Source organism: Pinus tabuliformis, chromosome J (assembly GCF_031772625.1).
Source record: "Pinus tabuliformis cultivar Carrire ecotype Pingquan chromosome J, CPIR1, whole genome shotgun sequence".
NCBI classification, from domain to species: domain Eukaryota; kingdom Viridiplantae; phylum Streptophyta; class Pinopsida; order Pinales; family Pinaceae; genus Pinus; species Pinus tabuliformis.
The window spans coordinates 766,308,809-766,380,897 of NC_142295.1; the positions used below are offsets into that span (position 1 = coordinate 766,308,809).

The 72,089-nt window shown below is 36.4% G+C and overlaps 3 protein-coding genes across 3 annotated transcripts; all 3 read right to left on the reverse strand.

Moving 5' to 3' along the window:
• Positions 1 to 16,182: 16,182 nt before the first annotated feature.
• Positions 16,183 to 17,695, reverse strand: LOC149228973 (uncharacterized). Its single transcript, XM_089375761.1, has 3 exons — positions 17,395 to 17,695; positions 17,069 to 17,267; positions 16,183 to 16,974 (listed from the first exon to the last, which is right to left on the reverse strand). The coding sequence occupies exons 1-3, from the start codon at positions 17,611 to 17,613 to the stop codon at positions 16,322 to 16,324; spliced, it is 1,071 nt and encodes a 356-aa protein (XP_089231887.1). The 5' UTR covers positions 17,614 to 17,695; the 3' UTR covers positions 16,183 to 16,321.
• An 11,178-nt stretch (positions 17,696 to 28,873) lies between these two features.
• On the reverse strand, positions 28,874 to 30,774 carry LOC149228974 (uncharacterized). Its single transcript, XM_089375762.1, has 3 exons — positions 30,396 to 30,774; positions 30,058 to 30,259; positions 28,874 to 29,963 (listed from the first exon to the last, which is right to left on the reverse strand). Exons 1-3 carry the CDS (start codon positions 30,642 to 30,644, stop codon positions 29,317 to 29,319), a joined length of 1,098 nt encoding a protein of 365 aa, XP_089231888.1. The 5' UTR covers positions 30,645 to 30,774; the 3' UTR covers positions 28,874 to 29,316.
• A 13,125-nt stretch (positions 30,775 to 43,899) lies between these two features.
• LOC149228975 (uncharacterized) lies at positions 43,900 to 44,919 on the reverse strand. The gene has a single exon (XM_089380920.1). It carries the CDS (start codon positions 44,917 to 44,919, stop codon positions 43,900 to 43,902), a length of 1,020 nt encoding a protein of 339 aa, XP_089237046.1.
• Positions 44,920 to 72,089: the final 27,170 nt, after the last annotated feature.

The window sequence follows — 72,089 nt, forward strand, 5'->3', positions numbered from 1 at the left end:
CTAGTATATTTAAGGGATAGAATTTGAAAAAATCTAAAATGTCATAACTCAAATTTATAATTTACTAAATTTCAAACAAAATTTGACTCAAAACCCAGATCGAATCTGATGAACTGCTATCAGGGTCGCTTCTCTTTGCATCATTGGTTGAATCTTAAGCTTCATCAAACAAAATTTAACTCAAAAACCAAATCGAATCCGATGAACTGCTATCAGGGCTGCTTCTCTTTGTGTCATTTATTGAATCTCGAGCTTCATCGGAACAGGGCTTCATGCAGAAAGGTTGGTTCATAGAACTCATAAGAAGACTTGCAGAAATATGCCAATAGAACATCCGCAAGGGTTTTTTTGAAATAATGAATTTCATTTTTTTTTCAATAATACATACCATGTTAAGAGATTGGGTAGTATTATCTAGTTGTTTCCCTTCTGGCAGGAATTGCGGCGAGTGCTATTGTATTGATTGTTGGAAAGATAGAGGAGGAAAGGCACAAAATAACACAAAAAATTATACACACAATATTACGTGTTGTGGATATTCAATTGATTACAAAAAAACTTGATGTTTACAATGAACCCGGTGAGGGGTATTTAAACTTTTTTTACTACCGTCTCGGCGAAAATAACTTAACATGTAACCACACATTAAATTCAACTTTACTCAAAATAAGATTTAACTCGACTTGACTCAACCTCACTCAGTTGATTGACTCTCTAATTTTAGATAACTCCCCATTTAACGCTCCCCCTTAATTATGACCGCTAAACTAAGACATGACTTATGACAACTCAAACATACTTGCTGGTCTAAGTCTCGGTTAGGTGTACAACACCCAAGTTTTCTCTATGAAACTCAAATACATATTTTGCTAATGGCTTAGTAAATATATTAGCCAATTGATCTCTCGATTTACAAGTCTTCAAGTAGACTTCTCCATTGCTCACAAGTTCTCTAATGAAATGATATCTTGTATCAATATGCTTGCTCTTTTGATGAAACACACTGCGCTTGGATAGTGTAATGGCTGAAGTGTTGTCACAATATATTGTTGTTGATCCTTTTTGTTTATGCTTGAGTCCATCCAATACTCTTCTTAACCATACTTCTTGGCATGATGCAGATGGCACTGCTACATGTTCTCCTTCTACTGACGAAAGTTTAATAATAGGTTGCTTCTTAGATGAACATGAAATCACACATGAACCAAGATGGAACATATAACTAGAAGTGATCTTCCTATCATCCAAACTTCCTGCAAAATCACTATCTGTATATCCAATCAAATCCTTCTTCTTTGTGCTTACATACATTATGCCACAATCTGTAGTTCCTACTATGTATCTCATAATTATTTTTTCTCCTCTAATGTGAGCCTTTTGGAGTCTCCATAAATCTAGAAATCAAAGTCACTCCTTGCATGATATCTAGTCATGTAGCTTTGAGATACATGAGGTTGTCAACCAATCTTTTGAAAAGAGTTGGATTAACATCTGATCCTTCATCATCCTTACATAATTTTGTATCTGTTGCAACTGGTGTAGGGACAAGTTTACAATTTTCCATCCTAAATATTTTTACCAAATCTTTAGCATATTTATTTTTGACAAATAAAAATCCCCTTTTCAGATTGCTCAACTTGTATGCCAAAAAAATATTTCATGAGACCAAGATCTATCATCTCAAATTCCTTTTTCATGGCTTCTTTAAATTCATCTAACTCAAGATCACCAGTGTAAATCATTTCATCAACATATAAACAAACAATCAAAATTTGTCCATGCTCATTTACCTTTGTGAACAAGGTAGGCTCAATGTTGCTTCTGCAAAATCCATTCTTGATCATGTAACTGTCAGTTCTACTAAACAAAGCTATACGCGCTTGGTTGAGTCTATAGAGTGCTTTTTTCAACCTGTAAACTTTATCTTCTTGTCCTTCAACTTCATATCCTGGAGGCTACTACACATAGATTTATTCTTCTAGAATTCCATTCAAGAAGGTTGATTTCACATCCATATGATATAATTTCCATTTGTTCTAATTTGTTGTGGGTAGAATTATTCTTATAGTATCCAATCTGGCTACAGGAGAAAACATTTCCCCAAATTCTATTATTGGTTGCTATGAGAATCCTTTTGCTACAAGTCTTGCTTTAAATCTGTCAATTTCACCTTTCTTATTCAACTTTGTCTTGTACACCCACTTCACACCAATGAGGTTTTTATCCTTTGGAAAATCAACCAAATCCCATGTATCATTCTTTTCAACAGCTTCAATTTCTTCATCCATGGATTTCACTCAATTTTCATCTTTGATTGCCTCTTCAAACGAAGAAGGTTGGAATGACAACAATGCAAAATTTGAACTAACTTCCAAATCATCGTAAATATATTTCAGATTTCTCATTTTTCTCTTACCATTGCTTGATTCATCACCTCACTAATTGTTGGGAGTATTCTAATCTATTGATCTGTTTGAAGATCCATGTTGTTCAGAATATCTTGGAATCCTTGATAGCGTGACTCTATTTGGTGTCTTCTCATGTGATTCTTGTTGCTCAATTTCTCCTACATCCTTTCCATCAATGGCAATTGTGCATCAACTGTTTTATCTACCCTCTAATTCAATGAATCTTGTTCTTTGAACACAACATCTCTATTGATTATGGTCTTCTGCGTGACAGGGTTATATAATTTGTAAACTTTTGACTGCTAACCAGTAAATATGCATTTTTCACTTTTATCATCCAACTTACCTCTTAGCTCCTTAGGTGCATATGCATAAGTTATGCAGCCAAACACTCTAAGATGAGATACGCTGCAAGACATACTCACCCATGCTTCTTCTTATACTCTGTTCATCACACTCTTTGTAGGGGATCTATTTATCACATAAACAACACATGCAACTGCTTCTGCCCAATGCTCATTAGACTAGTTTCTTCCTTTCAACATGCTCCTTTCCATATTCATAATTGTATCGTTCTTTCTCTCTGCTACACCATTCTACTACAATGTGTATCTTGTTTCAAACTACCTTTTGATTCCATGTTATTTGCAGTGATCATGGAATGCCTTCGAATCATATTATCCACTACAATTTGACCTCAATACCTTGATCTAACGATCACTCTGTTCCTGTGCTAAGGCTTTGAATTCTTTGAATTTTGAAAAAGTTTCAGACTTCTGCTTCAAGAATTAAACCCAAGTCTTTCTGCAATAATCATCAATGAAAGTGAGGAAGTAGCAACTTCCACCAATCGACTGTGTCCTTATAGGTCCACACAAGTTTGTATGAGCTAGCTCTAGTGGTTTCTTTGCTTTGTATGCAACTCCCTTTGTAAAACTTTCACAATGTTTCTTTCCTAAGATGCAACACTCACAAGTAATAGAAGGTTCCTTGATGGGAGGTAATCCTCTAACCATCTATTTCTACTGCAACAATCTCAAACCAAATAAATGCAAGTGTCTAAACCGAAAGTTCCATAACCAGTACTCATTAGAACATGAAACTATAAAAGAACTAACTTGATCACTTTAATTCATGATTAGAGGAAAGAGTGTATTCCTCGTCATCTGCATATTTTCTATCAACTTCTTGCTTGCGGTCTTATCATATATAACACACTCATGTCCTTGAAAAATAACTCTATATCCTTTCTGCATCAATTGACCAACACTTATCAAATTATGTTTGAGACTAGGGACATAATATACCTCTGAGATTTTCTTCGGGTCCCCCTTCTTGGTCAGAATGTTGACCACTCCTATTCCATCTACATCTACAGCGTTGTCAGTGCCCAACTTTACCTCTGTCTTCACAGATTGATCCAAATTGGAAACCAAATTATTGTTTCCTGGCATGCGGTTACTGCAACCACTGTATAATAGTCATACATTGTTAGAAGGTTCATGCATGGTATGGAAAGCTAGAAACATGGAGTTAGTATTCTCTGTAGTTAGATTAGCTCTCTGTTTTCCTTGACCAACTATCTTCTTCCTGCAATCACGGGCATAGTGGCCAAATTTATTGCAATAATAACACCTCACTTTAGATTTATTAACTCTTTGATTGTTGTTGAAGCTTCTATTGTTGCTTCCACTTTCTTGTTCTTGCTCTTCTTTGTCATCTCTTTGAGCACCATGTCTTCTGCCTCATCCTCTTCCTCTCGATTTACCTTTGCCTCAACCTATGTCTCTTGAGATAGAAACCTAACTTTTAAAAGCGATTACCAAGGTGGAATCCTTATTTATTTCTATCCTTACCTCATGGGATAGATGTGATCCCATTAACTCATAAACCGTTAGTGTTTCCAAATCCTTGGCTTTTTCTATGGCTCTTACCACAACATCAAATTTGGTTGACAAAGATCTGAGGACCTTCTCAACCACTGTTTGATCTTTAATATCATCACCATAAATTTTGAACTGGTTTACGACAATCCATGCCCGATTCATGAATGAATCAATGTCCTTTGTTTCCTTCATCTACAAACTTTCAAAGTCTCTTTTAGTATTGTGCAACTTAAAATATTGACTTTGGCCATACCTTTATAGCTTGTCACCAAAGCCTCCCATGTTGTCTTTGTTGATGTCAGGCCAGGCAGTAACTCTCCAAAGGCAGTAAAACTGATTCGTCTATTATTCCATAGGTAGGTTATTGTAATATACAATAGGAGTGATTGTTCAGTTCATCTCCCGATGACTGTTCACATCCCTAATTTATTTATTTACAAATTCCCCCAATCATGAAGATTAGGTGTCAACATTGCCCCCCTTAATCTGAAGGGATGCTGGTGAGTCCAAGCATCATTCTGAATCGTTCAAGCTTTTCCTTTCCAAGTGCTTTGGTGAAGATGTCTGCAATTTGCTCATTTGTGGAACAATGACGGAGATGGATTGTTTTGGCATCAACATGATGTCGAATCAGATGATATTTAGTATTAATATGCTTTGTTCGATCATGGAACTTTGGGTTCTTGGCCAAATTTATTGCAGAGGTGTTATCAATCATGAGTGGAGTTGATTGTACTTGTTTTACCTGCAAATCTTCAAGAATTTCCCTGAGCCACACAATTTCTTTCGTTGCTTCAGCTACTACCACGTTGTTAGGCCCCTATACTACTAGTGTAACCCCTTATTGTTATTAGTACAACCCACTTAGTATATTGATGTACCCATGTAGTGCCCATATTGTTACTATTGTGCCACATAGAAGCCCCCTATTGTTATTGTTGTGCCCTACAATATTATTGTTATGTAGGCTTTGATTGTATTGGGACCACTTAGACTCCTATATATAGAAAGGAGGTATTTTCATTTGTATCATCCAAGAATTTTTCATTTATGTAATGTAAAGGAGGTTGCCCCCTTGAAGAGGTTGAATTCTAAGGCGTTGATCTATCTTTTCTATCTTTTCTTGAGCTGGTTTCATAACATTTGGTATCAGAGCTTTGGATTCTAGGGTTTCGCTGCTCCAAACAGGTCATCGTGGAATTTTCGCTATAACTTTTTTTCTGTGACGTTTCAGAAGTTGCAAAAAAAACCCATTTGAGAAGAAATCGTTTTGAACCTTGGGTCCGAATTTCAGAGCTTTTTGCGCGATATTTACGGAGATATGATCTGAGGAAGTTGGTCTTTTTGCAGACTCCTGAATTACATTCCAAACAAGTGACCTGGGGAAAATCGTCATAACTTTCTCTCTGGGGATCGGATTGAAATTTCGTAAGAAGGCACAGAAAGAGGACGGACTGTAGTTTGTTTTTGTATCTTTTTTAAATCCAAAGGCCGAAACAGTGACACGTGGCACGTCATACAAGTTCGCTCTTTTGGAAAGGTCTATAATCAGGTCATCTTGGGAGATTGTGTATAACTCTTTCTTAGAGAATCCAATTTGGATAAGACTGGTGGCATTGGAAAGAGGACACAGAGGGCTACTATAGATCTCAATTTCAGAACTTAAAGATTTGAAAGTACAGAGTTACAGTCGTTTCAAGGTCGAGCTCCTAAAATCAAGAAAAAGCAAGATGAGGAAGTTTGATGGCAAGGATCCGGTAAATTGGATACTTCAAATGGAGCAATATTTTGATCTACATGGTGTACAACTGTTACAAAAGGTATGTATTGCATATTCATATTTAGAAGCAGATCAATTTTTATGGTACAAAGGGCTTTGTTCTCGTAAACAGCTTGTTACGTGGTCAATTTTCACGGAGGAAATGATAGCACATTATGAGGATAAAAAGAGCAACACCTTCTTTAGAGCAACACCACAACAATTGGAAAGAGTAAAAGGGCTTTGTGACATAGTGGAAAGAAAAATTATGGAAACCAGGAAGCGTACCCCTCACAACTATAAAGATGGAAGTGTTGTTTCTCCTAGCCTTCCACAACCTACAAGGGTTACACCACAACAATTGGAAGAAAAAAGAGAAAAAAGGCTTTGTTACAATTGTGATAGCAAATGCACTAAAGGTCATAAGTGTGCCGAGAAGAAATTATTTTACATAGAATATGAAGAGGAGGAAGAAAAGGATCAAGAAACATCAAAAGAAGAAGATATACGCCAGGACCTCACCGCAGAGAAAGAAGAAATGAATCAGACCATATCTTGTAAAGCATTGGCAAGAATTACCACTCCTCAAACTCTCAAGATAGAAGGACATATCAAGAAGAAAAATGTGCAAGAAGTGAAATATCACATCAAGAAAGAAGAAATGAATACAACCATATCTTGTAATTCATTGTTTGAAATTACCACTCCTCAAACTATCAAGATAGAAGGACATATCAAGAAGAAAAATGTTCAAGAAGTGAAAGATCACATCGAGCATCAAGAAATGAATCCGACCATATCTTGTAAAGGATTGGAAGAAATTACCACTCCTCAAACTCTAGAGATAGAAGGACATATCAAGAAGAAAAAGGTTCAAGCAGTGAAATATCACATTGAGCATCAACAACAAGTTCTCCAACTTTTAAAGGATAACGGCACTTCGGTGCAAAATCAAACGAAACAACAGGTAGATAAACATCGTAGCGAAAAATGTTTTGATGTAGGTGATTCGGTATTTTTACTGCTACATCTCAAGCAAGCTATTTATGAGAAGGAAATGTTGGCAATACTACATACACTTAAAAAATGGCGACCTTACCGAATGGGAAGACTCTTCAAGGATGAGGATGTGGAAGCATTGTTTTGTGCTATTTATATTATCCAACCAGATTGGATAAACAAAGCAAGGGATGAATGGAAGAAGGACGAAGAAGTATGGCCATTTATTCAAAAGTTGCAAAAGATCCCAATTCAAACAATATTGCTAGAAATTGAAGAAGAAGGAAAAATCATATTGGAACTTGGAGTAGTCATAGAAACAAGAACCCAACAGCTACGAAATTGATCAATTTCAGAGTATCTCATCGAGTGGAAGAACTTACCCACTAAAGATTCCACATGGGAGGACAAGAATCTTATACAGAAGCATCAAGAACTACTCAAGCGTTGAGGACAACGCTTTTTGAAGGAGAGGGGCATGTTAGGCCCCTATACTACTAGTGTAACCCCTTATTGTTATTAGTACAACCCACTTAGTATATTGATGTACCCATGTAGTGCCCATATTGTTACTATTGTGCCACATAGAAGCCCCCTATTGTTATTGTTGTGCCCTACAATATTATTGTTATGTAGGCTTTGATTGTATTGGGACCACTTAGACTCCTATATATAGAAAGGAGGTATTTTCATTTGTATCATCCAAGAATTGTTCATTTATGTAATGTAAAGGAGGTTGCCCCCTCGAAGAGGCTGAATTCTAAGGCGTTGATCTATCTTTTCTTGAGCTGGTTTCATAACACACGTATTCTGCTTCTGTTGTGGAATCAGCTAGAACTGATTGTTTGCGTGATCTCCAGGAGACAGCTCCTGATCCAAAACTCATAACATATCCTGAAGTAGATACCCCAGTTTCTTTGTCTCCATCGAAGTCTGAATCAGAGTATCCAATCAAGTTGAATTCGTCCACCTGTGTATACTTGATTCCAAGGTCTTGAGTTCCCTTCAAGTACCTTAGAATTTTTTTTGCAGTAGACCATTGTCCCTCACAAGGCTTTTGCATAAACCTGGAGAGGATTCCAACAGCAAATGAAATGTCTGGTCTGGAAGTAGTGAGGTAGATGAGACTTCCTACAAGCTGTCTATACTTTGTTGCATCCTCAAATTCCTTTCCTTCAATAGATGTGAGCTTTAAGTTTTGTTCCATTGGAGTAGAAAGAGGATTGCACTCTGTCATGCCAAATCTGTTTAACAAATCTCCAATGTATTTCTTTTGAGAAAGAAATATGGATTTTGGATGTTGGGTTACTTCAATGCCAAGATAGTAATGAACATAGCCCAAATCAGTCATTTCAAAACTTTTCCCCAATTCCTTCTTTATGGATGCAATGTAGCTTTCATTGTTCCCTGTCATTAAAAGATCATCTACATATACCACAAGATACACAACTGTTTTGCCAACTTTCTTGACAAATAAAGTTGCATCATCAAGATCAAAATGATTGAAGTTGAGTTTCAGAAGACGCTCAGTTAGTTTTTCATACCAGGCTCGTGGTGCTTGTTTGAGGCCATACAAGGACTTCACAAGTTTGCATACTTTATGTTCATGTCCTTTCACTGCAAATCCTTCAGGCTGGGACATAAAAACATTCTCTTTTAGATCTCCATTCAAGAAGGCAGTTTTTACATCCATTTGATGGACTTTCCAACCGTTCTGAGCTGCTAGTGCAAAGAGTGTCCAGATGGTGGCCCATTTTGCTGTGGGGGCAAAAGTTTCCTCATAGTCGACCCCTTCCTTCTGTGCAAAACCTTTTGCCACAAGCCTAGCTTTGTGCTTGTCAAGTGAGCCATCAGCTTTGTACTTGTTCTTGTAGACCCACTTGCAGCCAATTGGTTTGGTTCCAAATGGAGGATCAACCAGCTTCCAAGTGCCATTCTTTATGAGGGCATCATACTCCTTTTGCATCGCTTCTTTCCATTCATCATAAGAAGCAGCTTCTTTGAAGGAAGTTGGTTCAAAATATGTAGACAAGTTCAATTCACAATCATAAGTAACATCCATATCAACAGGTGAATTAGAGTCATCTACATCACCTCCATTTTGTCGGTTTGAATTTCTGGTTCCTGTTTTTCCAATTTCATCAGGATGAACACTTTCAAGTGTCTTTGTCAACCACTTTGGGGGACCTTTCTGAGATGGTCCAGGCTGCTCTGTTGATTGAGTTGGGACTGAATCAAGATTGAGTCTCCCAATTCTATCAATTACATCACTTAAAGCATCATCTGTTTCATTCGGGGGAGAGTGTTCTTCAGAAGAAGATTCCACATGTTGATCTAGTATAGGAATCCCCCCTTCAAGATGTGGAATCTGATTATCAAATTCTTGAAATGATTTCGTTTTTGCGAATCTATCCAAGCGATCAAGTTGTCACTCAACAACATTGTCAGATTTGGATGATTCAAGAAAAATTACATCTCTAGATACAACAAACTTTTTATTTACTTCATCATAGAGGCGGTATGCTTTGGAGGTGTTTGAATACCCCAGGAAGATACACTTACGACTTCTAGCACCAATTTTGTTGCTATGTACCTTTGGTATCAAAGCATAACAGGTGGAACCAAAGATCCTGAGATGTTTTACCAAATATCCTGAGATGTTTTACCGAAGGAACATGTCCATACCACATTTCATAAGGAGTCTTGTTTCTTATAGCATTAGATGGACATCTATTCTTTATATATGCAGCACATAGAACAGCATCAGCCCAAAACATTATCTTTACATTTTTGAAGAAAAGCATGGATCATACCATATTCAAGATTGTTCTATTCATTCTTTCAGCTACACCATTTTGTTGGGGATTATAAGGCACAGTTGTTTGATGTTTGATCCCATGTTGGCGAAGATAGTTTTCAAATTCATTTGATGTATATTCTTTTCCATTATCAGTGTGAATAGACCCAATATGAGATTGTGCATCATTTTCAATCCATTTATGAAAATTCTTGAATGTTTGAAAGGCATCAGATTTGTTCTTCAATAAATAAACCCAACACATTCTGGTGTAATCATCAATAAATGTCATGATATATTTATTTCCATTTGCAGAAGGAACAGGCATTGGACCACATAAATCTGAATGAATGAGTTCAAGCTTCCTATGTGCTCTTGAATGTGAATCATGAAAAGACTATTTGCTATGCTTTCCTAGAATGCAAGCATCACATTGCTTATGTTTCCTGGGAATTGTAGGCAAACCAGCAACACCATTTTTCTTCAATAAGCGGAGACTGTCATAGTTTAAATGTCCAAATCTAGCATGCCATAATAAACTTGATGGAAGTGTACCTTCTTCATGATGAGAAATATATGAGAAATGTTGTGCATGAGCAGAGGTTCCTTGCAGTTTGAGAAGCCTTTCTTCTTCTATTCCCCTCATGACAAGTGAGTGGTCAGATGCTTTTCTTACCTCAAGCTTTCCATCAAACATATGAATGGAGTGACCTTGCTGGCAGATGTGAACCAAGGACAACAAGTTTCTTTTGAGATGTGGGAGATATAGAACATGATCCAGAAGAAAGTCTGGAAGACCAGGCAGTTTAAGCCTGATTGTGCCAAGCCCTGATGGCTCGATTTTTGACTGATCTGCAAAGTATACTGCTCCATCAACATTATTAGCGAAATCTTCAAAAAAATCTTTTCTATGAGTCATATGACAGGTTGCTCCTGAATCAAGCAACCAATCATTTTTCGAAGAAGCAAGTGAAGCATTAAACAAATCTTCATTTACTCCAATGTTACATTGTGCCTCAATATAGTGAGTGGATTCAGGTGCTTTACCTTTGTCTATATCATCAGTTTTACCTTTCTGTTGGTTTCTTTTCTGTTCAATTTTGTCCCATGGTAGCTTTCATGTAGAAGCATCATGTGATCCATTTCTTTTGCAGCGAATGCAATGTAAGTCTGCCTTTTCTCCTTGAGAATGTCTGCCCCCCCTGCCTCTGAAGTATCTTCCTCTTCCTCTTCGTCCACCTCTTCCTCTTGTAGAATCTTGAGCAGGATGCTTTTCTTTATGAGCAAGGCACACAGTCTCTTCAGAAGATTCAGGGGTTGTCTTCTTTCCAAAGGCTTTCTCTCTTTCAGCAAACTTTTTCACAAGAGAGTCAAAGGTTATATCTTTAAGATTTCCATTTGCTTGTAAAGACTCAAGATAATTGGAGTAGGTAGGATAGAGTGCCTTGAGAAAAGCAATAAGAGGGATATCCAGCTCAACCTTAGTGGATTTGATATCATGCATTATAGACTTTACTTCAGATGCAAGAGCAAGAGGATCATTATTTTTCAGTTCAAGAGTGAAGAGTTTAATCATGAGCCGAACAACTTCAAGTGCAGAATGTGAGTCATAGAGTTCTTTTAGCTTTTGTAAAGCTTCAAAGGCAGTTGAATATGATGAAATATGGCGACTCACCTCTTCATTTACAGATGCTGCGATTAATGCATAGGCTTTGTTGTTCTTGTTTTCCCAAATGACGAGCTCTTTGTCTGATGTAGGCTCCACTAGGTCATTGTCTGCTTCTCCGACACACACTCCTTTCCACAACTCATTCAAGATGAGGGTGTGTTTTATCATCCGGGACCATTCAGGATAGTTCTCCTTGCCAGTGAGAACTATTCCTACCATAGAGATGATTGAATGCATTCTGTAAAAAATACTTCTGCTGATAAAAAAAAAACTTATGTTGATATACAATGAAATTGCACTCAAAAAGGCATTCTCAAAGGATTTCAAATCTCTTCCTTACGCTACAACTTTATGCACTATATTTTCTTCAAATCCCTCTAATGTTTGATAAAAGCATCCAGCATACCATGTCAGATTCGCATACCATTGAAATAAACAAATCTCCAATATTTTGTACTGAATTAACATAACAAATCAGCGCAAATTCAAATTTAGCTTCAACCACTGTCAGTTAAAACATCGATCTTCCATGTTGGAGATGCTTAACTTATTTATCTTACAGCTCTGCTACAAAGTGTTCAGTTAGATTCTATAAAGAAAATATTTTTCTCAGAAAGATTATAGTGTTGACCACATGTACAGCCATATACCAAGTTGAGACAACTCTACTTGATATTGTTGTCGAAACCATCGTTGCAGCCTGTCACTGAAATTTTCTCATATCCAAAATCTACAAGGTTTGCAGCAAACTCCGTCGACGTAGACCCGAATCTACTAGTGTCAGGTTCCAGATGCTACGCTTCAGGTTCCAGATGCTACGCTTCAGGTTCACATACGCTTCAGGTTCCAGATGCTACGCTTCAGGTTCTGCTTAAAACTTTAACGGATATAATCGAGATGTTTTTCAACGAATGGTTTTGCATAGAACCAATGTCTGGAAAATTAACCTGAAAAGAAAGCCAAGGAACTGAAATTCCACAGCCGCTGGGTGAATTCGCTGGAAACAAGAATGCCACCAAGCATCCAGTGCCACAACAATCCAATTATTCTAAATGTCAGTTTTAAGCGTGCAGCAATGTATGCAAGAAATAAATCAGTAGGAAAACGTCCAACATGTATACTAGGATCAATTTCAGATCCTAGTGCTTGAGCAAGTGAAAACGAAGGGATTTCGGCACCCCATGAAATCGATTCATTGACGTAAACATTGGGGCAGTGGAAATGGCACAGAAGAGGAAACCGTTTCTCCAACGGGATGTACACAGAATAATCAATGGAGGCGCAGGTGAGATGTGAGAATCCGCAGAGTATAATCAATGGAGGCGTAGCTTGAAGCAATTCATGCAATGGAGGAATAACGCCCTTTTGAAACGTTTATGACATGGTCTGACTGTTCAGTTCTCTGTCAGGACAGCCAGAGAGCGATTATTGTATTCAGAAGACAGGCAGGCGCAGGCTTGGGTTGAGACTCACAACGCATAGCAAAATGGAACTCACACACAACGAAATTATTGAACAATGACTGAGATTTCGCAGGGATATGACAGACATGTCAGCCTGCAGAACATGGGCAGAATATGAGCAGACTATGCAGGAGGGAGTTACAAAGAACAGAAGCTGGCTCTGATACCATGTCAGGCCAGGCAGTAACTCTCCAAAGGCAGTAAAACTGATTCGTCTATTATTCCATAGGTAGGTTATTGTTATATACAATAGGAGTGATTGTTCAGTTCATCTCCCGATGACTGTTCACATCCCTACTTTATTTATTTACAAATTCACCCAATCATGAAGATTAGGTGTCAACAGTTGAAGACGTGATCGTAATTTTCTGGAACACTACTTAATCCACTCCTTGTTGGATAAGCTGCAACACTTGTGCATTCTTCTTTTTGTCTTTCTTTCATTGTTCACTCTCTGCATTACTGAGGGCTCGTTTAGTTGCTTCATCTTTAGATTCTAAAAATCCATCCGTGACATATTCCCAAACATTATGAGCCTTTAACGTGGTCTCCATCTCAATGGCCCACACATCATAATCTTTCCCCGTAAAGAATGGAAACTGTGACTGGAAACTGGATAAAGCCTAAAAAATACTCTTAAAAAAAATCCTTTTCAAGCTTTGCAAAGCCTCCTTTATTGATTTTTATAAAAAACCTATATAAAAGTCTCTTTATATAAAAACCCCTTCAAAACTCTTTTTAAAATACTTGATGTAATAAATCCCTTTTTTAAAGTCCATTCAAAACGTTTGAATAAATCCTTTTTCAACAAAGCTCCTTTATAAATATTTTATAAATGATTTTTCAACAAGATGGTGACGTATGGTTTAAAACTTTCACATAAGACAAAACAACCCACATGACAAAATAAAACATTGGGACAAAAAAAAACTTAACTTTTTCAAACTTTGGACCGATGATATTTAATGTTTTAATACCTCACAGGGCTTGTGCACTCCCGACACATCCAAACTACACAGGTGACCCAAATTCCACATATTCGTAAGTTTTCCTTAAATTGTCGTAGTGTTTGCATTAACAAAGTGTGAATTTCGCACCCAAGTTAGGCACTTTTAACTCTTTAATAGTGCGACAATTTCACTAAGACAATTAAAAAAAAAATGTTGACTTTCTTCACTTGGCCTTCTTCTTACAAGCTCCGTTGGCTCCACGGATCTGTATTCCTTCCTCAACTCTGATACCAATTTGTTGGAAAGGAACAAAATAACACAACAATTCACACACAATAACTCGAGTTGCGACTCTTCAATTGATCACACAAAAACTTGATGATTACAATGAACCTAGTGAGGGGTCTTTAAACTTTTCCGACTAGTTACTCACCTCAAATAACTTAACATGCAACTACACACTAAATTTGACTTTACACAAAATAAGACTTAACTCGACTTGACTCAACTTCACTCAACTTCACTTCGTTAATTTACTCTCTAATTTTAGATAACTCTCCATGCAAGGGTAATTAGCTATCTTTAACACTTCCCCCAATTATGACCGCTAAACTAAGACATGACTCATGACAACTCAAACATGTTTGCTAGTCTAAGTCTCAACTAGGCTTACAACACCCAAGTTTCCTCGATGAAAATCAAATACATCTTTTGCTAATGGCTTGATAAATATATCAGCCTAGGTTTTTCTGAAACAATAAATCTCAAATTTTCTCAATGATACATACCATGTTAAGAGATTGGGTAGTGTTATTAAGTTGTTTCCCTTCTTGCATGAATTGCAGCGAATGGTATTGTTGCGATGAGGCACGATCTGATAGTGTTATTAAGTTGTTTCCCTTCTTGCGTGAATTGCGACGAATGGTATTGTTGTGATGAGGCACGATCTGTAGAATTCGTGGATTCTTGTAACTTTTCTAGTGTGGAGGCCATGGAGTTCCATAGTGGGATGTTTATGTTGTTAGTCAAGAGCTTTGAGGCCGGTTGCTTCAAGGGAGAAGAGGGCAGAAGTCGAGAGAGTGCAACAGGAAACCTATAACTGTAAGTGTTGTTAGAAGGCCACAACCAACGACATTGTTGATGATCCTCTCCTCTCATATAAGTTGCATTGTGATAGCCATGCAAAGTGGTGCCTTTTAGAAATGGTTGATTCACTGGGAACTCCATAATACATAAAAGTTCTTCATTACTACAAGGATCTGATCTGAAATCACAAAGCACAACTAGTAAAGATGCAAGGCAATGTGGTCACTAGTGGTGTAGTGAAATGAGCAATCATCTACCGCGCATTTCCCCATTTCAGAGCAAGCACAACTAGTAGAGCTGCAAGGAAACATGGTCATTGGCGGTGCAGTGAAATGAATAGTCACCCACCACTCAAGCATCCTCGAAACTAATGAACTTTGGTGAACACGACAGTTCACATAAATTAATTAAATTAAAATAATAGAAGAACATGCAGCAGACTGAAATCATAGGCATTCCGTAATCTCTTAGATGAAAGATATTCCGAGCATATTCCCTAAACATTCAATCTCACCCGTCCATTTAAATAAGAAAACAAAAGTCAACCACTCTACTTCCACCCAAAAAAGACAAAAATCAACCACCTTACTGCCACCCCAAATTAAAATAATATCGCCTATAAAAACTAATAATATCATTTTTCCAAAAAATAAAACATAACCTTAGCAACCAGACTCTAAAGCAAAAACAAAATCTATATTCTTAAAAAAAATAAAATCCCTTTCATAATCCAAAGCCTAAGAGATACCGAAATTAAAATAAATCTAAATTGATGTGCATAAATTAATTCATTAATTTATTTATAATTCAAATTAAGAAAACTCTCTTTCCATTTCAAAATATGCATATACATGTCTATAAACATATTATAGATATTTAGTTTCAAGGATGTGACACCACCAACAGTTTATAAACATATTATGAACATTCAGTTTCAAGGATGTGATCCTACACGGTGTCTATAGACATATTATAGACATTTAGTTCCAAGGATGTGATCCCACAAGCTGCCTAGGGTGATTTCCTTTATAACAGTTATACACATGATTTATCTAAATCATTAACACAAATGACGATTTTTTTTATATAATTAATATTGTAAAATAATTCTAAAAATAAATAGTTATAATCCATTTCTATCTAATCTGTGCATCAAGGTCTAGCTTGCTGCCAAACTTCAAAACCTTCATTTTTATCTTCAATTCCCTTCCCCTTGAAATCTTCTCTTCATCAAACCCTAAGGTGCTACAAAACATCAAAACTTTGCATACTCTTTTATATTATACAAGAAAATTTCAAGCCATTTACTGTATGAGCTTCAGCGGGGAATAGTCAGCCATAGTGGTTGTAGCTCTGCTGTTTTTGAGAGGGCCGGAGGTTAGACCGGCGTCCACCAGAGCGCAAGAGAGTGTGGATCTAATCAACTTTCCTGCTGATGGTTTACATAATAAAACTGCTGTGGGAGAACCCCAATTTAAGTATTCCTCTGCAACTTCAACATTACCTGCAGCATGAATAGGATTCCAAACATGCGTGGCGCTAATTCCTTTGAACCCCATACCCATCAACTCTGTCACAGAAGAGGACTCCGTGATCATTATGTTGCTCTTATAGCCATCATGTACATGTACATGATCATGCTCAGAGTTGCAAGCCGTTGTTCTCTTGTAGGAACCCAACCACATGGAGTGCATGTACTTGAATTTCCTCCATGGGGGAAGGTGCATCCCCTTCCTCTTCAACGACATTTTCACGCCTTGGCACATTATTTTTATAATGGACTGCAATGTATCACCCCTGCCTACATATATCTTGGGAAGCAACCCAAGGAGGGCGTTGTATTCCCCACTTGGTCTGGCTATCTCAAACTGTGTTCTGAAATCCAAGTCCACAAACAAACGAACACTTCTGCTTGACTTTGTGCTCTTCAATATCACATCCAAGTAGTCATAGTTACCTGCACAAGAAATGAGATCATCTTTTAATGAAGAAGAATTCAAGAAAGCATATATTCGAAAATAAAAGTTTGGAAGACGAAGAGGCCCACTAACCAGAAGGAAAGCTTCTACTATTATCCTTGGGGCGCGTTTGGCAGATTGCTGCATCATATTCCGCACTTCTAAGATGGCACATTACGGACTTCTTGAGGCATTCTGGTTGTTGTTGTTGTAGTTTTCTAGCGATTTCCAGGCACTTAGCTATTTCGGCCAGCAGGTTCAACTTTGTAGGACAACTGCAAGATGTGATGCCCTGGGAAAGGGAAATAATCACATCTTTTCAGTTGAAAGATGTCAAAGGGATATACAAATACAGTGTAATAATATTAATAGGCGCCGATTCAAAAACCAGAAATTTTCGAATTTGATGTATTATATACCTTGAGTATCTCAAATTCTTCTTGTGATTGAGCAATGGTTTGGCAATCCTCCGTGATGTTGGCAGATTCCGTGGTTTCAGTGAGGGGAGATAGGTCCTCTGCTTCTGCGCTTGCGCCTGATTCCTCCATAAATTGGGCGACCATATCCCTGAGGCACGCTGAGTTGGTTTCGTCTTCGAGTTCGGTTCCGCTGCTGCCATAAATTCGCCGGCCACCCATTCTTTCTCTCTCTCCTGGAAGCTGGAAAATACCGCGGCGCACAAAGCTATTATGCTGATGCTGTATAAAGAATTAAGACTGAAAAATATCTCCAAGATCATTGGTAGCCTGCTATCATTATCTCCAAGATCATTGGTAGCCTGCCTTCGGAATGATCTTCTGATGCGCGTTGATACACAGCATTCCCTTCAGGGGACTCATCCGCTGCTGCCCATTTCGTTTCTCTATGACGCTTTAAGCCCTTTTTGATGTATTGATGCACCAGCTCCTTTCTCATTCTCATGCACTGGATGTATCGGGTTTTCCTTGGTCTCCTACTAAGGATTGTGATTCATGCAGAATCATCGACAGATATAACAATTTTCATCCTTTTTTGTAATCTAACTGATTATATGATCTCAATATAACATATTCAGATTTTTTTCTTCTGAAAAAAAAAATAAAGAATTAAGACTGAATTATAAGCAATTTGTAGAAACTGATTTGGGCAGCGAAATAGGATGGTAAGAACTGATAAAGGCCTCTGCAAATGAGGGGCGGGGAGTCGAGCGCGGCTCGGAGGGTATCATTCCTTTGCCGTATGGGAAGTCTGATGAATGTGGTGGAGAAACCGACGGGACTTTTTAAGGGCGAACCTCATGCTTAGTTTTCCTTGTTCTTCCCAATTAATAGGGGCAGGAATAAAACGTTTAAATTTCAGGATTATGGAAACAGCAGATTTCCATGGAATCATGATGATAAGGATGATATCATACAGTTTTCATGGGATCATGATTATAGGTTATTGAAATGAAAGTAATGGATTAAATTTTCATGGAAACATGATGATAAGGATAAATCATAAATTTTTTATGCGGCTAAATAATGAAAATATGAAAAAGACAGATATTTATTTTAATTTTAAATGTATTAGTAATTAAATTTTTTAGAATTATTTAGCTAAGGTATGGTATTCGGGGGAGATGGTGTGATTTTTTTAAAGTTTAAAATTTAAAAAAGATTTGCATTTAGTTAATGTTTTTGAGTGTTTAATTGATTTTAATATAAATATATATTAATTTTTAATAATATTATTTATATTTTTATAAATTTCACATTCTTATATATATAAAAATATTTTTATTTATAATTTTATCAAAATCCAAATAATATATATAATATATAAATTGATATATAATTTAGAAAAAAATTATAGTAAATATTGAATTTTACATTTTCTTAATTATTAATTAAATATTAAATATAAAATTCAAACATAGTAATTAAAAATATAAATAATTATTTTAATTTATATGATTAAATAAATCTTATTTCTGATATATATAATTTATGGTTTAAATTCATTAATTTTCTTATCCAACGATACTAACAACATAACACCATACATAATTTATGGTTTAAATTCATTAATTTTCTTATCCAACAATACTAACAACATAACACCATACATAAGGGAATTTTAATTATGAATATAAATTATTATTATCTATTTAACTGAATGGGATCAAATCAAATAAAATAGAATCAATTTGATGTATTATTTTTACATTTTGTTATTTTTGATTAAATTAATATTATATTTTGTTTCGTTATTATTTCTTTAATATTTCATTTAAATATTTATATTATTTATAAATATTACATTTCCTTTATATTAAATTGTAAATAATCCTCTGTAATTATTAAATTTTAAAAATTATGATTAAATATTAATAATAATATAAAAGATAAAATCACAACACGTACTCGCGAGACTTTTCTTTTACTTTTCATAGGCGATCATTATTTGCATTATTTTGTTTTATTTTATTAAATGACATTTAAGATTGATAATTGGCTACACATTATTTGAGATGGGTTACGGATCATTTTCATAAATTAATATATAAACTAAAAAATAAATAAATATGGAATCGTATCTTCTGGGCGAACAACATGATGTTACAATCTACTTTATTAGTGTAAGTCTAATTTCTAATCTAAATCTAAATCTAAATCTTCTCTTTAAGAAATATCTAGATCTGATATTTTGGGGATAATATAATGTGAATAGTTATAATTGCAATTCGGATGTGTACTCTTAATGGCGGACCACTCAAAGCTTCACTTGCAAAGATAAAAAAAAAGGTTGTTAATTGTGTATTATATTATTTTTTCCCTTTGAAACATATCGACGATGTTCACGTATCTTACATTATGGAAAATATATTCTTCTTATTTGGTTGGCTTTACAACATAAGTTAGGTGTTCTAACTTTTCTTAAAGGCTCGTCTCCACGTACCCTACCATCTTTAAAAACAGTCATGTCATGTTGAAAAAGGTTCGTTTCCACGTCACCTACCTACCATGTTTGAGAATAACTTTAAACTAAAATTAGTTAGTTGTCAACTTTTTAAATTAAAAATATGTTCCCTCCCATAAGCGCACCTCAAGGTGGGATGGTGGCGTAGCATCATTGGGACAACTACATCACTTGCATCACTTGCTTGGCGTATGGGATGGTGGCGTAGCATCTTTGGGACAATTACATCACTTGCTTGGTGTAAATGATGGGTAGGAGTTACCAATGAGGTTTGGTAGTTGATTTAGGAAAAAGTTGTTGTTGTTGTTGCTGATGTTGCTGCTGCTGCATTACTTGCTTGTGTAAATGATTGGGTAGGAGCTACTGATAAGGTTTTTAGGAAAAAGTTGTTGTTGTTTACTTGCTTGAGTAAATGAGTGGGGTAGGAGTTCCAGATAGGTTTGGGTAGGCGATTTAGAAAAAATAAGTTGTTGTTGTTGTTGACTGTGCATTAATTTGTGAAGTTTTTGTAATTTTAACTGAAGTTTCTAAAAAATGCTCATTATTTCCATTTTTCCATAAATTAAAAAAATATATTTCTAATTTTTTAAAATCTTATTTCTAATTTTCATTGCTTGAGCGAGCATTGATGCGACATAATTCCCCTAGTGGAGGACGACTTCATTTCAGTATTTGTCACACATTGGAAAATAATTTTGAAATAACAAAAAAGGAAATATGTGATTGGTTGTTGTAGAAGCTTTGACACTGGCTATCATGATTGTCATGATTGATTTGCATTGGATATTGAAGTCTATGCTAATGCTTTGACAAAAAGGATCGAGGACAAGGTTTTACAACACAAATCAATGGCTAGTGGGATGTGAGGTCTCTTAAACAAGGTGGGCAGGGGGGGTTCCAACATCTTACATGAAAGGCTTCACACATGGTCAATTGTCTAAGTCAATGGTGAACAATGTATATTGGGTGTGAAATAAGGAGGGGGGAAGGGGGTGGTTGGGTGGGTGATTAACTACGCGAAGCAACTCGATGGGTGGGTTGGTCCCCACTACTATGTTGACATGGGTTCACCTTATTTGACATCAAGTTTTTAAAGGAGTTGTGGCAAAATTGCTTTGCGAAGGGTTCGATACGCGATTTTGAAAACTAGGGTGGAAAGTTGGGTGTCTCAATGTGTCAAAACCAGTCAAGTTGACTTTTTTAGATTTCTAGATACAAAGGGATTTAGTTGCAAAAGACGAAGTGTTGGGGTGGAACTTTACGGAACTCGAATGATGGGTAGATTTTGATAATAAAGGTGTTAAGAACGTATACATTGAAAAATTCAGAAGTGTGAGTATTATGGGTAGGAGGATCCATTTGGTTAATCTACTTCGGTTTAGAAAATCAAATTGTTGTCAGTTCATGGTGGAATTTGTGGTTCAGAAATTTAAATTGTCAACAGTTCATGGTGGAATTTGTGTCGGAGGGAAAAGTTTCAGGGAGGTAGCAGAACCATGTTTACACTCCCACACCTCCCCCCCGAAAGACGTCATGGGGGTCCCCCCTGGCAACGTACGATAACCATGGATCTTTGTAAGTGAAACTTCCACCATTAGATTGAGGTGGTGGAATTTCGTTGTGGAACCTAGAGTGCAGCTTGTCACCCCCTTCCTTATTGATGTCATAGGAGAGGCACCCCACAATCATTGTGAGCCGTGGATTTTGACAGGTGATCACAATCATTAAATCGATGGCGATCTAGATCGAGGTGGGGTAAATCCACTGAATTAAAAAGAAATATATAAACACATATTTGTATATATTATGGGTAAGGAAATCAAATAAATTAATATACACGGTGTCATGAGTGATGAGGTGGTAGTCATAGATGACAAGACAAGTGGCATAGTGTTATTTTAGGCAATGTTAACTATTGAGTAGGTTGGATTATGATGGGTGATGGTGGCCGTTGATCACAATTAACTAGGGCTATTTGATTTGATCGGGGATGCAAGTCTATTTTAGCATTCATGCTAGTTAGGGTGTGATATGTTGTTGGGCCATTAGATCAAAGAGATCATGGTCGTTGGATGTCATCTGAGCACAATTCCGTTCTAAAACCCTTTGCTAGTGGGAACTCAATGCACATGTGGTTGTCAAATCAAAGAATTTTAGTTCGTTGGATCTAGAAGGGACGCTAGTGTAGTAAAAAATGGAAAGTGGTATAGGTAGTAACACAATAACATTAATTTAATAACAAAATGCATAGCATAGTGTAAATGTAGCATGATGTGAACATTAAACGTCAAGTATTCACCATAAATGAGATCATTAGGTCATTGATTCTCGTTTTCCTACATTATACACTCCTTATTGGAATGGTACAAAGTGAATGATGAACATACAAAGTGATTTTGGATTGCAACAACGGATATTGATGGATCCTTTACAATTTGCTCCTACTTACACTAAGTGTGTTGTACCTTGCAAAAAAGGAAGTGATATGTGTTTAAGGTGACACTTACTCCTCCTAATTAAACCATGTGAGAATTCCCAATCTCTAGGGAAACGGAAGGTAGTGATTTTAGAAACATTTTTTATTCCCTTACAAGATCAGTGAAGTGCGAGAAGGAAGAGCATACTACATTTCTTACTTTCACCACTCATGGTCCCAACTTACAAACTTTTAAGAAAAAAGACAAGCCATCCACATGGAAAAGAACTTGTAAAATTTCTCTACTTTAGTGGCTAAAATGAGCAAAGAAATCACTAAAGGCTTCCTTCATCTCAGAAAGAGAAGGAAATTACAGGAAAAAAATTGATTGTTTGTAATATGCACAATCACGACAATGACCACATCTTTTTTTTCAAGGTCCGCAGGGGTGACCTAAAAAAATAAATAAAGCTTAATTATAATATGATGAGACCTAGGGATGGCTTGGAAACTGAATAGTGTAACCAAAAGTGTAAATAAATAAAATAACAGGGAAAGAAAACCTACAAACAACCAATAAGGTCAAAAAAATGTTAGTGGAGTCACCGTTATTATAGTGGGGAATTTAGAGCAATGTTGTCCCAAATTACTTATTTCTTTGCAGCTTGGTTGTCACCTACAAGGAAACCCAAAATTAGAAATGTTATTTGTTGTACGTAGGACACAAATGCAATGTAATCAATATGAAAACAAAGCATGAATCATACACTGTGAACAATTATAGAGAAAACTGAGAAAAATGAGAAACAAACCAAACACAAGAGAATAGAAAAAGATCTTTTTTATTAGTTGTTGATATAGATACAATATGGTAAGTATCAAGACACTTGAAAAGAGCTATGGTGAGCAATGGTGCTCCCTAACTCTCATCAAGGAGTTTCCTTTCAACAATCCTTTTGCAAAGCACCTTTCTCTCAAAGAAGCTTGTAGGAAAAATCTCAAAATGGGGAATTCTTCTTGGCAAGGTAAAGTTAATTGCTTGGGCAATTTTTGGCAGCATAACAATGTATTCGCTTCTTCTTATTTTTTTTCCTCTCCTTCTCCTTCTATTTATAGATGTAAAATCAACCCATAGCTCCTTCTTACCCATTAATGAGATGGGAGTTTGGTAGGAGATATGTTCTTTCACAATTTAAGGCTTGAGAGGCTTGATAATGGGAAATTGGTCTTGACATGTTAGAAAATTTTGGCTCATTAATGAGATGTGATCAACAGATTGCTCAAATGGGACTTCACCGGCTCCACACAGCTATCGAAAAAACAATCACGTGGTTAGTCCAAAAACTACTTTATGCACTCGTACAGATTGATTTTTTAAATGGACCTTTGGAGAACCTTTGATTTTTTGGATTCCATGATGCGTCTAGTAGAAATTAATACACTTGAACATGTTGTTTTTTTATGTTGAGCGCAACATGATTTGTATAATTGTGTGTACGATTTTTCCATAATAAAACTAACAAGAACAAATATGTAGCCTTCTTAATCAGATTGCAAGCTTACATCCATGGCTATGCACGTTTCAAAAATGGTGGTATCAAGGTATCTATAAGTTAAAGGCTTCTCAATTTCATGTGCTTTCAGTCTTAGTTTATTTCTCCATCTTCCATCTTCATAATCCCAGAGTTTTCTTTGACTGGAGTTCATGGAAAGATTTTGCTTCAGTGAGTTCACGCATAGTTATTTGTTATTTTCCTTTCATTTTAACTCAAAATCATGAAATTTATCAAAATATTTGAAGACAAATGCCACTTGCAAACCATGAAGCTTTAAATTCGCCACTATCTACCAGAGTTCAATATCTCATTAAAGTTCGTGAAAGCCCTTGTCCATGATGTTGCTGACTCTTTTGTCTTATAGTAACATTAAAGGTTGCCTTATAATTTAATTCCCTGTGTCCATGGCTTGTTGTTAAGATCATTTTAAAAGCAGGTATTTCATTCAGTATGCACGTTGTTTTTCTGCCCACCAAAATAACCTAAGTCATCCTTATAACAATCACTCTAAATGGATGCTAGACCATGGCCAAATGGATTATATTTTTAGCCTTTTCACCATAGTGCTTAACATTTTCTTTCAGTTTATTGCCAAAAAGTACAAAGTCTTGTATAGAATCATCTCGAATCATCCCAAATAATTAAAGAAGTCGATGCCCTTTCATCAAATCTCATCTGAAAATTGTGTCAACACCAACCCATGCATCAATATTGACTCTTGGTGTGCTTTTTTGTGAGGCACGAAAAAGATCCAACTTTGTTGTCAAGGTTGAATTGTGCACTGGGGTCTTGGGCAACGAAAGATGTTAATGGAGGAATTCACATTTTGCTAACACATGCATCTAATGTCTGCATGTTCCAATCTTCTCCAACATTTAACCACTTGTATACTTCATCTTTTGCTGAATAAATATGACTATTTTATTGTGGTATTGTTGTTAAATGCTTTTTTGTGTCAGTTAGGCTATGGTTTTAGTCAAATGTTGGGATGCTTCAAACCATGATAACCCAAGTTTGTACTATATGTCATAAAGGATCATAAAGGGTTATGTTGAAGCATAAAAAGGAGAGGAACAAGGGTTTTAGGCTTTGCTAACAACATGTTCATAGTTACAATTCAACATTTGGGTTCTTTTGCTATCAACACTAATTCAATTAAGAAATATGGAAGAACGAGAAAGAGTTGTGGTTTCTAACCAAAAAAAATAGTGTGCAAGTTCACAGGGTCAATTTGTCCTTCGTTCTTTGGTGCACTCCTTTGTTCTCTGCTACACTCTTATTATACATTGATGAATTATTAATATAGTTGATGGTGGAACTATTAAGCGATTAGCATGCAAGGCAGTGAGAACATGTGCCATTAGGGAAAATGGCAATAGTAGCATGTGGGGCAACGAAAGCATGTGTCATTAGAGAAAATGGCAATGACAACATGCATCGTAACGAGAATATGTGCCATTAGAGAAAATGGTAGTGGCAGCGACATCATCAACATGCGGGGAAGCAAAAACTTTGGATATGTCATATAATTCGAAACTCAGGATATAGCAAAATAAGAAAAGAAAAAATATGTTGCATTTGGGAACTTTAGATATACGCAGCATGCTCAAATAGGGATAGCAAAAAATTTTTGTAACTTTGGATATGCGAAAATTAATTTGCATATACTGAAAAGCAATGAAGAAATACTTTGAAACTTTGTATTACTCAAAGTATCTAATCCAAAATGACATTGGGACGTGCGAGTCTTCTGACTCAACACTCCAAACTTGTTTTCCTATGTTAAGCTTTGGCGAAGGGAAATACTTTTTTGTACAACAATGTTTTCTTAGGTTAAAGATGTGGCGAAAGAAAAATATTCAATATATTAATATGACGTTAGCGATCAATCAATCATTATAGTCCCATCTCTTAAGGTAGAGACTAATAAATATAAAGGCTATTTATTTATATTTTGGTATTCAAGTAAGAAAATGATATTGATAAGAAAATAATCTTTTATGTTAAAATTATATTATTTTTTATAAGAAATTATATATAATTAAAGTTGATTAATTTCATAAAGTTTAAAATAAAATAAAATTGTGCATATTTTAAAAATAAAATTAATTTTATAAGTAATTTCAAATCATTATATTCCAGAGATTTTACTTTAACCTTAGAATTCCAATCTCAACATGTTTTGATGTTTTTTATACTTGGTGTTAGTTTCATGTTATATGGTTAGGGAGAAGTATAGAGTAGTATTATTTTTAATACGAGAGATGATGATAGATGATAGTGTTCACCCTCGTCTAACACCAATAAGACATTCTAAAAATAAAGGAAATCATATTTAATTATTCTTTAAAATGTTATTTTTATGTTTGAAGGATGAAAATGTTATTTTTATGTTTGAAGGATGAAAATGGAAGTACAAAGACATGGTTATGATTTCAATAGCCAGGAGATTGTCAAGAGTATTTGAGTATTTATGTTACGAAATTGGGTAATATTTTGTTTCATAATATTAAAAAAGAAAATTTAAAATGAATTAGTTTTAGTTATCATTTTTTTTTTAATTTCAAATAAGTATTTCAAGGATATTTTTTCTTAATTTTTATGTTCTTTATTTTGCTATTTATTTTAAAATTTTGAAAACGTATTTTTTCTCATTTAAATGAGGATTTATAAAAAATTTATAGTATTTAATTTTTTTTATTATTTTGTAGTTTAATTTCAAAGTTTATAGGTATATTGACATAGATTGAATCATTATATTATTTGTAATTTATATTGATGTTTTAAGAGTGGAAAATTGGAGGAATTAACTTGCAAAGTTATTTTATCAATGGGTTTTTTTTGAAGAATTGGGATCTAAAACCTTCTAAATCCGTTTTAAGGCATAAATAACATTCTTTTGGGTAACAAATATTCCTAGAGTATGATAACCCATGACATTTCTCTACAATAAAAAATCTTTCCAATAGTATAAAAATCACATCAATTGGAGTTTATATGCAAAATTTGTGCCTCTCGTAAGTTGACCTACTATGTTTGACCACCATTGTAGGTGTGGATGCCATGACAACCCCCATTACTAATAGAAAAGGTACTAGCCATGTGGGGACTATGAAGAAGACAATAGTTGGCTATAGAGCTAAGTTAATATCAACCACTGTGAGGAGAAGGGGGTTCCATTCTATTTGATTATATTTGATTCCACAATAGAGTAGAGCAACTAGGGGTGAGAGCTAGAGAACATAATAGAGGGAGTTAGTGTTCTATAGCAATGTAACAGCCTCAAGTCACAAGTAACTCCATAGAGAGTTCCTTATATTTTATACTTGTATTATTTCCATTATAGAGAAACATGAGAATAGAGCAACATCACCTTTAAGCTAGGTTTTCTCCCACAAGGGTTTCCTAGAGCCATTGGTTTGTTCATTGCGGATGGTGTGTGATTGCATTTTTTCTCTATTTTTTGTATTTTTATCTATTTCATGCATAAGCAAAAAAATAGTAATTAACAAAATTGGAATCTAAATGGATTTAAACTTCATAGTATAGATTTTATTTCATTTTAGCAAATCAATTGTGACAAATTGTCTAATGGAATATCCATGGCAGTTTACAAATCTAATGTGAGATTTAATATTGTCGACATTACAAGCTTGATAATCTTCTTTTACATCCAATAATTAAGATAAGCCTCAAAATCTCTAGCTTGACTTATTTTAAGATTGTGGTAGCTATTGCTTATACTATAAGATCTAATAAAGGACCTATCTTTTCTCACCTTTCATAAATTTAACTTCATACTCCAAATATCAAATCATGTCTTCAATCTCCAAAGAAATGCATCTACCTTCAATTTTTTAAAAAAAGGGCAAGGAGTGTTGCATTTAATATTAGAATGGTAGGTTATAAGCATTATTGGATTTATTTAATTTGTTCAAGTCTCATGTGGTTGGAAATCCAATTTTCACGAGTATAAGGAATAATGGAGACATCTAAAGAGTTGCAAAATTTTTTTAATCCTATTTTTCTTAAATTTTTTAGAATGTTTATTTTCAAGAATGGTTATATGCTTTCCAACCATCAATTTTCTCAGTCATAAATCTTTTATATAAATAATTACATGCATACATACATACAATTTAAATAAACAACTAAATACATATATACATATTCATATGTCAAGACATTTAAAAAAAATAAACCAGATTAGATCCATATCATGGATTAAATTTGTTAATATGCAATTATTTTAATATAAAAGAATTAATAGATGACATGAAATTAAATGATAAAACATTTGCACATTGAAAAATTTAATATCTCTCTTGATATTGGATAATTTAAGATGAATGTATGTTGATAAATCTAGTTTAAGAGGTATCTATGTTGGTTATACTGCATATAATAACTTTCTTATGGAGCTTGATCACAATAGTATGAAGTTCAAAAGAAATACCAAAATTCTTCTAGCCTTTTCCATAAATTAGCTCTAACTCAATGTTAAATTTTTTTCTAAAATCAGTAAAATAATAAATAAGTTCTTTTGTTTTTTCTTTACAATTTTACCTCAATAATTACACTTTTTATTTTTTTATTTTTTATTTTTATTAAATTGTAAACCTAATAATTATTATATTTATTAAAAGAGTGGCTGCCCCCATTTCCCACAAAACAGAGTATTAAAACAAGTGACTAATTTTTGTTATCATTTCACAAGATATTTAAAATATTGAAAAAAAACATAACCTGGACTTCCAACTTAAGATCCTATAGTTGTATTATCTTCTATTAAACGCAAATAACAGTGTCCCAATTTATATTTAATTAGATTGTTGATCTTAATTATTTCTTTAGTAATTAATTCATTAAATTATATAAAAAATAATGGAACTATTATGCCCTTCAATCCACTCTGCAGATTCCCTGCTTCAAAATCTATCCGATAAGTGCACCCTGCCTTCCAAACAGCATAGTCTTTTAAGTATCCATTGCGCCTCCATTTCAACACATATTTGGTCTTTGAAAACCTCCATTTCTATACAGATTGAAGGGGCCCTTACACATTTGGTCTTTCAAAACCTCCATTCTCCATTTCCATGGGGATTGAAGGGCCCTTTAGTTTAGTTTGCAAGCATTGATAACCAAACACAGATCCTACTGAAGCTAATCCAATGCAACCTACTGGCTTTACCAACCATGGGAAGAAAAGTGAGAACATCATCATCCTCCACTTCAACAAAAACCGAAAACCCCATTGTTTGTAAAGAACCACAACCTCCTTATTAACACATTAATAACCCTACCTCTTTTTTATCTTCAATCCCCTTCACCTCGAAATGTTCTCCGAGGGTCCTCATCAAACTTAAGGTGCTGCAAAACTTCAAAACTTTGCATACTATTTTATACAATACAAGAAAATTTCAAGCTATTTACCGTATGAGCTTCAGCGGGGCATAGTCAGCCATGGTGGTTGTAGCTCTGCTGTTTTTGAGAGGGCAGGAGGTTAGACCGGCGTCCACCAGAGCGCAAGAGAGTGTGGATCTATTCAACTTTCCTGCAGATGGCTTACATGACAGGACTGCTGTGGGAGAACCCCAATTTAAGTATTCCTCTGCAACTTCAACATTGCCCGCAGCATGAATAGGATTCCAAACATGCGTGGCGCTAATTCCTTTGAACCCCATACCCATCAACTCTGCAACAGAACAGGAGTCAGTGATGGCCATGTTGCTCTTGTAGGCATCATGTACATGATCATGCTCACAGTTGCAGGTTGCAGTTCTCTTGTAGGAGCCCAACCACATGGAGTGCATGTATTTGTATTTTCTCCATGGGGCAAGGTGCATCCCAGTCTTCTTCACCGAATTCTTCACACCTTCGCACATTATCTTTACAATGGATTGCAATTTATCACCCCTCCCCACATATATGTTGGGAAGCAACTCAAGGAGGGCGCTGTATTCCCTGGTGGGTTTCGCTATCTCAAACTGCGTTCTGAAATCCAAGTCCACAAATAAACGAACGCTTCTGCCTGATTTTGTGCTCTTCAATATCACATCCAAGTATTCATAGTTACCTGCACAAGATTTCCCATCTCTTTAATCAAGAAGAATTCATGAAAGCATATATTTGAAAATTCAAAAATTTGGCAGCCAAAGAGGGCCACTAACCAGAAGGAAAGCTTCTACTATTATCGTTGGGGCGCGATTTGCAGATTGCTGCATCATATCCCACACTTCTAAGATGGCACATCACGGACTTTTTGAGGCATTCTGCTTGTGGTTGTTGCTGCAGTTTCCTGGCTATTTCCAGACACTTAGCTGTTTCGGCCAGCAAGGTCAACTCTGTAGCACAACTGCAAGATATGATGCCCTGGGAAATAGTCCGATCTTTTCAGTTCAGAATGCCTAAGAGCATACCCAATATCGCAATATATATTAACATTAAAAGCAGGCAATACAAAAGTCAGATTGAGGAGGAAAATTTCAGAGTTTGGTGTATAATATACCTGAAGTATCTCAAACTGTTGTTGTTGAACAAAATTTTGGCAATCCTCCGTGATGTTGGTATCCATGGTTTGAGTGAGGGGAGATAGGTCCTCTGCTTCTGCGCTTGCGCCTGATTCCTCCATAAATCGTGCAACCATATCCCCGAGGCACGCTGAGTCGTTCTCGTATTCGTTTTCGGTTCCGCTGCTACTGTTTCCTCTCTCTTCTTGAATCTCATCAACACTGCGGCGCACAGAGAATGCAAGCATTGTGAATTATAAGCAATTTGCGCAGACAAATATGATGGTAAGAAATGCAAAAGCCAGCGGGGAGTAGAGAGCAGGAGGGCAGAGTGTCATTCCTTTCCGTTGTGGGGTGAATGAATGTGGTGGAGAAACAAACGGGGCTTTTTAAAGGTAGAACCTCAGAATGGTATCTCTTGTTCCCCATAACGAGGGGCGGGGATACCACCAGTACATTTTGTATTTTGGAATCACGATGGTATGGATAACATAATTTTTTTCTTGCCAACATGATAATGAGTATAAAATTATAATTTTTTTTTCATAGAATCATGATTATGGTTTTTTAAAAGTTTAAATAATGAGACAACCAGATAAGGGAGAAATTAAAATATAAACATTAAATTTTACAATCATAACAATGAAATTAAGAATATATAGATTTTTCATTTAACAATATTATATATAGAGAGAGAGGGGGGTGGGTAAGTCTTTCAATTGTGTTGATTTATAAAAAAAATATCACATTACAATACATCAATTTCCCCTTAATTATGTTACTAAACACTATTTTTTTTTTAGATTTAGGTTTTTTTCCCTTATTTAAACTCCATGATTATAAATTGGCTTGTCTTTTTTGCCTTTCCTTTTAGGAATGTTTATCTGCTTGTCTGAGACAATCACCTCCTTTCCTTGCGATGTTTCCATTGTCGAGTGCTCCAACATATTTGTTGGTTCCTTAATACTGAATGGTGTGATCCGTGGGTACGATTTTGCCCACTCTTTGCAAATGCCAAAATTATGGTTAAATTTTGTGTTGTAATAATTGACAGTTGAGCTTCCTTCCCTAATGGTTGAGATGGCATATCATGAGTTTGAGCTAGGTTTGCAAGAGTAGTGTTGGCATCAAGAGTTTTCATATTTGAGAATTACCTGACTCATGAACCTAAGTGGACTTAGAACCATAGAGTCCTTTTGGTTCTCGCCATCCACGATATTTTTTTTGGCTTCAAGGTGCAAAGAGGTGCCTTGTGACTATGGACAAACATTTTGTAGGTGTTTGGGCTGCTTGTCTACAATGAAAAGTCATGTTTTCATAATCTACCAATTGGGAATAAACCCTATCTCCCCATTTAATGAGGATTTTATCTAGCAAACCTTTATCGAGATCCACTTCAACACAAATGAGAACGAATGAGTGAGTTCCCTTTGTAATCATTTTCGAACCAATCTTGATGAAGCGGTCTAACAAATTTCCCAAATCTTCCAAGATAGATAGATGTGTCAAATGGATGGGCAAATTGGGAAACCTCACCCAGAGTGGAGTTGTCAGATTTGACATAGTTAGAGGATTAAAATCCGGAAACCAAGACTAAAGGGAGAGAATAGATCAGCCCCAAAACCAAGGTCCCTCATCAAACACATTATGTCGATCCTATATCTTCTAAAAAATAATAAAAATAAATCTTTTTGAGCAAAAATGTACTGCAACCTCAACATCTGAAGACCAGTTATGGTGAACCCACTCCTCACGAGCCAATGGAAAAGGCCAAAACCCATTGAAAAGACACCTAAGCACTTTTTGTTCATAATTATTTCCAGCAATGAAAGTGAATGCAATATTTTTTACCTTAAAAGATAGAATTTCAACTAACTACTCCACCACAAATGTAGAAATTTTAATTTTTCATAAAAACATGATAATAAAGATAAAATTATAAAATTTTCTTAGAATCATGATAATAGTTTATTAAAGTTTAACTAATGAGAAAACTAGATAATGGAAAAAATAAAATATAATCATTCAATTTTATAATTATGACAATGAAATTAAGAATATATAAAATTTCCATTTAAAACATAATATTAAAGATAAAATTATGAAAATAGATTAATAAAAAAATTATGATTTTGTTTTGTTTTTTTAAATAAATAAATAATTATATATAATTGTTTTAAATATAATTTTAAATTATAAAATAAATAAATAAAAATTATAATTATAATATTTTTTTAATTATACAATAAATAAATAAATTTCAAATTCGTAATAAAAACAAGTGCTACATAGTAAAAAGATACACATGTGAGTTTGATCATTATTTGTAAAGCTATGAACTTGACATAGAAAGTAAGTATTAGATATAATTTAGACAATTGATATCTTTATACAATAGGAAGCACCAAAAGAACATTGTATATCTTCGGATTAGTAAAGCAGATATCGACTTAGCATACTTTGAACAACGTAAACTTCAACTTAGCATACTTTGAACAACGTAAACTTTGAAACAAGAACTGGTACGAAAGATACACATGTGAGATTGATCATTATTTGTAAAGCTATGAACTTTACATAGAAAGTAAATATTAGATATAATTTAGACAATTGACATCTCTACACAATAGGAAGCACCAAAAGAACATTGTATATTTTCATATTAGTAAAGCAGATATCTACTTAGCATACTTTGAACAACGTAAGCTTTGAAACTGGAATTGATACGATTACCCCTTTTTTTGAGGTAGCAAAAAAATCATCCGATTTTGAAAAGTGTTTTAGAATACACTTCTTTTTTTTGGCATATTTTTTATATTTTAAATTGTGTTGATTCAGAATACATTTTTTTTTAGCATATTTTTGACACTTTAAATTTTCTTATGTATCAAGTATAATTTTGTTTTTTAAATGTTATGTATCAAATATAATTTTGTTTTTTAAATGTTAGTGATTTTCATGCTGATTTTGAAACATGTTGATGCAACATCAACCCCTTTTTTAGAGGGCTTATTTTTGACACTTTAAATTTTGTAATGTATTAAGTGTGGATGTTTTTTTTAAATGGTGATTTTCATGAGGATTTTGAAAAGCATCAACATTTTTTTAAAGACATTTTTGACACTTTAAAATTTCTTATGTGCTAAGTATGCACAATTATTTTTTAAATGTCGATTATTTAACAAATTTTCAAGTTGTCTTATTTTTTTTCCTTGTTTTTTGTGTTAGAAAACTAATAAACTTAAACAGCGATTCTGCATGCGGAAAGAACTGAAAAGAATCACTGAAACTTAATACCCAGGGATACGAGTTACCTCCAGCCATTGGTGATGTTTTGATGAAGGCCACAGTCCACTTGCCTGCTACTTCTTCTGCACTCCAGCTTCAATCCAAGCAAAAGAAAAGGAACATAATAATTCTGAAGGCACTTCCAAGCTCTGATATCTCAGCTAGATGGTGTAGAACTGAAGGGGATTGAGATATGAGCTTGGGGACCAAACAGATGAACATATAGCTAAGCTTCCATCAAGCTTCTAAAAGCTATGTGTTAGAAAAACCACAAATCAAGGTAGAGATCAGATCAAAGTGATGGACCACTTTAGTAGCTCCCAATTATAAATTTAGTAATTGCAGTTGATTTTCTTAACTTAAGGAAACTACTGCAGTTGGTTTCCATAAGTTAAGAAAAGCTGCAATTCCATAAATCAAGGTAGCTTTTGTGTAAAATCAATGGAGCTTAACATTCTCCCACTTGGTCCATACTTCCAAACTTAATGTCTCAAAAACCATTGACAATCTGTATTAAGTAATAGATACATGAATCATGGCGATAAGTCCTCTTATGACGAGTATTATCTTCCATGTATTACTATGCATTTATTCTTATTATAATTTATGTGGCAACAATATCTTAATGAATAAACCTTATGTTTATTCTTGGTCCTTCTTAAATGAATTTTCTCAAATCAACTTAAGGTGCACATAAATATGAGAAAAAACATCACAATAATTAAGAATTTCATTAAAATATCATTGTCCATACAATGAAAAACTTCATAATGGAACCAAGTCCCATATTCAATACATGATCCTTGAATTTAAATGGTGGCATGCCCTTAGTTAAAGGATCAGCGATCATTAACTCAGTGCTGACGTGCTCAATGACCACTTTATTTTCTTTAACATGTTCCCTTATAGCTAAATACTTAATGTCGATGTGTTTATTTCGACTCCCACTTTTTTAGCCATAAAACCAGCAGCTGAATTATCACAATATATTCTCAATGGCTTAGAGATAGAATCCATAATTCTAAGCCCAGAAATGAAATTCTTAAGCCATACACCATGTAAAGCAGCCTCAAAACAGGATATACATAAGCATGTAGTCTTTGGTCCCTTGAAGGTACCTCATTACTTTCTTTGTAGCTCTCCAGTGGTCTAAACCTGGATCACTCTGATATCGTACCAACATTCCCACAACAAATGCAATGTCAGGTCTTGTGCAGATTTGAGCATACATTAGGAATTGCTGATCTCTTAGGTCTAGTAGATCTTCTTAATGTTGTACCATCATCTTCCTGAGAAGTATGTGGTTCAACTTGTTGTTCAAAAGTTCTTGGCAACTCTTGAACTCCTTGATCTACTGGAATATCGTCAGCAGCTTGTGGAACTTCAACAATTGGTTGTTCAACACCAGTTTGTACTTGAGGGGTGCTATGAATAATAACCAATCTTTCACTTGAAGTGGAAGGTTGAGATTCTGAATGATCTTTCTCAGAAACTATGTTTCTGGTTTGATCGCTCCCACTGATCAAGTCATTTTCAAGAAACTTTGCATTTCCTGATTCCACAATTCTAGTGCTGTGAGATGGACAATAAAATCTGTAAGTATGTATGATTTCTAATATGTCTGAACTCCTATTGGTACCTTTCTTTGACTTGTTGGTCTGCTTTCCCTTTATGCAGTCCACACAAGTCTCAAGATCAGTAAAATCTAGAGTATTAAGTATTCCTTCATTTACCAATCTTTTAATTCTATCTATGGAGATATGACCTAGTCTCCGGTGCCATAATTTAGAGGAATCTTCATTAACAACACATCTTTTAGTGCCAGTGTGAACATGCATTGAATCATATGTGACATTGTTTTGTAAATTAATGCAGTAAAGACCATTAGACAAAATACCATTCCCAACATAATCAGATTTATAGAATAGACTGAAAGATTTTTCTAAAAAGTTTAAGGAATATCCAAAAGGTACAAGCCTTGAAACTGAAATCAAGTTTCTAGAAAAACTTGGAATGTAAAAGGTCTTTTCTAACTCCAAAACAAAGCCACTACTTAAAGTTAAATAACATGTTCTTATAGCTTCCACATGCGAGCCCATCTTGTTTCCTGATAAGATGCTTTGCTCACTTCCTACTGGCTTCCTTAGGTTTTGCAAACCTTTGCAAGGAATTCGAAATGTGAATTGTTGATCCAGAATCAATCCGCCATGTGTTAATATTAACATTAACCATATCAGATTCATAACAAACAAACGAGATTACTTCCTCAAGTTCGGGAATGTCAGAACGAATTTCAGAGAAATTTGCAGGTTGTACTACTGCATCAAAATAAAGAATCACATGCTTATGTTGAGGCTTAATAAACTTTCATGTTCTACCAATGTAAAACATGGTAAAAAGAATTGAATCAAATGACATGAAAATTGCCTGTGGGCTAAATTTTCAATTCAAACAGATTCAATAAAACTTTATGAACTTTCATGTTTTACCAATGTAAAACATGCTAAAAAGAATTGAATCAAATGACATGAAAATTGCCTGTGGGCTAAATTTTCAATTCAAACAGATTCAATAAAACTTTATGAACTTTCATGTTTTACCAATGTAAAACATGCTAAAAATAATTGAATCAAATGACATGAAAATTGCCTGTGGGCTAAATTTTCAATTCAAACAGATTCAATAAAACTTTATGATAAAACTTATTAATTCATAACTCCTGTGGGTAGGTTATGAAATTTTATCCTAATTAATTACATAAATATAATAAAAATTCCTGTGGGATAAGATTTATTATATTCAATGTAATTAATTACAATTTAATGTCTAAATAATCTTCATGTGATCAATCAAAATATATAATTTTATTTAATTAAAAATGCTGTGGCTATTCTCTAATTAATTAAAATCATATGGATCACTAGACATTATTTTGTTGAATAAACAAAACTTAACCCGGAGATTGACTGAAGCAGCGTTGTTCTACTTTGCACTTGCATAGAAAATGCAGTTCGAAGGCTAGCTGGCTTGACTTCAGGCTCCGTCCTTAAGTTCAGCGTAAATTTTACAATGAATATGTAATCAATTATAAAATTTACAGAGTGCCATTATTCGATAATGATGGGATCAGGAGACGCAGCTAACGAATTCAAGAACCATCATATAAACATATATTGAATAGCATGGCACACGCTAACACACAAATTGTGCAAGTCTTTAAGGCTGCTAACTGCACCACTAGATGTGTCAGCCAGAAGCCTTGCTACATAAAGACATCCATTTGAAAATATGGCCAAGTTTATTCTTCCATAAAAATAATTATCAAATAATAAAAAATGCTCTATCACCTTAAAAAGTTAAGGAGCACTGGCTCTTACCACATGATCAAAAAAAACTTTGTTCTTCAAAAAGTGATATAATTAAAAAACTTCATATAGCACTTTTAAAGATCTCGTGTTTATTTTTATCAAAAGGAAACCTCTTAGGCTATAATCCCAATAAGAGTTGGACGCTTGCTCTTAAAACATGATCAGAACTACTTTGCACATCAAAACGATTTACAATTGGAAAAATCCATTTGAGCTTACCATTAAATAAATAAAGAATGGACTCCATGTCATAGATCTCATGCCGGACCCGGGGCTTCAGGGCAGGAGATTATCATATCATTGGGTTCTAAAAGCCTCCAAACAGTTCCAATTATAAACTCAAAAATAAAAACACAAAGACAGGCATTTCTGCCCCCATATAAGTTTTTGATTTAAACCTTAGTGGTAAACCTATATTGTATTCAATTTTCACTTATAACTCTTTACCAATATCGTTTTTGATTGAAACCTTAGTGGTAAACCAATACAATATAAACGTATTTGGTAAACCATAAACGTATTTGGTAAACGTTGGATAAACGTATTTGGTAAACGTATTTGGTAAATATATACCATGCCACGTATTTGGTTAACCATATACCATAAACGTATTTGGTAAACGTTGGATAATCCATAGTGTGTTTTATGATAAACATAATAATGGTTGCATCGGACAGGTAACAATATACCATATAAATTTCAAACAGAAAACGTGGAATACAAATTTAAGCAGACGGAAGAACGAAAAGGGACAAAACAATAAAATTTCTGTTGATCGACATTTCCACGGTGGGATGCATAGTTCATATATATAATGCAATGAATAATGTCCTAAATTGCATAGACCACCTCTCTGCTCCACTTTCCGTGATTGAAATTGATTTCGGGATCTCAGATTAAATAGTCAATTAAATTACCATGAACACGAACAAGCTTTCCGAGCTTTGGATTTTCATAACTGACTTCATGCGGATGGCAGATTCCCACATCCAATCATTACGAAGCAAACTCAAAATTAATAGTTAACTTTACTTCATACATTTTGGAGATGCAGTGAAGAATATGCCTGACAATAACAATGAGCATTCCACACCTTTCTGAATTTGCTTTCGATAGTCAATGGTAGTGCCCATAATTTTAAAATTAAACAATAATAATGTCACAAACAAAATAATCTTAAATCAATAGTATACTATGGCAGATTAATATTTTCTCACCAAAATAATTTTAAGGATTCTAATGTCGTAAGGGATTTTGTGAAAATTTGCCAATCAAATTATAATCTGCGCGTTGTTATGGCATAAGATTAACGTAACTTCACATTATTATCATGTTAATAATTATGATAATAACAGTTATGGCATTATCAATTATGCATTAAATTATAACAATAAATTAAATTATCGTTATTATCATGTTATTATCATAAATTAACAGTTGATAATGCCATAACAGTTATGACAGTTCTTTGGTTAAAGCTGTGGATATGTCCAAAGAAGAGACGGGGAAAACCCTTAAAAATATCGGTACACATAATGGCTCTTTTCACTGTGACGAGGCTCTCGGATGCTTCATGATACCCCTCACTCACAAATATGCAGGGGCCTAGATTGTACGCACCAGAGATCCAAAGGTCAGTCGCTCAGTTCGGTTCATTTTCAAAAAATTAAAATATCAAGATGAACATTAATTCCATTTCGATCTTCACAAAATCAAAATTAAAGATAAAGCGGCATTGCGTCTCTGGTTTCACCTTGCCCAGTAACCCCAGCCATTCTTCCCACCCCGGTCATATCGCCGAATGGGGCGTCAATGGCTACGGTTCCATGAAGGGGCTAATACGGCTCAGGGACAACGGTTTCGAGGTCGATGCAAGGGGCGACGAAGACTGCTCCAGCAAGGAGAGTGACGAGGACGAGCACGCGGAGATGGAGCGGAAACTCCAGATAAAAACCAAAAACTCAACTATCATGCGAATCACATTAAGCTTACTCTGTATACTTCAATGCCAAACTTTGAGCTTTAAAAAAATGGAGAAGCTCGATTACAGTCTTTACAAAGCCATAGACCTCGGATAAACATATGTTTGTGCAAAATTCAACTATCGACACGGCTGACAAAACTCATTAACTTAAATCCCGCAAAGACTTGGATAAGTTGGAGTGGAGGGCACGCCAGTCAAACAAATGGCAATGAAAACAATAACGCATGCATGACATAGTCACTTGGCCAACACACAGCAAGGCAGAGGTAAAAAGGGGCTCTGATACCAACTGTTAGAAAACTAATAAACTTAAACAGCGATTCTGCATGCGGAAAGAACTGAAAAGAATCACTGAAACTTAATACCCAGGGATATGAGTTACCTCCAGCCATTGGTGATGTTTTGATGAAGGCCACAGTCCACTTGCCTGCTACTTCTTCTGCACTCCAGCTTCAATCCAAGCAAAAGAAAAGGAACATAATAATTCTGAAGGCACTTCCAAGCTCTGATATCTCAGCTAGATGGTGTAGAACTGAAGGGGATTGAGATATGAGCTTGGGGACCAAACAGATGAACATATAACTAAGCTTCCATCAAGCTTCTAAAAGCTATGTGTTAGAAAAACCACAAATCAAGGTAGAGATCAGATCAAAGTGATGGACCACTTTAGTAGCTCCCAATTATAAATTTAGTAATTGCAGTTGATTTTCTTAACTTAAGGAAACTACTGTAGTTGGTTTCCATAAGTTAAGAAAAGCTGCAATTCCATAAATCAAGGTAGCTTTTGTGTAAAATCAATGGAGCTTAACATTTTGCCCCAAGATGTTAGTTTTTAAGGGCTTTCCAAACATGTGTTTTTTTGTTTTTCTTTGCAATGTTTTTTTATAATGGAATTTTCAATTTTTTTTGCAAAATAAAAAAATATATGTAACATTATATATATATATATATATATATATATATATATATATATATATTAAAATGTATATAAAAAAGACAAAAAAAACATAATTATCATGTTAAAAAAAAAAAATAATAATAATAATTAAAAAAGAAGTAATTAGAAGATTAACCTAAAAAAACAAAAATGAAATAAATAAAAATAAAAAACAAACCCAAAAAAAAACCATGAAAATTAAATTAAAAAATAACAAAAATAGATTATAATAAGAAAAAACATAAAAAACAATTTAATTAAAAAACCGGCAATCAACAACATCATAACCATACCTCTCTCTCTCGCTATCGTTACACCTTTGCATACAACACTTCTGGGACATATACCGGTAAGCGAACATATCATAAACAAACATAATTAAACAAAATATATAATCAAACAAACATATAAAAAATAAAATAATTGTAAAAAATAAAAAATAAAACAACATTGGGACTATGGGCCTGGTCAATTTCGAGAATCGGTCACCCAAGGCCACCCAAGGCCTAGGCCGCTGATTTCGAGAATCGGCCACCCAAGGCCCAAGCCCCCGGCAGATTCCGAGAATTGACCCGACAAAGACGAGGGCCTAGTGTTTTTTTTAAATATAGTAATTTTATTATATATATTTTTAATGTTTTTTAATTATGTTTTTTTTTTAATTAATTGTTTTTTATTATAATGTTTTTTTTTTTTTTTTCCTATAAGGAAAAATCGTAATTTCATTAAGAAAGGAAATTACATTCTGTAGATGCTGGTGCATATGCAGTTCATAAACATGTCATGTATAAACAAAATTGTTGCCATTTGATCCACGCAGGGGGCAACAATAAAAAAGGTTGTAAGCCAAACAGTTACCATACTGTTATCCATATTGTTCAGTGTGTCAATATATACATACAAAAATGGTATGTGCCTGATCTATGCAAATCCAAAACAATAACATGAATTAAACATGTAGTTCCATGAATGGCCGATGGAAATATTGGTAAAATGCTTCACCATGGTGCTCTCTAATCAACCAGATGTCCGGCTCTCCGAGTGCAGCCTCTTTGGATAAGCTGTCGACAGGCCTGTTTTGCGCCTCGTAAATATGAGAGCATGTAAAAGTATCAAAAGTTGTAATCAATCTCAAAGTTTCTTCCAAGATATGATTCAATGCATTAGTAGAACATCTAGTTTTCCTGTTCAGTCAGTCACAAATAATTTTGGAGTCCCCAGATAATTGTAGATCTCTGTAGTTATTTTCCAAAGCGAAATGAATAAGATGTTATGCGGCAAGGAGCTCAGCATAATTGTTAGTGCCTCTTCGGAAGCCTATGAGCATCCTAAAAGTATGTTGATGGTTTATATGTAGAATGCGTCGCCCCCCCCAACAGCCTTGCTCTTGTGCTGCACCGTCAAAGTAAGCCCAAGGTTTGTTGTGGTCGATTTGAATAGGAGTGGGGATGCAGGAGCTACAAGGGTTAGGATAATCCAGAATGAGAAAATAATCGGTCGTGACTTTGGTCGCCAATACAGCCCAGTTCGGCACTGTGTCCTGAAATATTAAACTGTTTCTGGCAATCTAGATAATCCAACAAATTAGAAGGGGGAGGTTCCGGAGCTTATGCGATGATGAAGTGTTGTACCAATATTGCCAGGCCTCAAGAATAGTATTGCCAGCCCAATTTGCAGAGGGGGCGATGGGAGGGAGGATAAGTTTCCACAGATTACAAGCAGTCGTACATTCCAGAAATAGGTGGGAAGTAGATTCATTTTCCTTCTTGCAAATGCTGCACCAATGGGGACCATATTGTGCTCGTTTGAGGAGGTTATCACCAGTTGGGATTTTGTTCCGTAGGATGGTCCACATTAAAAGCCTAGTTCTGGGAGGAGCTTTAAGCTTCCAAAGATGTCTCCACCAGTCGACAAGTATCAAAGGCTTCCTTGGTGCCGACAGTGTCAGATATCCTTCTTTTGGTGAGTACCGTCCATTTTTTGAAAGAGCCCATATAATCTCATCGTCACCATCAAGGATACGAATGTGGGCATCTGTGAGGGCCTGAGTGTAGTCCTCCCAGTGCTGTGTCCAAACAGGTGGAATGTTTAAATGATGAGCAGTTTTCCAGGCCTGTTGGAGGAAAGAGGAGTTCTCTAAGTCTGCAATTTGTGCAATATAAGAAATGTTATGTAGCTGGAGATACTGTATGAGTTCCATAGGAAGACGATGCATGTTCCCACATCCCACCCACGAATTGAGGCCGATTCGAACGGTGTTCCCAGAACAAATTCTCCAAGTGATGCCCTCTCTGATGGGGTTCAAAGCTTTTAGGACGCCCTTCTAGATGATAGAGATGCTCGTGGTGCTTAGGTGGGGTCTTCTAATCCAATCCATAGTGTGCATCGGAGCAATGTATTTGGCATATGTAACCCTTGTCCAAAGGCTGTCTGCTGATACTAATTGCCAACCAAGTTTGGCAGCAAGTGCATATGAGAAATCTTCTAGATTTTTTAGTCCCCAATCCCCCATTTTTTTGGTAGGTTCAAGGCCTCCCACCTAACCCATGCAAAAGTCCTACCCTGTTTGTTCCCTTGCCAAAGAAATCTGCAGCAGACGGATTGTATTCTAGAGAGTATGCCTCTGGGTATCCAAGCCAAGGACATCCAATATATAGGAGTGGCCTCCAAGACGCTTTTGATTAGAGTGAGGCGTCTTGTACGCGAGAGGTATTTGAGGTACCAGGTATTAAGTCTTTTCTCCATCTTGGAGATGAGCCAAGTCTAGTCAACAATTTTATAGCCTAATGGCTTCAACTTGTAACCCAGATATTTTAAGCCATCAGATAGTTGCAGCTGAGTGAAATGGAAACGTTGCAGAGCAAAGTAGATCTCATGCGGAGTACATTCGGCTGCTGTCAAAGTGGACTTTCTGTCGTTTATGATCATACCTGTTGCCTCTTGAAAAAGGGAGAAATTGGCTTTGATGATACTAATGTCCCCAATACTGCCATTGATAAATACAAGGATATCATCTACAAAGAGAAGATGGGTCAGGATGCAACCTTCTGTTATCTTTATGCCCTTTAATCTGCCCCTTCAATGATCTTCTTTGATGAGATTACTGAGGCCTTCCATAACTAGCAGGAAGAGCAAAGGCGAGAGAGGACATCCCTGTCTCAGTCCCCTTTCAGAAGTAAAGAAGGGAGAGGCACTTCCGTTCACTAGAATGCTGAAAGGGATATTAGTAATGCAACTCATGATCCATTTGATGAATAAGTAAGGAAAACCTAAATGAGTTAACAACATTCTAATATATAGCCAATTTACCCTGTCGAAAGCTTTTGATAAATCGACCTTCATAATCATACCTTTGCCATGCCTAGAGTGTAGAGTATGTATTACTTCTTGAGCAGTACCCACAGCTTCATGAATCTGTCTATCCTGTAGGAAGGTGAATTGTTCCGGAGAGATATGATTAGAAAGGATAGGTTTCATCCTGTTTGCAATGATCTTAGCTATGATCTTATATATATAGTTGCAAAGAGATATGGGATGAAAATCCTCAAAGGAGTCCAGGTTGTCTATCTTCGGAATGAGTGCAATGAAGTAGAGGTGATTGAGGTTTCAAGATATCCTCTGGTTCTTGAGTCCTCAACAATTCTGAGCAGGTCTTCCCCAATGGTGTCGAAGAAAGCCAAGTAGAATTCTATCGACTAGCCATCGGGTCCCGAACTTTTATCCTTTTTGAACCACTTTAAGGTGGTTTCCAATTCCTCCAGAGTAACTGCCTTTATTAAATCATCTCCCTCCTCAAGATCCACAAATCTGGGGAAGAGTTGTGCTACCCTGATGATTTCTGCCAAGTTGATATCCCTGGGAGCACGGTATGTGCGCTTGAAATGAGAGGACGCAAGTTCAGCAAGTTGTGGGAATGTATTAACAACCTACCCCTGCTCATTCTGTAGCTGCCATATGGTGTTGATCGCCTTTCTTCCATTGGCGTATTTGTGATAGAATTTTGTATTTTCGTCCCCTTCATGCATCCAGATGGCTCTACTTCTTAGGCGCCAGGTTTCTTCCTTATCTTTGAGAATTTTTTCCCTGGCAGCATAATGAGAAACCATCCTTTCCTTATGTTCCTCTGAAATGTATATTCCTCCAAGATCATTTTCAAATGCAGCGATTTCAGATTCAATCCTACAGAGAGATTGTTCCTCCTGTACTCTTTTGTTATGTGCCCAAAGTTTGGACATTCTCTTCAGGATTGTAAGATTGTGAATAAACCCTTTAATACTGTCTTCCCTCCTCCCAGGGGGGTTGGCCTTCCAGAAATCAGTGACCATTCTTTTGTAGGAGTCTTCCTTGAGCCAGACAAAATAGAACTTGAAGGGTCCTTTAGGCTTTGTTTTCCCTCCATCAATTTCCAAGTAGATGGGTAGGTGATCAGAGATCCCACCTGTACCTACCCAATGTCTGATATGAAAACCCAAGTCCATAACCTTTTCTTTGACAAGGAAGCAATCAAGCCTGCGGGCCAAACTGTCTTCCCCAGTCCTGTTGTTCCTCCATGTCGCTTGAGTTTTAGCAGAGGGGATGTCAATCGAATGGTAAGCATCCAGTTCAGATAGAAAGTAATCCAAAAGGGATTCTTGTTGTGCCCTGTGTCCCCAGGATTCAGTGTATCCAATGGAAAAATTAAGGTCACCACCAAGGATCAGGTGGTCAGTTAAGAATAAATCAGTACTCAGGATGTTCTGCCAAAAAGAAGGCCTATTCTGGCAAGGCCCATAAACATTATATATTTGAAAATTCATATCTAGATCAGCGGATTTGATATCTACTCCAAGATTGCCCAGGCCTCCCCAACAATTAAGCAACTTGATGGTTTGAGAGGTATAGCCCAAAGCTAATCCTCCCGATCTCCCATGTGCATCAAGTCCAATGAAAATCCAACCAGGAAGCATGTTTTGGAGGGACTGTGAGATGTCTAATGCAGGTCCCAGGGTCTCTTGTAGGAAAATAATATCAAGTGGTACATTGGTTAGCAAACGACGAAGAGCTAGTTTTTTGTCCGGCCTAGCCAGCCCTCTACAATTGTAAGAGAAAATCTTCATGGAGGGGGGACAGACTGGGATTCTCTGGCTCTAAGCATCCCTGGGATAGTAGATTGAACCCCCAAAGTAATCTCATCTTCAACAGTGCCTTGAGCTTTAGATATATTGGAAGGTCGGCCCCTATGGAGTTTAGGGGGAGGGGGAGATTGGAGTATATCAAGCCTGACATGGTCCTGGGCTTGTCTCTTCTATTTCGAGTGAGTCATGTACCCCCCAGGTGGGGGGGCCTGGAAGATAGATGAAGATGATGGGAGGTGAGAGGGAGTAGGCATGGAGGGGGCAGGTGAGAAGATGGGGCAAGATGTAATCTGGCAGGAGAGCGGAGTGGAGAAAGGGGGGTCAGAATCCTGACCCAATCCCAGATGTTCAGAGGATGGATTCATGACATGAAGATCAGAAAAAGAACTTGATAAAATGCAATCAATATGAGATGAGCAGCAAGTGGAAACAGGGATGAAGGGAAGATTCATACCCGATGAGGGCAAGCCCTCAGATGGCGACTGAGGACGAGTAGGAGGAGGCGGATGAGGATGGTTGGGAGGCCGCCCTCACTTCTTCGGCTGTGGGGGTGCCGCAATATTTTCTGCTGGAATCTTTTGCTGTTCGGCCAGGACCTCAGAAGCAACCGTGTTCAGAGGAGTAGTAGAAGCCTGGCTCCGAGGTTGAACGTCCTGGGAAGTATGCGGGTGGGTCGCAGTTTCCTGTGCCGAGGGCTGATTTTTAGATTTGCCCAGCAGGGGCAGTCTTTATAAAGATGCCCTACCTTATGGCACCTCGGCAACAAAATGGTATGCCCTCATAATCCAGTTGTTGTCTTCTAGTATTGTTCCTCCATCAGATGTCAATGTACTCGAGCAAGCCCTCTGAAAGATCCAGGTGAACCAAGATCCTGGCATAAGCCATCCTCCCCGAAGACTGGTATGAGGCGTCGAAAGTGAGGTAAACGCCAAGGGCATTCCCAATACGCCTGAAGACATCCTCCGTCCAAAAATGCAAAGGTAGTCCGAGCAGTCGGACCCATATAGGGCTGACATCGACCCTCTCCCGCTCTGGATCAAAAAGGGGTGTCCATCTTCTGAGTAAGACAGGGGCCTGATCAATGTGCCAGACCGTGGATAGCACCCAGTTCGTATGCTCCAGACAGCTGAAGTGCAATGCAAACCAACCTTTGACAAATGTCTGAACCTTCGGGGTATCCTTCAGGTTTTCACCCCAGACCTCCGAGGCCCATTGTTGTAATTTCTCCACACTGTAATGTCTTCCGCGTACCCGGCCCACTAGAACCTTTTCGACAATGTCCATAGCGTCCAGTAGTTTAGTGTCCTCTGCAAAGTTGAGGGGCACCGCGCTAGTCTGAAGCTTAAGACCCCTTTTCTTTCTTGAAACCCCAAAACTCCTCGCAGCCAATGTTTCCTGAGTCGAGGAAGGTTGAGCAGGTTCCAAAGAAGGAGAAACCCTAGGGTTTTTGGTCATCGCCTACGGAATAGAAGCAAAGATACCAGAGATCGGTCCAATGCCCGTATAATGCCCCCGAGAGGGGGCCGAAGAGAACAGAGGAGCAGAAGGGACCGGTCGAAGGACTGCAAAACCCCAGGGATGGTCTACGGGGGGGTTGTTTATCACCGACGGCGGGTTTAGGGCAGAATCACCTTCGAGAGTAGCGCAGCTATGGTTAGACGGAGGGTCGATGAGGGCTAGGAAGTCGGCGAGAGGGGCTGAGAGATGAAGTCAGGGGGAGAGGGAGCATCTTCTGAGAGAGATACTGGTGGGATGCAAGGGCATGAAACTGGAGGGAGCACCTCAATTTCATCGGTAAGGTTAGACATGAAAGGGAATAAACCGGCAGCTGTGGTCCTGGTAGGTGTCCAGATGGGCACATCCTCTGAAAGATCTGCGAAGTCACCCAACTCATCCATAACTATCAAGATTTGTTAATGACAGCTGCCAGAAGAGGACAGAATCACTAACAGCAAACCGTGAAGGTTAGTAAATGGGTGAGGAGGTAAGCCTGAGAGGAAAGGTGTATAACTCAGTAGCAGGGGTCAGTTAGGCAGTAAACCAGATCAAGTGGCGTAGGGGGAACAGAGATAAAGTCCTTAGGGTTACGGGGGCAGATGCAGGCGGTCATCAGATGCTGTGGGTTGCATGCAGTCGCGACATCGAATCCCTAGACCCGTCACCATTCTCTCCAGTTCTCTGCTTCTAGGTTTTAAATTTAATTTTCATGTTTTTTAATTTATTTTTTTAATTATTTAAAATTTTTCATTTTTTAGTTTTTTGGTTAATTTTCTATTTTTTCTTCTTTCTTTTTTTTAAATTAGGTTTTTTTTATATATTTTTTATTTTTATTTTTATTTTTATTTGTGTAAATTTCTTATCTTTTATATGATAATTATGTTTTTTTTTTCAATTTTTTGTGTTTTATATATATATATAATGTTATTATTATTTTTTTTTGCAAAAAAAATTAGAAATTCCATTATAAAAAAAGATTGTAAAGAAAAGCACAAAAACACATGTTTGGAAAACTCTTAAAAAACTAACATCCAAAGACAACTTGAAAAATTGTTAACTTTTAAACTTTTTTTTGCAATGTGTCATGTTGTTTTAAGCTATGTTTTTAAAGTCATCATATTTTTAGCATTTAAACAAGAAATTACTCTTTGTATAATGATAATGACACTTTTATTCACGTGGTCATTTTTAAAGGTTTTTTAGTTAGAAATTTTTTCCATAATGTCATGGTTGAAAAATTGTCAAAATTTTAAGGTTTTCAAACATTTTGAGTATTCAACATTTTTCGGTTTTTTTTTTTTTTGCTAGAGTTCTCTTTTTGAGTTTACAGCGCCCAAGTTTACGTTGTTTTGGTTTGCAAAATACACACAAAATACTAATGACATATGATTTCAGGTTATAATGCTATAAATTAATTTTTTTTTTTTAAAGTGTAATTCGAGCTTTCAAAAATATATTTCTTATGAATTGAGAAAGATTACAATATATATTTTTGTAGTTGGCAAAAATATAATTATAATTATATTAGAATTAATATAAAAAAATAATTTAAATTAATTTAATATATATTAAAAAAATATAGATAAATATCTTGATATTTAAGAAATCAAATATGTTTATATATAGAATAATGTTTTTTAATAAAAAAATATTTTAATAATTAATTTAATTTATATAATATTATGTTATGAAATGTATATTATATTTTTATATAATAAAATAATTTAAAATATTTAAAATATACTATTTTTCAAAGATATTTTACATTCAAATATTCCTAATTTAAATGCAAAATATGAATAATTGCTTTTACATTATGTATTGAATATATGTACATTAATCATCATCATTGGTAAACTCATCATTTATATACACATATTTGCCTTATCAATTTTCATATTAATGAAATAAAATGTGTTAAAATATTATATTAAAGTATTAAACATGTTCATATCAATTTTCATATTTATTTCATGAAACGTATTAAAATATTAAACATGCTCCTCTCTCTTATTTAAAAATTCTAGGTTTGTTTTTCTTTTTTAACTTATTTTCCCTCTTAGATTTGCCTCTCAGAGATAGGGGGGAGGGTACAAAGCACACCAACCACACACTAACCACATGAATTGTCCACATTTTGCCATGTGTTTGTTTATTTACGCATATGACAAAGAAGTTGACATTTTAATCTATTAAGAGGATTTTCCTAGAGTTTACATTGAAATGATAGCATTGTCTTCATATACACTTTGATTTGAATTACGATGTGACTGACATAACCACTGACCATTTGGCTTAATACTTTCAATAAATGCATATGTCACTTAATTGATTCGATTTGGTGCGCTGCAGGTGAATGTATTTCGGTTGGACATATCATAGTTTCTAATGTGGCATATAAGGATTCAACTGTGTGATGTCCCCCATACATCTGTAAATATTTATTTTACTGCATTTTTTGACAAACTGAATATTGGTTAACTTTGATATAAATAGTAATTCTGTTTTAATTTATAAAAGTGAATTACTGGAATCTTGGCAATAATTAAGGAGTTTAATTTAAATGAGAATAAGTCATCAAGGGATGACAGTTTATTCTAAAACAGTTAGGTTGGGTAGTTACCCAAGCCCTAACTACTTCCAGAAGGAAGATTTATTCCAGGAATCAAGAGGATGGGGGGCATCTGAGAGACCTAGGGAGAAAAAGAAAAGAATTGAGCAATGGGCAACTGTGTTGTAGGGACAGGCAGTGCTATCTGGGCTATGTCTGGTTAAGACCAGATAGCCGCTATACTCAAGAAGAGAAAATCTTGAAGAGAATACCCTGGAAAAGGGTAGCTCGGGGGGGAGACTTCAGGCAGGCAGCAGAGGTCTCAAGTTTGGGAGGAAAATAATCAGAAAAATTCTAATCCAGATTATCTGAAAGGACGAATACAGATAAGTAAATCTGAATATTTTCACTTACAAGTTTAGCAGGTACTGCATACTTGTATGACTTCTGAATAATAACTAGTTTGTTAAGTTCATTAAGAATTGTTAAGAAAAGAACCAGAACAGGTTGGAACTTACTTTTCGTTTAAGAACAGAAAGATAGTGGTCTATATGTATAATTTATGTTTCTCCATGATATAGTAAACAACTATAGCAAAGAGTCATTGTATTTAGGAAAACAAAGAAGAAAACAAGGAGATCACAATCTCCAAGAAAGAACAGTTGAATTGTTAAACAAACGTGACTATAACCACCATAGATAACCAGAAGAGTTTATAGCCAATAATAATTGCATATTGATACAGGAATTCAAGAGAAGCCTTGCAATATCAAAAACATGCATCACAACTGTATAGAAACCCAGAATTTAGTAGGGTTTAAATGTATCTACGAAATTAATATAAGAAGGACCGCAAACAAATAAATCATATTGAGCATAACAGTAATGATCCCTTTACAGTAAAACAAACCAAGGAATTGTTTGCGCATGACTAGACTTAGAAATACCCATTCTCGAGTCAACTGAGGGTTTCAGGAAAACCCTAAACCCTAATCGTCGAATGGGAAGAAATGGTATATGAAAAGAAACTTAACATACAACTGTAAATATATACATTGCACACGGCAGCATAGCATTAACAATTCCAATTGTTGGCAAAACAAAGACTCTTTATACAAATGTATCCAGGCCTTAGGCCGCAAACAAACAAATGAGTCCAAAGAACCTATCCGACAAAACACATTCTACAGCTATGGGTGTCAAATACCCAGAAAGGGAAAATACAGTTAAGCCATTACTCAAAATAAGCATTACATCATTAAATCTCGGCTTCGAGCCGATCAAAACTTGGCACCGAACATAACAGCAGAGCCTGTAAACACTTAGGGAATAGCCTTAGAGTCATTCCAGTGAAAACCGCATACTTGGTAGAATGTCGCAAGCATCACTGTCATGACAGTGGTGAAAAGGAACCAGAGAGTTCAGCACCGGAGCCAACGCAGCTTGAAATAAAACAAGTATAAATTAGACTGTAGTTTTGACATAAACGAGCAATAAAGGAGTAACAGAGGATAACCATGAAGGAATTATACCTGTTTGAATAACAAATTCATGTAGGACAACCCTCCCTCTAGCGCAAGAGGCGAACCGGAGGACGACTGCTACAACCAGCAAGCGACTCAGAGAAACAGAAGGCGAGCCAGCAATCATGAAAATTAGTAATTCAGAGCAAAAACCCCTTACCAGAATGGGGCTGCCAAACCACCAGAGGAGCAGGTGAACTTCGCCAAAACACCAAATGACAAATTTGCTGATACTGATCAACCTATGTCCAGTGAGCCAAAACATCGGCCGTCCGATTTGGAGGAGGTCCAGGTGTCGTAGATTGGGCATGTTTCTCTGCGTAAGGTCTACAGCTGGAGGCGCCAGGATGAGTACTGAAGGAGTGGACCGTAGCCCTAGGGCATTCACAGCCCGAGACCATTAATGCCATAGTAAATGCGAATGTTTATACAGTTAATACAAATAAGATTTCGGAGATACGGTGTGATGCTGTGAACCATGTAAAGGTACTCTCAAGAGTAAACAACCACGTAGATATCCACCTCCTCGGGGTTCGAAGAAAGGCGAAGACCTCAATCAAGATTTGTATTGAATTGTATTAAATGCAAAGTGATTTACCATTGAACCGAATATATAACAAATGTTGCAACTACCACGTAATATGTATTATTTTATAATATCAGAACCTGGTAAATCGATCGAGCTTGGAAGTATTAATATAGTTTTATTTGTATAGTTAATAAAAAAAAAATTACCATGGAATATTCTAATCTTTGGGTGTGTGACAAACTGATTGAGGTAAGATGAATCCATGAATCCCCAAATTTCCAATTATGCTACCCCATGCCAAAGGATATTACAAGTTGATAAGCCAACAAATTGAATAAAACAAGAAAAAGTAGCAGGGCACAATTTTGATGTGGCATAATGACATTCCACCAGAAGCTCGACACACGTAGAATATGGCAATCTTGTCCACAAATATGTTGAGCGACATTCTCACACCTAAGTGTCCGCTTATTCATGAATTGTGCTTTGATTGTATATAACAAAGTTGCAGATTTTTTCTGGGTCATTAAAATTAATTACATTTGTTATTTTGGTGTTGGCGGGTACTTGTGGCACAGAAAATGAAGTCGACAAATGATAAATTTAATAAGCAATTGTATGCAGCTAAAGAGGACATATTCTTGGGATTACGATATGACAGCAAGGAGCATAGGTACAAAAAAATTCAATACATATCATGTTGCATACGTTGCAAAAGCATTTTCCAATAACATCTCCAAACTTTCCGCCAATAACATTAAACATAAATACCAATATAAAAATTTGAAAAATTAAAAAAATATTTTTTAAAGTTATACTTTATAAAATTGTAAAATATTTTATATCTTTAATTAAACTAATATGTAGCCAGCGGAGGCCAGCATAATAATGATTAATATTTATTAAATTAAAATAGATTTATTAAAATTTAAAAAATAAAAATTATTTAAATGATATCGTCATTTCTTTAATTAAAATAATTAATTTAAAAGAAAATTTTGATTACCCATTATTTAACCTGAGCTGTGGATGATTATAAAATATTATAAAAGTAAAAATATGTTAATTTTAAATATAAAATCGTATCTTCTTTATCGAACGAAATGATCTTACCAGTTATTTTGTTACCAAAAGTCTAATTTCTAATCATCTTATCTTTTGAGAATATATGTATGATGTGAATAGCTATGATTGCGATATAGATAAGCCTAATTTCTAACCTAAATCTTATCTTTTGAGAATATATGTGATGATGTGAATAGCTATAATTGCGATTTAGATGCGTATGCTTAATGGCCTAAAGTTTGGGACCACTCTAAGCTTCACTTAACGGAGCTCAAAAACATATAATTCGTTAATATATTTAAATTTAAGTTTTACGTATAAAGTTCCAAATTTTTTTTTTGTTTGTTTCCAAATTTATATGGGAGAAAATTTTGGTTAAAATTTTTCAAACTAATAAATGTGATTCATCATGAGAACCAGATAAAGAGACAGATAATGGTAAAAGCTTAAATTTTCTTTGTTTATATATTTCATTATTTTAAAAGCTATAAATAAAAATACATTTATCATAATCACAATAGAAGTGAGTCAATATTTATCTTAATTTTTAAAATATTAAAAATTATATATATGTTCACATTTTATGAATTAAATTTAGTTAAAATAAATAATTATTATTTCTTTTAATATATATATATATATATAACAAAATATTAATTTTTCTTTTATATTTTTTTTTGGGTGAAATCAATTGGATGGTCCTCATACTTGCATTATATGAAATCAATTAGGCTTTGCATGATGCACAAGTAAACTGAGATTTAAACTTTAAACTACTCAACAACATAAACACCTTAACAACATATTTGCTAACCAACATACACACCATAGAAATTAACTCAATATATTATTGTGCCCAGAGGCGCTCTATAGCCTAGTATATGAGGGAGATGTTGTCACGTAACGTAACGTTATATTAAAAAAAAAATTGAGGTAGACATTATCACATAACGTTACATTAAAAAATACATTAAAAAAAATATGAAGGAGATGTTGTCATGTAAAGTAACTTTTAAAAAAATATTAAAAAAAATATGTGTCAGCTAATATATATTGTATATGGGGAAGATATTTGTAAAAAAAAAAATGTGTCAGCTAATATATATTAAAAATATATATATGTGTCAGTGAATATATATTGTATATGGGGAGGCTAATATATATTGTATAAGGGGAAGATATTTGTAATGTTAGGATATGTGTAATGTTACTCTATATGTGTAGGCTAATATATATTGTATATGCTGAAGATATGTGTAATATTACTTTAAAATAAATAAATTATTTATTTATTTAAAATAAAAAAAAGTGTTGGATATTATTAACAAACTCAATTTTAAAAACAATATATATACAATTTAAAAAGAGATCGATTAGGTAAACTCAATATAATGGAAGGTACTCAATAAAATTAATAGGAGTGAGGGGAAATATTGAGTAGAATATAATATTTAGGGTGGGGTGTGACCTGAAATATTAGGTAAAGTTTAATAATATCACATTTTAATTAGTATTTCTCCCACCCCTGGCCATTATTTATGAGGTGGGGGTGGTTATAAATATTGGGTAACACATAATATTGTAATATTATATTTTATGTAATCAATATATTTGTAATAATTAATATAGATGTGTTCCATCTATAAATTTAATTAATAAGCGGATAAAAACTTAATATTTACAATATGACAAGATTTTTAATCATGAATATTTACCATGGATATTATTAACTTCTAAGTAGGTTTTTTTTACAATACCATGGGCCAATACCCACAAGAGAAAGATAGAGAGGGAGAGGAGGGAAGAAAATTATAACACCATGGGCTACTATCATGGTTTATCAATACCATAGGCCATCTAGACTTTTGATTATTATGTTATGAGTCTAGGCTTTTAATTGTTACAATACTGTTGGACACCTAATCCTCTAAGGGTTGGTGTGGAAGCTGAATAGTCTAAGGAAGTCCAAGAGACCTTGGAATACAAAACCAAAGGTCATATGAATGTACTATAAATGTATATCATTTGTTAATAATAGATAGACTCTCATGCTTATCTTAATATTCTGTTGCTGCCATGTATGTGTTTAACATGGTATCAGAGTGGGCGTACTCCTGCCCTGCTCCAATTTGAGCCACTTGTGTTGTGGCCTCTCTGTGCATGTCAGTTCTGCATCTTGCAGATAGAACTGCCATTGTTGTGTGCATGCCTATTTCATGTTGCACAATGTCCAGCTAACCTCTCTCAGCTATATTTGTGTTGGGTTCTCTATCCACTGCCTCAAATAGCAAAAACACACTCGCCTGGACTCTGCACCTGAGCGCTCTGCCAAAGGTATTTATTATTCAGTCGTTCTTTTTCTTATGTTCTACTAATTGTTGCAGCTCTACCAGCCCCTGCAGAATTGTTCCTCCTTATTCGCTCTCACAGCACTACATTTCTATTACTCTTCTATCCGCACACAGACATTATTGGAGAAAACCTTTAATGTTACAGCGAAGGTATAACTGCAAGGTTTCCTAAAAACCTAAGGATTTATGAAGGAAGAATAAAGGTGCGAAGGAGTGAAGTAACGGAGTTGAAGATCGGGATCAGAACAATTGAAGACCGTAAGACGAGAATAAATACACAGACAGAGAAGCTGAGAGGACTATTACACGGTGAGATGCAAAATAACGTAGCAGCGAAGCACAATCATTGGATCAATCAGAATAATGAACGAGAGTGAGGGAGATAGACAGCTAGGATTAAGTTGCGTAAAATAAAGTTAAGAAATTGTTGAAAATGCAACAAGATGATGAAGCTTAGTGGAAAGGAGTCGCCTTCACTAAGTGGGCCGGCAGGCTATTTTTGGCACAAAGTCTATTTTTAGACTATGTCTATTTTTAGACATATGGATCATGGTCTATGAGTTGCAGGATGCTATTTGTGGATGATTGGTCATGTTGGTAAAAATAGATGGACTTCTATTTTTAGACATATGTGCGGTTTTTATTTGTAGACTGCCAGGCTAAAAATAGAACAGTTGAATATTATTAGCTCATAATAATATTTGGACTATAAACATTATCTTATCTTCTTGGAGCATTTCAGTTTGAGCTACAGACTCTCAACATGCAGAGCCAGAAGAAGTCTCAGACAATTGTGGAGGAGCCACGATTGGTGTAGCAGCTTCAAGAGGTTGTGGAGCAGCCACAACAAGGGAAGGAGAAGGGTTCTCTTTCCGAATCCAGTTCTTCCAATGATGGGAAGAAGGTTGACAAATCGAAAGTGCGATGCTTTCGTTGTCATGATGTGGACCATTATGCTTCAAATTTTCCACTGAGGAAATCCAAGAAGGGATCCGGGGAAGGATCTGAAGGTGAGGCACTTGCTTCACAGTTCGAGTTGGATTTCACACTCTTTGCATACATGGTATCAGAGCAGAGTTGATCATCAGATCTATTATTCAGAAAGTGTTTACATTTTATTTCTTTAGGCGGAGTCTGTAATCGGGCCAGGTAGCCTCTGGATTCATCCTTCCTTTGGAAGGTGAGATATCCGGTAAAAGCCCATACAGTCAATCTCTATACGAGAAATACTTTGTTCTCACGAATTTTAGATCGGAAGCAGTTGAGTTTTGAGCTGGTGGAATTCGAATTTGCAGCAGTATTTTCTTGGTGTCAAAGTTGCAATGTCTTTTAACGGATTGCGATTGGAGTATGCTCTTGAGGGCAACTCGAATTATATTGCATGGAAAGACAGGATGGAGGCGGTGTTAGATGATAATGGGCTGAAGGAGTTCATAGAGGCTGAGGTCCCAAAGCCTACTGATACTGCGCAAGTTGATGCTTGGCAAAAGAAGACAGCAAAGTGTCGAAGGATTCTGTTGGAGGGCGTGAAGGATCACATTGTGTCCAGCCTGCATGGAAAGGCTTCTCCATACTTGATGTGGAAAGCGTTGACAGATATATTCCAAAGCAAGAGCAGCCAGAGGAAGTTGGCGATCAAGGATAAACTCAGAAACATTAAGTGTGAGAAGGGAGACAGTATGCCCAAGTATCTCACGAAGTTCACTCAGTGCAAGGATGAGCTGGGAAGTGTGGGGGTAACTGTCAATGATGAGGACTTGGTGAGCTTGGCTCTCCTTGGTCTTCCGAAGAGTTGGCATTCCTATCAGGACTCTATCAATGGTCGGGAGAAATTGCCAGGATGGGAGAGACTTTGGACAGATCTTGTGCAGGAGGAGATCATGCGGAATACCAGGGATGGATCTTCATCAAAGGCAACTGATGAAGAAAATTGCGCTTTGGCTGCCAAAGCAAAAAAGGGGAAGAACAAGAAAGCTTCTCAGTCCGGTGCGAAAGGCAAGAAGCAGGACATGTCCAAGGTGAAGTGCTTTCACTATCACCAGCACGGACACTATGCCACAAATTGTCCGCAGAAGAAGAAAAATAAGCAAGCTGTTGGATCTGCAGCAGGAAAGGCCTTAGCCTCGCAGTTTGAGCTTGATTTTTTGTTGATCGCATGCTTGGTATCAAGTGTGATGGGATCGGTATGGTTTTTGGACAGTGGTGTGTCTTTTCACATGACGGGAGATCGAGATTTGTTTTATGATCTGGAGGAGAAAGATCTTGCAGTGCACATCGAGATGGGCGATGATGGTAGATACACTGCGACCGACATTGGTACCATTTCCTTTGAGAGGGAGTATGGTAAACCCTTCGTATTGAAGGAAGTGATGCATGTTCCAGGATTGAAGAAGAATCTTATCTATGTGGCAATGTTAGAAGACAAGGGATATGATGTTGTTTTCAGCGAGGGAAAGGCTTTCTTGTACAGTAAGACAACTGGAGAAACCTGGAAGATAGGGGTTTGAGTCAAGAACCTTTATCAGTTGCATGTAGATGGCTGCGCAGCAATGGCATGCAAGGCAGAAGGATTGGTGAGCTGGGATGATGGCGAGCTGTGGCACAGGAGATTGGGTCACCTTCACCATGGAGCCTTGAAGATACTGTAGCAGATCACTACTAGGCTTCCTAAAGGCACTCTTGCGCAGTCAAATCAGTGCAAGGGGTGTACTTTGGGAAAGTTTGTGAAAGCCACCTTTCACGAGAAGGATAGTCGCGCCACGAAGATCCTTGAGAGAATTCACACAGACATGTGTGGACCTTTCTCAGTAGCTTCGACAACAAAGCACAGGTATTATGTGATCTTTGTTGATGATTTCTCTCGGAAGTGCTGGATCTTCTTCATGCAAAAGAAGAGCGAGACATACTCAAAGTTCTGTGAGTTCAAAGCACTGGTCGAGAAGGAGTCGAGGAAGAAGGTGAAGGCTCTTAGGAGCGACAATGGTGGTGAATACATCTCTGGCGAGTTCGAGGATTTATGCAGCGCAGAAGGGATTCGAAGAGAGCTCATATCTCCCCATAACCCACAGCAGAATGGGGTTGCTGAGCGGAAGAATAGAACGATCGTGGGTGCTGCACGGGTGATGTTGCATGATCAGGGCCTACCCCTTCACTTGTGGGTGGAAGCATGCAATACTGCAGTATATGTGCAGAACCGTTGTCCTCACAGGATACTTGGCATGAGTACACCCGAGGAGGCTTATTCTGGTAAGAGGCCTGATATTTCTCATTTGAGGATTTTTGGTTCTAACGTTTACATGCATGTGACGAAGGATGCCAGGAAGAAGCTGGAGCCGACCGCAGAGGTTGGGATATTTGTGGGGTACACTGATACGCCCCACAACTATCGTGTGTATTTGCCAGACAGTGGCAAGACTGTTGTGCAACGAGATATAAAATTTCAGGAGGAGAAAGCCATGAAGTGTTCGCTTGAGAGGGAGCCACACTTGCATGCATATGAGGAGCTATTAGTTCCTAAGGATGAGCTTCAGGACGTGGATCAACCACAGGACGAAGTTCATGGAGTGGAAGAGACCACTCATGCAGCGCCAACCATCAGAGGGCGAAAGCGCTTGACAGAAGCTGAGCAACTGGCTCAAGATGTTGAGAAGGTTGTAGGACCACCTACAACTCAACGTAGACAGAGACAGTCACATGATCGGTACATTGGATACATGGCTCTTGTGAGAAAATGTGTTGTGACTGAGCCATCCTCTTTCGAGGAAGCTGTGGAGGATCCCGCATGGGTAGATGCCATGGTGGAAGAGTATGATTTGATTGTCAGAAACAGTGCATGGGAGATTGTCCCAAGACCAGAAGGGAAATCAGTGGTGGGTTCGAGATGGATCTACAAAGTGAAGCAGGCAGCCAACGGGAGTGTGGAGAAGTACAAGGCAAGATTTGTTGCCCGAGGCTTTTCACAGATAGAGGGGATCGATTATGAGGAGACCTTTGCACCTGTCGCAAGGTATTCTTCCATACGGACGATTCTTGCTCTCTCAGCGCATATGGGGTGACACATTCATCATATGGATGTGAAGACTGCGTTCCTCAACGGAGTCATTGAGGAGGAGGTGTACATAGAACAGCCTGAAGGTTTCGAGATCTTCAGCAGCGAGTCGCATGTGTGCAGGCTCAAGAGAGCGTTGTATCGGTTGAAACAAGCACCACGTGCTTGGTACACACGGATAGACAGTTATTTCACCGGACTTGGATTCTCCAAGAGTGAGTCGGATCCTAACCTATACCAGATTGTGGTGGAGGGTAAGTTGCTTATCATTGTACTTTATGTAGATGATTTGATTCTAACAGGTGATGAGCTGTTGATACTTTCATGCAAGTATGATCTTGCTAAGGAGTTTGAGATGAAGGACTTGGGCCTCCTTCATTATTTCCTGGGATTGGAAATTTGGCAGCGCAGTGATGAGCTATTTGTTTCTTAGGGTAAGTATGCTCGGGAGATACTGGAGAAGTTCAACATGCATGGCTGCAAGCCTGTTGATACTCCTCTTCCTGGAGGTTGGAGGAAGGAGGATGCTACTTCATCAGAAGTAGTGGTGCCACTGTTTATCGACAGTTGGTGGGGTCGCTTATGTATCTGGTCAATACATGACCCGATATATGCTATGCTGTTAACCAACTTTCACAAGCTATGGTTAAGCCAACCAAGCTCTTCTGGAAGGCAGGCAAGCATGTATTGTGTTATCTTAGAGTCACATCGAGATATGAATTGTGGTACAGACAGGAGGATGAGGTGAAGCTATGTGGCTTCACGGATGCAGATTGGGCAGGGAGCCCAACGGACAGAAAGAGCACATCTGGAGGGGTCTTCAGTATCGAGTCGACAACAGTTTCTTGGTACAGCAGGAAGCAGAGATCCGTGGCACTCAGTTCAGTAGAGGCCGAATATATGGCAGCAAGTTTGGCTGCATGCGAGGCTATATGGATGAGGAAGATCCTGGTCAGGTTGTTTGGTTCATACTTGGAGCCTACTGTGATTTATTGTGATAACCGGAGTTGCATTAAACTCTCGGATAATCCAGTATTTCATGATAGATCTAAGCACATTGACATCAGGTGCCATCATATCAGAGATTGTGTGCAGCGGAGAATCATGTTACTTTCATACATTCCAACGGAGGATCAGGATGCTGATATCTTGATGAAGGCGCTCACTAAGAGCAAATTCGAATACCACCGAGGCAAGATAGCGGTTGCAGATAATCCATATCTTGTTGAGAGTGAGTGTTGAAAATGCAACAAGATGATGGAGCTTAGTGGAAAGGAGTCGCCTTCACTAAGTGGGCCCGCAGGCTATTTTGGCGCAAAGTCTATTTTTAGACTATGTCTATTTTTAAACATATGGATCATGGTCTATGAGTTGCAGGATGCTATTTGTGGATGATTGGTCATGTTGGTAAAAATAGATGGACTTCTATTTTTAGACATATGTGCGGTTTCTATTTTTAGACTGCCAGGCTAAAAATAGAACAGTCGAATATTATTAACTCATAATAATATTTGGACTATAAAAATGATCTTATCCTCTTGGAGCACTTTAGTTTGAGCTACGGATGTGGCACATGCAACTGTCAGAAGGAAATACACTTTTCTTGTGGGTCAGTTGAGCTATTGCATGCAGGACTTCAGTTAAAACTCATGTGGTTGAGTTTTGGTGGAGTTGATTGTGGAGTTGATGGAGTTGTGTTTAGTTTGACTTGGTTGAACTAGTTGTATTTAGTCTAATTGCAAATACACTAGTGATGAGTGATGTGAATTAATTGTTAAACTAATTCACTAATTTTTAACTCATAAAGCAACTAAAGAATACATCAGTTAACTCAATGCATGTACAGTTCAGTGGAGGCAGGTGTTAGAGGTTGAGATTGCTATCAGTTGTGACTATAGTTGTGCATGAGATCTTGCACAATCAATGGGATTGAGTAATGCCAATGAGGATTGCGTGGTTCAGCCAAGGAAATACAAGTTTTCTTCAGCCATTCATCATTATTCTCATGCAGGATTGCGCAATGGAGGCATGCAAACAGTGGAGGAGACTTGAGGCATCAGATCTGAGCTAGTTTGTGTGTAACAGGTGGAGATAGTACTGAGTACTTGTGAGGAGTATTGTACTATGTATTGTTACATGTTCTCAATCATTATAATATACAGATAGTGTGGGGTTTTCAGCTGTATGCTTTCCCCGGATTACATATTGTGTTAGTGTGTGCATGCAATTGATGTTTCATTGTTTTTAATTCTGCTAAATTGATGATCAACGTAGAGGAGGTTATGTATTATGCATGTATTCCGCAATAGTGTATAATCATGATAATCTCTATGAATAAGTGTCATATTATTCAAAATTTCTACATAAATGAAGAGATCAGATTAAGCCACGTGTTAGCAGAGCAAAGGAGTAGTATTCGTAAGCAGTAAGCAATATCTCGTGTGCTTATAAAATGGTAAACGATATTCCTCAATTTCACGCGATTAACCTTAACGGGCGACATGTAGCACGAGAAAACCACTTTTCTCATGTGCTCTCGATCTGATATCGGTCGTGCAAGAATTCACGCGAGATTGCGCGATCGCTGTTGGATCAAGCAGGATTGATCGACAATGGTGATCAGTGAAGCTAGTTGGCGAGTGGGTGACGCGATAGCCGTTGGATCAGTCGGATCAATTGACAGGGTTAATGGAAGATGAGTGACAGAAATCTTATTGCAGGAGATTAAGTTAAGAAATGGATGAATCACATCAAGGCACGTGTCAACAGAAGGGTGGAAAACGTGTAGAATAATGGAGCGGTCTTCGTAGGCGGTAAGTAGTATCTCGCGCACCCTAAAAGTTGTAAATGGTATTCTATAATTTCACACGATTAACCTAAGGGGATGACACGTAGCACACGATGGTAAGAGAAAACCACTTTTCTCGTGCGCTCTCAACTTGATATCGGTCATGCAAGATTTCACGCGAGATTGTGCGATAGTCGTTCAATTGGACGGGTCACATCGACGGTGGAGATCGACCAAGCTAGTTGGCAAGCGAGTGACGCGATAGCCATTCGATTAAACGGGTCAGATCTAACGGTGATTGTGTCAGAAGATGCATGTGAGTTAATTAAATTTCAGACGCGATAAGGTTATGAACTGGGGTTTTAATTCCTTTCCGTTCCGTGGAAAATTTGAAGGTTTGCCATATACCGAGTAAATTAAATAGTTCTACTATTTTAGCAGAATAACTAAAATTAGAGGTTGAGGCTAGTTGGCTCGAGTTATTGCACGATAACTATTGGATTGAGGAATGAGATCGACAACGAAGATTTAATGCTCTGAGGAGAGCATCGATATATGTGCAAAGGTTTGTGGAATGGAAGAAAGGTAAGGTTTAAGTGTGGGATTTTGTGGAGTTTATTTGGCCAAGAACGATTCGGGTCCTCGAACAGAGCCAGACTCGACCGAACATTCTGTGGACCACTTCACTAATGTACAAAAGTCTATTTCATTCAACCATACACTACATAGTAGAAAAATAATTTATGGCCTCTTTGAAAACTGTTAGCAAGAACATCAATGAGAATGATAATATTGTCTGAAATTTCAAATACCTCTACTATGTCAGTGACAATCACAAATCCTTCATAAGTTTTCGGGTACAACCTCCTGAAGAAAGATTCCACTTGTTCTTTGCGTGTCATTCCAGTCGGTAAAGGAGGAATATCTCGAACGAGGACAACAAATTGTTGTGGTTGATTCTATCTTTGGCGAAGAAGGATATTACAAAGTCGACTTCCATCCAGTGGAACAAAGGTAGAGGTAGGTTATTGACGTAAGAGCACAAAAGTAGTAAGAACTATTATGCGACTTTCTAGAACAGAGGATATTGCAGTAACATTGAATTGTGAGTGACTATTGCTTCTTCCTCATTGGTTAATAGTTGTGATCAGTTTCTTTAAAGTGTAAGTTTTATAATGAAGAAAATGACCAGACTTGATAATGCATTGGAGTTGTTAAGCAGTAGCTCTGTTACCTCTAAACTAGAACGTAGAATATCTGCTCAACTGTGCATTAATTCTCTATTGAAGCATTGAAGTTTGTACACTCGTCCGTTGGATAAAACACTAGATTGTGAACGCATATTGTCAAGTTTATTGAAGGCTGGTGTTATATGTGCATTGGAGCTACAATATATTTGTGAGATGGGATGCAGAGTAAATGTTTTTATATACAGTGTGAGTGTTTAGGAATGTATGTGCATTAAACTAAGTGCTGGTGTACTAGTGTTGTGGATCAAATATGCCTCTACTATGTATTGGAAAAGCTATATGATTGCACCAACATTGTTTATAGAAATGTCTCTATAAATAAATAAAACCATTGTTAGTGTATTCTCTGCCCTTTATATAAAAGAAGTATTTTGTGGAGGAGAGAAGACATTTGTATTAGGTGTAATATTAGTGCATTTGTTGTGAAATGGTTCTAATTGGTGAAGTATTATAATTCCTCAATACTATGATACACTCAGCGACTACCAACACATTCAGAATCAGCAAAGACTCTCTCTCCAAAATTCGAACCTGTCTACAACATGCACAAGAAAACATTGCTTTTTTGCAACTTGAATATCAACTACAGCAGGAAGAATTACAGCAGTGAAGTCATAATTTTGAACTTGTTTCTGTTTAGAAGATTGAAACAGACTCCCATAAACAGCAAGACAATAATGTTACAGTTGATTAAGATCTAGTGCCCAATAAAGCAGTAGAGTTACATGCAGATGTAGAAGTTCAGTTTTCACTTCCCAAGCCCATCATCAGATCTTGGGAAGAGCTTTTCCACAACAAGCACAGAACTGGTCTTGGATATGAGAAGGACGTGTCCTTTCATATTCCAGATTACTCAAAGCCCATTCAGTTTCAGAGTGTTGGATTCCTTCATGACAATTCACTTTCAGCTATTCCAGATTTTGCTCCTCTTCCACAACAACAACAACAACAAATTGTGAAATGCCAACACTGTGACCGAGTTGGCCATATGAAAGATCACTGTTTTGATCTTCATCCATGTAAACACTGTCATAAAACCAGTCATTCTTCAAACATATGCTTCAGAAACAAACCTCCTGCAAGAACAAAGATTCATCTTGGATGGATCGCTTCTTAGCAATGGGCTTCAGCAGCCAAGAAGATATTTCACTCATACAACAAGATTTGTTCTTGAGTATTGAATAGTCTTGCAGTTGATTTTTCTTCATCTTCTCACCTTGTATCTGATAAGGGGGGAAGTGATGGTCATCTACAAGCTTCAAAGCCACATCAAGCGAGCCTGAGCCACAACCTGCCATACCAGATTCAGAGTTGTAGCCAGAGACAAATATGCCCCTGAGCATGCCTTCAGTTGGTGATACCTCTTCAAAGAATTGGGGAAACTTCCTCTAGCAGAAGACTTCAGCTTCTTGCCTGTTTTGGAAGAGTTCCAGGAATTACATTAAGCATTCCAGAGTTTTTGGTCATCCTTAAACCATCACAGGTTGAGACCTCCCTTTTCAGGTTGAGGTTCTCCCTTTTATGCGGGATGAGACCTCCCTTTCATGGTTGAAGGTTTCCCTCTTCAAAACATCAGGAGCACTTCCTCTAGCAGAAGACCTGAGCTTCATGCCAGACTTCGAAGAGTTCTGGGAACTACACTAAGCATTCCAATGTTGGTGGCCATCCTTAAACCACCTCCCTTATACCAACATTTCAGAGAGCACATTCAGCCTAGTGTTGCCATGTATTTTTACACATTTTGTATTACAGCTGTCTTCTTGAACTCATACATAACCCTTCAGATTAAGGGGGGGAATGTTGGACACCTAATCCTCTAAGGGTTGGTGTGGAAGCTGAATAGTCTAAGGAAGTCCAAGAGACCTTAGAATACAAAACCAAAGGTCATATGAATGTACTATAAATGTATATCATTTGTTAATAATAGATAGACTCTCATGCTTATCATTATATTCTGTTGCTGCCATGTATGTGTTTAACAAATACCATGGGCCAATACCATGGCTTATCAATACCACATGCCCAAAAACAATAATTTATTTCAAAATAAAAATATTTTATTTTAATTTAATTTTATAACATTTTTTAATTAAATCTAAGAGCAAAAAGGTTATAATTACTCTTGAGGTATATCTAAACCCTCCATCCTCACTACTAACAATATTTTCATAGAGATTAAATGGAGGTTTTAATAAATTAAAAAATGAGAATACTTTAATATATACATATGTAAAATTTATATAATATAAATAATATTATAAAGAACTAGGATATATGCATCTTAACCAAGGATCCAAGCGATTAGAAAGCAAAGTGATTAACAATGATAGAGGAAAGATAATGTGTGATTCTTTTAATTTTTTTATTATTGTATTTTCTTTAACATGATTGATCCAAAATATAGGTTTAATATTTTACAACCAATTATGTTTTTTTATTAATTTAGATACTTTCTTAAATACAATACAATGGGATCATATTTAAGAAAGAGAGTGAGATGGAAGGGGGAATAGAGTGTGGGAGAGAGACATAGAGGTGAGAGATACAGTGAGAGAGAGAAAGGAAGAGAGAGAGGAGGGGGAGGGAGGGAGGGAGAGAGATGGATTTGGAAGGGGAAAGAGAGGGAGTGACAAGGGAGAGAGGAGACGAGGGAAGAGAGAGAAAATGAGAGGATAAAGATAGGGAAAGAAGGGGAAGAGAGAGACGGGGAGACATAGATATGGAGGGGGGAGAGAGGAGGAGAGAGAGAAGGAGAGAAGGAGGGAGATAGTGAAAAAGTTGGAGGGTGTAGAGAGAGTGTGTGTATGATGGGGGGAGAGAGGGAGGAAAAAAAAGAGAGGACACTAGAGAGAAGAGAGAGAGAGGGGGAGAGAGAGATGGAGTTGGAAGCGGAAGAAAGACATAGAGAGAGAAACGTAGAGAGGGAGTGACAAGGGGGGGAGACAGAGAGGGGGAGGGAGAGAGAGATAGATAGATAGATATGGAGAGAGAGTGTGTATGTTTTGTGGGTGAGAAGGAGAGACAAGGGGAGATAGAGATATAGATGGGGCAGGGGAGGGGGTAGAAGAGAGAGGAAAAGAGAGGGAGGGAGGAAGAGGGATAGATGGGAGATGGAGGGGGTAGAGAGAGAGAGAGAGAAGGGGAAGAGATAGAGAGGGAAAGGAAGAGGGAGAGATAGATAGATATGGGGAGAGAGAGAGAGCGTGAGCGTGACATATGTTTAGGGGGTTGAGATAGAGAGACAAATAAGGAGAGATGGAGGGAGGTATAAATATAGATAGCAGGGGGAGAGAGGAAAGAAGAGAAAGATAGAGAAAGTTAGGGAGAGGCAGATAGAATGAGACGGGGGAGAGGGAGGGGAAGAGAGAGAAGGAGAGGGGGAGGGAGGTAGACACATAATGGAAGGTGGGAAGAGAGGGAAGAAGAAAGAGTCTCACAGAGAGAAATACATACATAGAAGTTAGATATAAAAAGTCATGAATATTTAATATTTTCAATGTGGTTGTTGATTTCTAATCCTATTTGATCACATGCACTATATGCATTGATTTCAGTGTAGATGTCAATTTATAATTCTATTTAATACCTTACACTAGATGCATTGATTTCAGTGTCGATGTTGATTTATACTCCTATTTGATTGCTTGCATAGGATGCATTCGTTTTAGTGTAGATATTGATTTCTAATCCTATTTTATCGCTTGCACTAGATGCATTAATTTCAGTTTAGATGTCGATTTCTAATCATATTTAATACCTTACACTAGATGCATTGATTTCAGCGTAGATGTTGATTTCTACTCATATTTGATTGCTTGCATTAGATGCATTGGTTCAGTGTAGATATTGATTTCTAATCCTATTTGATTGCTTGCACTAGATGCATTGATTTCAGTATAGATGTTGATTTCTAATCCTATTTAATTGTTTGCACTAGATGCATTGATTTTAGTGTAGATGTTAATTTCTGATTTGATGCAACAAGATGTATGATGTACATTAATTTCAAAGTAATTAGATTAATAGTGTGCATTGATTTCAATGTAAGCACATATCTACCTCCTCCATCTATATCTCTATCTCCCATTGTCTCTCCTTCTTTATCTCTCTATCTCAACCCCTAAACATACACACTCTCTCTCCATATCTATCTATCTATCTCTCTCCCTCCCTTCCTTTCCCCTCCCTCTCTCTCTCTTCCCCTTTTCTCTCTCTCCATATCTATATCTCTTCCTCCCTCCCTGCCTTTTCCTCTCTCTTCTTCCCCCCCCCCCCCCCCCCATCTATATCTCTATCTCCCCTTGTCTCTCCTTCTCACCCCCAAAACATACACACTCTCTCTCAGTGTAAGCACATAAAAATTATTCAACCATAAATACAATACTTGAATTTTCATCTTAAATAAAATGTTTGCTTACCCCAAATGTTTGCTTCTTGAAACTATAAACTATTTATAATTGGGTGCATTCTTATTATTCGCATTTTCCATCATTCACTATTGCTAATTACTTTGCATTCAAACACGGTAATAAAAAATAACTACTATAGAAAATTATTTCGAGTTTAACACTCCATAAGTCACAATGATTGAATTTCGAGAAAACTACTATTAATATTGGAGAGGAACAGAGACAAGGTATGTTGTTTACTACAATAGCTCGAGTTAAATATTTGAATGGTCTATGATTCCAACTACTCTTTTCATATGATCGATATGAGAAAATGGAAAAACTAATAGGTGTGACAATAGGAACAGTAGAAGAAAATAGTTTCAGATTGATTGCAATGAAGATTGTTTGTAATTGACTATATTCTTAGTATTCACATTTTCTATCTATCAAAATTGTTACATTGACACTTTGCACTCAAAATTTGTATTTCATCATTTTTCATCATTCAACTTACTAACGGTCTTTCTCATCTCAACAAACTGAGGTAACTAAGCAAATTTTAAATTAAAATGACCAAATTAATCTTAGACATATTTAGCATATTTAAAATTATCAAAATAGTTAGATGTTCAGCGAATTTTGTATGACCGCACACGACTGAAACTAGCCTAGATCCATCTTAACACCAGATCTATCAAGTGCCAAGAGGGATCAAATCTCTTGAGGTGCAAACATTTCCTTAAATTTTGTACTCAAAAAATAAGTTTGCACCTCGAGAAATTTGATCCCTCTAGATGCTTAATAGATATAGTATTAAAATAAATCTAAACTAATTATATATCGCACTATCATATATATTCTAAAACCTAAATATATCTCAATTCCATATTCCATATTCCATATTGGGTTGACAAATCAATTGAAGTCATATGTCCTAACTTTTGTATACTTAAATTAAGTTAAATATATTTTTCTTCATTTTGTTTGCTTCAATGAAATAAAAAAAGGAGCGATCTAAGGTTATTATAGTTGAAAAAGGTTCGTTTCCACGTCACCCACCATTATTGAGTATAACTTTAAAAGTAAAATAATCAGTCACATTATTGATCGATGTGAACTTTTAAATTAAAAAATGTGACCTCTAGCACCTCAACGTGGGAGGGTGGAGTCGGATATTTGGGGGACCGCTACATCCCTTTGCCTAGATGGTTGGGGTAGGGGCTGCACACAGGCTTTGTTAAGTGATTAAAATAGAAAAAGCAGCTTCTCTTGCTTTCGACCATTTGTCAAGTGCTAAAAAGTAGTATTTAATTATTATTTTTTCGAAGTTGTCAGAAATATTTATCGCGTTCGATGTATATTGTACAGTGTAATTTAGAGTATCTGTATTATGAACAAGTGTCACACTGACCTGATGATCTCTACTAACAAAATATATTAGGAAAGCATGTTTTAATAAATTTATAATTAAAATAAATTTAACCTGTTACCTAACCTTTTCGAGCCAATATAATACAAATCACATTTAATAAATATAAACATCATCATTCCAAATGTACTTAGTGATAATTATTAAAATAACACTTTTGCGTATTTTTTATAAATATAAACTAATGAATACATTTACATTGATATCGAATAACATCGTACTTTTTGAACTTATCAACAAAATATGATAAAATAAAATATATAATTAATAAATATAGATGGAGATTACTATGTTTAAAGTAGTTAATATTTTTAGATTTTTTCTATTTGTTAAGTTATTTGAGTTTTAAGATGATTGAGACACTTAATTTGTGGTTTGAGTAGTCGCTACTCATGGGCATCTAAGTCATCAAAATCATCCGAGGATCGCACTCAACTGGGCCACACCAACCCTTAATATGGTTGGATTTTTGCCCATGGAATTTCAAACCGGTGACCTTCACATCACATAGTGCCTTAACAAAATATCTATGCCCATTGGTATTTGTAGATATCTTTATTATTGATATCAACTAAGAAGTATTTTTCAAATTATGTTTAATAACATCATACATTTAATTTAGTGGATGTGATTGTGCTCTTTCTCCATATCTTTTAAATTATTTTTTAATATTATAAATTTAAGTTTATTAAAATTTATGAAATTAAAATTATCTCAATTTTTTTTTGTAACTAGGCGGAGCCTAGGCCAAGGCCTAGCCTGCTTATTGGTTGGAAGAACACTGATCTACCCACAATAGGATGCTTATCACCAGGATTGTGCAAGACTTTGGTTAAGCCTGGATGCTTCTTGGGAAGTTTAATTCCCCCAAAGTGGCTTCCATTCCTCAACCCCTCCCCATGAGGTTTGAACCTGTGACCTGGTGGAGACTAAACCCCATGCAAACAAGTTGGTCTACACTTTATGGGTCAAAATTATCTCAAAGTTAATATTAAGAGTAAATTTTTGGAAGTAGTTTACTTGGAAAAACATGCAAATTTGTAATGTAAGATATTATGAGGTTTTTGATTAGATACATTGATTAACTTATGTCCAAATTAAGGGTAGGCATTGGTGTACCTAGTGGTGGATTAACTAGTGTCCAAATTAGGGGTAAGCATAATGTATCTAGTGATTATGTGTTAGGAGATTATGAGGCCATCCAAATTTAAGATTTCACTAGTGATAACCATGTACTCTAATTGTCACCTTTTTCGATGATATTTTTCCATGGATTTTTGTCTGAAATCCTTGGGGATTTTTTGGAATGGTAATTTTGAGCTTTGTAATCTATACAATTCGAATGTCTTAGGGGTTTTTGAGGGTGTTGAATCCATTAAACGCATTTTAAACAATAAAAATCCTCTCTCCCTCAAAAAATTTCTTCCTCAAATTTTAACAAAAAAAGGTAAAACTTCTTATGATTGAAGATTAATATCAAGAATGCCATGTTTTAGTAGTTAAAAAATATCCTTACCATGTTAAAAGAAGGCCAGGAAATTATTTACACTAGAAACCACGAGGATATTGAGAAGGGGGTGAATTAGTAATATGATAATTTAATTTTTTTTGCTTAAAGTAAATAATACTATAAACATTAAGCATAAGCACACCAACCCATAAATCAAGACACAATAATATTATATGGAAATCTGACTGAGAAAACCACCAAAGTTTTTGTATTATGATGCAATTATAAGCTACAACTTTGATTACATCAATCTGGTAGGCTCCTACCTACATGAAGGCTTCAACCCTCAATTTGTTGCAAACTTCAACTTGTTATTTTTTCAGGTTGCAACTTGAAGGAAGCTCTTACTCCCCAATTTATCAGCTCCGACTGAAAGGAACATCATCCCCTGGAATGTAAGCTCCAACTTGCTTGACCTTCTTGATTCATCTTTCATACTTTTTTCAAAACTAAATCATTAAGGTCTCTCTTTTAGAAAATTAAATCACTCATAGCTCATAAGGTCACCATAAAATACCTTCGATAATATCCTTCTTTGATCTATGATTATCTAATTCAATCTTTGATTCACACCTTATGCATCCTGATCTACATTTCACACACATGATCCATACTAATGTTGCTTATAAAGAATATTGAGTTGATATTGTTAGAATTAGATCTTTAGTTAAGTTTAGCTCTTATTTTTCTTCTTACTTTTTACTTATGTTGAGTTATCTTGGTGTGTACATCTAGTTTTCAATCTCTAACACTATCTTGGGATGAAAATTGAGTCAAATTGCTAATTTGCTCAATTCTAGACAATATTAGCGTTTAGTTGTAGTTTTATCTGTAGTTCCAACTTTAGTGGACTGCCAAATATGCCATGAAATGAACATAGGTTGCTAAAACACCAAATTGACATCAACTTTCCTGCCAAATACCTATGCGCCAACTTTAGTTACAATTAACTCCAATGCTATTTGTAATGGGCTGCCTATTATAGCATACTCTAATAAAAACTATGTCGACTGCCTAGTTTTGATTGTCGAATTCAAGTTGGCATCATGCTTGCATCATTGTTGCCATGTGGCGACCTATGAGTGGTCCACATGTCACATGGAATTGGCCCACTTGGCCAATTTAAAAATTCGAAAACACTTACCATGTATCCTACTCTATTACTTCCAAATCATCTCCATGCCATCTGCCACTTGGTCATCCCTGTCATCAGTCCACATTCCATGCTTTCTCGCCATGTCACCTGCCATGTAGGGTCTCATTAGTCTACATAAACATTTTTCGATCACGTTTAGGAAACTACCTAGTGGTTTGAGTGACCCCCCTTCCTTCGGTTTCAAAATTTCGGAGGGCGGCTCCTTATTTCAACTAGCTCATCGATCTAGGGAGGGTGGTTTGGCATGAACCCAACTCAAGGACCCCCCGTCCCTTTAACCCACAACGACACATGGGCCCCCTACATTTTTTGGATTGGTACGGTGGGCTATGTGTCACACGATCCAACATCTATTGTGTGCCCCATTTAACATCTAATCAAATGGCTTGTAACACGCCTCTTCCTAGGTCCACCCAAGCAACCAACCAGCTGGGAAAACATGTGATGAGAGAGATTACTATAAGGGATTCAATCTCATTGGTGACCTTAAGGAAATGAAATCAACGAAACTTATCAAACAAACCCATCCACCTCAACAATTACACCCCCAGGAAACATGTCAGCCACTCAGACATCATGTCCTTGGGTCCCACTAATGTTTTAAGCCTCTTAGCCCAAATTCACTCTCATGCTATAGGAAAGAGAGCGACTAGCAAACCAAAGTCGCTCTCATATGACTTTGTGCCAGTGAATGTGGAATTTTCTCAGCAAACCTGTGCCAGTGACCCCAAGATTTGAGCCACTTTTATAGCCTAGAATCTCGGCCTCTACACAAAACTTGCTACAACCTTCAGAATCCATCAAAGACATGATAACAATGTTGATAAATCAAATTTCAACCTCGGGACTAGGCCTGGGTATCCCATACCGGGACTGACATTTTGTCAAACACTTGGCATCAATGCAACCTACAG

Excerpts from the sequence above, each read along its gene's own strand:
- LOC149228973 (XM_089375761.1), bottom strand. The coding sequence starts at position 17,613 with ATGGGTGGCCGGCGAATTTATGGCAGCAGCGGAACCGAACTCGAAGAC. Across the intron at positions 17,268-17,394 it reads AAGAATTTGAGATACTCAAG|GGCATCACATCTTGCAGTTG; the intron begins GTATATAATACA and ends TCCCTTTCCCAG. Across the intron at positions 16,975-17,068 it reads TAGTAGAAGCTTTCCTTCTG|GTAACTATGACTACTTGGAT; the intron begins GTTAGTGGGCCT and ends TTTCTTGTGCAG.
- LOC149228974 (XM_089375762.1), bottom strand. The coding sequence starts at position 30,644 with ATGCTTGCATTCTCTGTGCGCCGCAGTGTTGATGAGATTCAAGAAGAG. Across the intron at positions 30,260-30,395 it reads AACAGTTTGAGATACTTCAG|GGCATCATATCTTGCAGTTG; the intron begins GTATATTATACA and ends ACTATTTCCCAG. Across the intron at positions 29,964-30,057 it reads TAGTAGAAGCTTTCCTTCTG|GTAACTATGAATACTTGGAT; the intron begins GTTAGTGGCCCT and ends AATCTTGTGCAG.
- LOC149228975 (XM_089380920.1), bottom strand. The coding sequence starts at position 44,919 with ATGCTTCCTGGTTGGATTTTCATTGGACTTGATGCACATGGGAGATCG.